This window comes from Oncorhynchus mykiss, chromosome 13 (assembly GCF_013265735.2).
Source record: "Oncorhynchus mykiss isolate Arlee chromosome 13, USDA_OmykA_1.1, whole genome shotgun sequence".
NCBI classification, from domain to species: domain Eukaryota; kingdom Metazoa; phylum Chordata; class Actinopteri; order Salmoniformes; family Salmonidae; genus Oncorhynchus; species Oncorhynchus mykiss.
This window is the reverse complement of record NC_048577.1, coordinates 45,474,721-45,525,576: the sequence shown is the minus strand read 5'-3', so window position 1 is coordinate 45,525,576 and position 50,856 is coordinate 45,474,721. Positions and strand designations below refer to the sequence as shown.

At 43.0% G+C, this 50,856-nt stretch overlaps 2 protein-coding genes across 3 annotated transcripts; one reads left to right on the top strand and one right to left on the bottom strand.

Annotated features, from left to right (window-relative positions):
* Nucleotides 1-1,254: 1,254 nt before the first annotated feature.
* Nucleotides 1,255-40,779, bottom strand: LOC110486545 (growth factor receptor-bound protein 2). Of its 2 annotated transcripts, XM_021558235.2 has the most exons (6): nt 40,550-40,779; nt 39,074-39,374; nt 13,339-13,436; nt 4,296-4,418; nt 3,390-3,558; nt 1,255-3,070 (listed from the first exon to the last, which is right to left on the bottom strand). In XM_021558235.2, the coding sequence occupies exons 2-6, from the start codon at nt 39,149-39,151 to the stop codon at nt 2,885-2,887; spliced, it is 654 nt and encodes a 217-aa protein (XP_021413910.1). In that variant the 5' UTR covers nt 39,152-39,374; nt 40,550-40,779; the 3' UTR covers nt 1,255-2,884. The 2 variants fall into 2 exon arrangements, with proteins under 2 accessions (XP_021413910.1, XP_021413911.1); XM_021558236.2 differs by lacking the exons at nt 39,074-39,374; nt 40,550-40,779 and adding an exon at nt 20,509-20,659.
* A 119-nt stretch (nt 40,780-40,898) lies between these two features.
* mchr1b (melanin-concentrating hormone receptor 1b) lies at nt 40,899-44,577 on the top strand. Its single transcript, XM_021558233.2, has 2 exons — nt 40,899-42,145; nt 42,676-44,577. Exons 1-2 carry the CDS (start codon nt 42,067-42,069, stop codon nt 43,704-43,706), a joined length of 1,110 nt encoding a protein of 369 aa, XP_021413908.1. The 5' UTR covers nt 40,899-42,066; the 3' UTR covers nt 43,707-44,577.
* Nucleotides 44,578-50,856: the final 6,279 nt, after the last annotated feature.

The window sequence follows — 50,856 nt, the reverse complement described above, 5'->3', positions numbered from 1 at the left end:
ATTTAATCTCCATACTACAATTGAGGCTTGTGTAGTGTATTACTGCTGTAGTTTAACCTGAGCATCCAATCAGTCCCTCCGCCTGCCAAACCCCTACATTGAACACAGTAAAAAAAATGCTCCAGTGGTGTCAAAAACACAGGCCCAACACGTATTTCCACAAATGAAATATGCCCCAGGAAGTATGACATGGGAAGTTCAGTGTTATTTCACTGTGTGTGTCAATGTCTCTAGATGTCTGAAGGAGAATAGAAATATGTATTTCTCTGCACACACACCCACACCTCCGAATGGATAAACTGACGCGCACACACACCAAGCTAAGCGGAGAGATAAACTGTACGTTGCATCTTAGCAAACAAACAATAATTTATGCAAACACCATCAAGCAATAACACACAGTGAATTGCATCAAGATCTATAAAAAGTCATGTGTTTCCATGTTATCAAAGCCAGCAAGTCCCTTAGTGGAAAATATGACAGACAATTGATAATTGAATTGATCCTCAAATGATGGGAGATAGAGACCTTGGGAAATTGTCTGACACATTTTTGGAGAAGACAGGTTTTGGTAAATGCTTGTGAAGTTCCCTGGCTATCTGGGACAACGTCATCAAATATGGCTGTTATATATTCATGCTGCTCACTTAAATGTCTCTAGACTCCACACCTGAGGACGTCTTACAGTACATGACATCCTCAGACTACAATGGATTCCATGGACTAAGGATGGAGAGAACTTAATGTTCCCAGTCCGCTGTTTTGTTAAGTGTCCATCAGTGGAAAGGCTGCCTGCATGTGACGCAATGTAGTCAGAAAGTGGCCATATTGGTTGGAAGTGTTTAAGGGCTATAAATAACAGAACACAAAAGCAGACAGTCCAACAGAACAAGGGTAATGCAATGTGTACATTTTCAGCGGGCAGCAAACCCCTGTATGTACCAAGGACCCAAGGCTGTGCTTAAAGACGCTAAGCCATCAGCTTCCTCTTCAACTGAAGCTTGTTCACGGCACCCAGAGGGACAGGAACTTGGCATTGGACACTCAGGGGAGTCTGATGTGTCAATATAGGTATTTATTTGTGATTCCTGTCTGATTCATGGCCGAACACTGCATGTCCCAGTCCCTACAGGTTGTCAGATGCAAAGCCAGGTAATGGGCAACTCATTTCTATACATTTTTAGACAGATGAATTTAGCCATCAAAAGGTTTGTTGAATCACAAGATGAAAAAATAACTATGCGACTATCTATGGACCACACCACATGGTTGTTCTTTTTTTATTTGTAGAATTGCATTTTTATTTAAAAATTAAATTAAAAAAAAGAGGCAAAAAAAAACAGTATCAATAGGGAAGAGAAGGCAAGATACACTTAAATAAGAAAAGTTCCATGTTGGAAAGGGCACAGGGAGGGAGGGAGATGTGGCGTTGATGGGACAGGTTGGATTATGTACATGGTTTCTCACTGCAGGATTGACGGGCCCCACAAAGGGGCTCAAAGCAGCAGGTCGGAGACACTGAAACACCAGAGAGAAAGGCACTATCCAGAGAGAACAAACTAAACACACACTGAAAAAAACACACACCGGACCAGAAATCAAATGCTTAACATAAAAAGTGCTTGACACGCCACAGACGAGAGAAAAACAACATTGGTCAAGCTGATCTCTCAACTTTTAGCATAAAAGACACAATTTTCTCAAACTGTTTATCACGCCATCATGTGATTATCCAACTCACCTACTTGTTATGTGTGAGTCTAACAAGGAGGGGACTGTTAATGTATGCGCGTGTGTGATTGATGCATATTTTTCATACATCTCTCTATATAATTTTATATTGACACCATTACTAATTCAGCACTTCTCGGAAATCCCTTGCAGTTGTGTAGTTCAGTTCTCCGACCTTGCTTCCCTCATGTCAATGTCTCTGGACTCAGTCAGCTACATTCACGGCCTAAGAGTAAAATGGCTGCAATAAATACATTGGCTTCAAAAGGTGGCTGGCCTTTTACAGGGTTTCATAATACAACAGCTCATGCAGCATACATGGCTCTACTCGCTGCTCGGCGTTAGCTTCCTGACACGATTGGTTTTGTTAGAAATAACAGAAAATTAGGAAATTATTTCATGTTTTAAATATCATGCCATTTTATCTGGGAGCCCTCAAATAATTCAGGAAAAATTATACTGACAATTCAGCTTATCCCAGAGCTACTAGGTCTATTCCAGACTAACATTTTTTAACATAATTTACAAATGGAAAAAAAACAATACAATTTGTGATGACTGGTAAAACACATACAAATATATATAATATATATTCTTAAAAAATGGATTCTCTCTATACTGTAGGTGATTTATTTATACAGCCCTGGGCTGAAGTACAATGCCAATGATATTGGACTTGTTAACTTGCTGCAGATAACATCAGTATTTTTTTTATTTTTTTTTCAATCACTTTTTAAAATATTTGTACATGTATTTTTATTTAAAACAGCGTTAGGATTTATTGGTATTTCATTTAGGTGATTAAAACATGCAGCAAAAAAGGAAAAGAAAACGCATGTAAAGATGTAGAGAGGACAGAAGCAGATGTGGGAGTCTAGGTATAGAATCATTCTCATTATCTTCACTTTTGGTGCACTATGCTTAGTTTCTCTGTGTTTTTCCTCAATGACAGTTCAGTTCTGACTGAAGCGTTCACTATGGAGGCGAACATTCTCAGTGTTAAAAGTTGGCTTTGCTCAGCTGCCACCGACAAGGTGATGCCGTCAACAGAACTCCTCCTCCATTTTTCATTCCTTGTTGCATTCTCCCTCTCTGTTCCTGATGTCTTCTTGATGGGTTGATATGGGGTGGTTGTTGATATGTGTGTGTTTGTTTACATGTTCCGGTTGACTGGTGTCACGTAGTTACGGGGGAACATCCCTGTCAGCCCGTGGCATCCTCCCTTCCACCAGTTAGGGTCAGAGTTGTCCAGGACCTGGATGAAGTCTCCGCGTCGGAAGCCCAGCTCACCATCCTCCTGGGGGTCAAAGTCAAAGAGAGCCTGTACATATGTGGGATGCTGTGGGCAGGGAGAGAGAAAGAGAGCAAAACAAATCCATGAGTCCCAGACATGTTAACACAGTCTTTCAAAAGGACAAAGCCTCGGTTCTTCCGTGATTGTGTTTTCTGAACCAACCGTGATTTGTTGGTGAACTGAGCCAATGCCATGACATCCAAAGGTTAGGCCGGCAGGATGAGGGATTGAGTCAGCAACTCTGGGGCCAATTTGTCTCCCTCAAAGCTATCAAAGCTTTGTTTTTTGTTGTGACCATTAAGTCTCCTACAAAGCCACACTGGTAAAGAGCCAGATATGAAGGTTAAGGGGGATGTGTTCTCACCTGGGGGACCTGCTCAATGTCACGCAGGAAGATCTGCTGGTTGCGGGATACAGAGGTGGAGCGGTGGTAGTCCACCAGCTCGTTGAGCGAGTTGAACTTCACCACCCACAGGAAGTACTTTCCTGCCCCATCACGCAGGACTTTGAAGTGCTGAACGTCATTTCCAAACCTGAGGAGACGGGGGACAGAGGAAGAGAACCATGGGTAGCTGGCCAGCAGCAGACAGTCAACAGACACAGAACTGCTGAAACAGGACAGAGAAAAGAGATCCCAACGGCCAAAGGAAATACATGTGGAAATGTTCTCTTAGCAACACATTAGGAAGACAGACTGTCTCTATAACAGTGTGAACACAGGTCATGACCCCATGGATGGCAACGCTGCAGACAGAGATAAACCAGCCTCTTCCACAGCCATCAGGGGGATTAGTCTCTACTAAGACAAACTCCTTGTTCTGTACTCAGAGGGCAATAGACAGCTGAAGTCACATAGACAATTCAAGATAATTAAAGTGATCACTATCTAATTTACATAGACAGACACTACAGCAACAAAAGAGTGAGGGCTGCTGAATTGAGCCTTTTTAAGTAAAGCAGAGTGGAAACAGACATGGGGAAATCAAAGAGTTTGCGTCAGTATTGTGCAAGCTGGAAAGGGAGAGCTGAAATCCTGCTGTAAAATGACTGAGTGAGCTGGAGTTAATGTTCATAGACACCAGGGGGCAGCACAGAACACCGGGTAAAAAAATCAAGTGCTAGTGCTGTATTTAAACACAGGAAGAGAAAGAAGAGAAACATAGCAGATGTTTGTGTCTGTTATCCAATACATTGTACGGTGTAGAGAAGTCCCTCGCCCCAACATATGTAGAGCAGGGCTTCTAAACCTTTCGTGTGTGTGTTCACTTACTTGACAGAGAGGGAGAAGTCCCCTGGCGCACTCTCACTCTCTCGGATGAGGAAGGCCCCGTCGTGCCTCTGTTTGTTCAACATCTCCTCTGCCTTGGCACGGGGGATCTTGCCAAAGAACCACCTGGAGGGAGGGACAGCACCACACACACACACAGCAGGGTCAGGAGAGAGAACACAGCCGGGACAGCATGAAGCAAACAGACATCTGCTCCCTCACGATCAGGTACGACACATGGTCATCTCCCACTGTTTACAGTCCTAACAGATTATACAGAATTTCAGATAAAGCCTCTGCCCCAGTCAACCGATTAATACTGCAGGTAGGAGAACCAGAACCATGGGCGTTGTGTACAGTGGGGGCACAGGGGTTGAGGAGTGGGGATTGCGTGCTGTGCTGTTGAAGCAGAGCCTGTCTCACTCCCAGCAAGGTCTGTGATAGCAGCCCTGACTGGGCCAATGGCAGCTGTAGCAGCAGGAGGCAAAGAGAGAGTGAGAGAAATCGTCTCTCCGGTTAATTATTAACCAGAGCAGCCAGAGAGATGACATCTTGGCTCCTTTGCATGAAAGTGAAAATCAATAATAAAATGACCAAGACCTAATCTTCTTTGTATTTGTGCCCTCTATTGGCCGGCCCCCGCCGACAGTTCCCTGTCTGATAAAGGTGCCGGCAGAGCAATTTAAAGCAGGCACGGAAAGAGCAGCCAGGCCATTTAGAGTCAGACTGGTTGCGTCTCTTTCTCTCTCACACTCACACACACACACACACACACACACACACACACACACACACACACACACACACACACACACACACACACACACACTACTGCGCAGATATAAATGCCACTATGGAAAAGCAAACTAAAGCTATTTTGACTCAATTGAGCAGGCTCCCAAATTTGTTATTACTTACACCACTTCTTCTATAAGGATGGTCCAAAAGTTCCATATTTCATGGTCTGGTCTGTGAATACATACCAGGAGACGAAACGCAGAGGCACATTAACATCTAGCGTTGGCTGAAGCTACTGTACTGCATGTGGGTAGTTGCCATGTAGCCAAAACGAAAATGAACAAATGATTGATTCAAAAATGAAAGTAAAAAAAGATAGTTGGAAAAAAGTATATCTAAACATTTCAAAATGTTCTGTGGCCAATAAATAATATGTATATAATATGTATCCAATTTAATGACACATTTCATGCATTAGTGCCTTGAATTTGTCCCCTGTGACATAAGTAATACTAATATAACGGTTTAATGATTCTCAAATAGACAAGAAAGGGATTGACTAATTATCAGTTATTTTGTTTTTAAAATCAGTAATCATAGTGTTGAAAAACACATTTACTTGTATAATGATGATAACCAAGTGTCTCCCCGTTACATTTGGAGTAAGATTGTAATTTGACAAAACCCTAGATAAAAAGCAATTACTTTACTTGTGTATTATGATAATGTTACCTGCTTCAACAATTATTTGACATTTTGTTCAAGAAAAGCCCTTTTTTATTGGTGTAACCCCATAGAACATGTCGTCCCACTGATGGACAATACACAACAGGCAGTCCAATGTTACGGTTAAAACGTAATTAATGAAACCATGAAGTTTCTGACCGCTCTAAAAATGCAACTTCTAAACATCAGTAACGGATCCTCATTAAAAGATTTAAAATGTACTACAATTACAGGGCCTCGAAAAAGTCCTGCACTGCTATTTTTCATCACTACCTCCCCGAGTTGGGAGTGGGTAATTTGCGAGCCTGTTGCCTTCCTTGGATGTGGAAGCCGTTTCTTAGGCTCCGCGCCGGTATCTAACTCTGATTCCCCGTTACCCATGATCACCATGGTATGCACAGAAAGTACCATCGGAAATTGACAGGGCACACAATCAAATTAGATGTCAGCGCCACGAATGGCACGCCACCGGTCGAGATTAGAGAGTCACTAAAAGAATTAGAGTACCCACATGGATTTTAGGTCTGTTAAATACACACATCCCCAACGGTCAGCACTTGTTGGCATGTTATCCAAGTAACGTTGGCGCGAGCAAAGGAACATATTTAAATGAGCCATTGGCAGTTTCACTGTACCGGCCGTGTGTACTAAGCCTTGCATGTCTTAATCTTTGAGAGGAATATGCTACTGGCAGGATCACTCAGGGAGACGCTGCACGTGCAGCGAGGTGCAGGGGCACAGTTATCCAGTGATGGAGGACACCCAAACGAACCAGTGGGAGGCCCCTCTCCTACCAACAACCGAAGCCGTGGGAGCCCAAAGCACCACTTGAGAGGTGTTCTGTTGGAGGGTTTTTGGAGTATATCGCAAAATGGGGTTTGAGAAATACAACGTGTCTCTGACACTGGTGGGTAAATATATTGGAGGCAGGGTGAACAATCTCCAAAGGAGGTGCCAACCCAAGGTGGATCACGTATGAGAATTGGACAGGAGTAATTGGTGGGATAGACAAAGACGGATCCAAGGGAATGGATGGTCTAATGCAGAGAGTGATAACCAATAGTGGGAGCACCACAGCCAGTCCCCAATATCACTAGGGCCATGCTAAAGAACCAGGCTTTCCCAAGTGGCAGAGACACAAATGCCACCGGAGCAATGGTCACCTGCAGGGATTGAAAACCTGGCGTGGTTGCAAAAGGATACTGCACAAATAGGGTAATTTTACCATCAAAAAATAACTGAACAAAATCAAACACAACATGTAAAGTGTTGGTCCTACTGAGCTGAAATAAAATATCCCAGAAATATTCCAAATGCACAAAAAGTGTATTTCTCTCAAATGTTGGGCGCAAATTTGTTTACATCCCTGTTAGTGAGCATTTCTACTTTGCCAAGATAATCCATCCACCTGACAGGTGTGACATATCAAGAAGCTGATTAAACATTCATTACACAGGTGCACCTTGTGCTGGGGACAATAATTGGTCACTCTAAAATGTGCAGTTTAGTCACACAACACAATGCCACAGATGTCTCAAATTAAGGGATCGTGCAATTGGCAAGCGGACTGCAGGAATGTCCAACAGAGCTGTTGCCAGAGAATTTAATGTTATTTTCTCTACCATAATCCCCCACAAAAGTCATTTTAGAGAATTTGTCAGTACGGTGGGGTGTTCAGTATGAGTTTAGACATTTCTAACATACTGCTCTAATTATTCAATTTATTTTAATTTAAAATGAAAGACCTCTCAAATGAAGTTTGATAACTTTACTTACATGTTTTAAGAAGACAAAAATATTTGATAGAATGTGTGAAAAATCCAGACTAAGCTTTATGGGTACAGAGGGTACAGAGTGTACCCTTCAAACCCATGGATGTTCCAAATAAGCCCACCTCTTAAATAATACATTTGTATTAGATTAATATAATCTCCCCCAAATTTATAAAAATAAACTGATAATTATTATTCATCATGAAAGTAGCAGGGGGATGTCGTATCCACAGATATCAATGGACTTAGTTTTTGGTTCTTGCCGACCAGTACACACCCGATTCAACTAATCATAGACATCAAGACATGATTAGTTGAATCATGTATGTTATTGCTTGGTTAGAACACAAACCTGAACCCACACTGGGCCTCTGTGGATAAGAAGCCATGCAACAAAGACCATAACACACACAACTTTCAATGAATTATCTGAAAGATGATTCACATTTGATGTACTGAAAAACGAATTTCAGTACAAGATACGAATCCTATATATTCCACCTCGCGCAGCAACACTGACTGGCAGCGCTGAAGCCACTGCGCACAGATATAAATCGGTCTAATTTACTTGAAAGTCTACAAAGTGAGACTTTGTCCTCGTCTTGCTTGGCTATTTACATTTTTTTCGACGTTAGTTTAAGTCTGCTGCTTCAACTGATAGCAAACCCTAATCAAATCACAAATCTCTCACAGACACACATGACAAGACTTGAGTAGCCCCGTTACCACGGTAACCTACCTCCCTTAACCGATTTAATCCCATTAGTCACAACAGTGACCGTAAAAAACGTTCAGTTATAAGGCTCTGACAATTTTAATGAATGATGTATCAATACATTTCCATCAAATATTTAAATAATAAAGGGTCTCAATGAAATATGTGCAGTGTTATATGTTTTGTGTAAATTGTCACATGACCAGAGCCGTTTACTTCCTGGTTGCACCATGAGAAGTTGACTGTTGCATCAAAGCTCCCAAACAAAAGGATAGTAAAGTATGTTAACATTAAGATAGGACAAAGATTTTTAGTACACATCTTTAAAGGTGTCTAGTATTGATATATGCATTTGCAATTACTTAACTTTGTTCAGTGTGGTCATAGAATGAGTAAACATGTTGATGGCAACAATAGTGACTGGTGAGATAACACAGTGCATCTAGGTATACACATACATAGTTCTTGTTCTACCTAACTTTCTACTCTGTTCTTTCTTTTAGTTTTACTTTGAGTCCAGTTCTGGATATGTTGGATCTAGGTGACCGCCCAGACAAGGCGTGCAACGCTGCAGTTATCCCTCAGTGATTGTGATAGCGATGGGTCAGATATGGACTATGAGGGGGAGACAGGTCATTTGCCAGCCAGGCTGTTGAATGTATATGCTGAACCTACGCAAACAGATCATGACAGGAACAACATTATCAGTGATGGTGACCTACCCTTCACCACGCCACACTCTCCTCCCTGAGACTGGGTTGGGTCATAGACCCAGTGTCGTTCTTGGTGTTGCAGAGCAATCTCAGCTGCCTCAATGTTGCAAGTTCCTTAATGACAACTTCTTCACTTCACTTGCACCCCTCGATGAAATGACAAAAAGAGGATACGGGAGTTCTGGAACGATGAGGCAAAATTGTCTGATGTCCCATTCATGCCATAGAAGGACTTCATGAAGTTACCCCGTGGAACCTCTGAGGTTCTGACCCAAGGAGACAAGTTGCTGGTCCGTTAGAAAGACAATAACATTGTCACAGTGGAAACAAACATGGAGGAGAAATACAATGAGACCTCTGTCAAGAGATGGAACAAGAAGTGATGTGCCATTTGACAAAGTCCCACAACCAAAATGCATCAACCAATACAATGAGCACATTTGTGGTGATGAACTTCACAACCTACAGGTTTCAAGATACCTTATCTCCATCAGGACTAAGAAGTGGTGGTGGCCCATCTTTGCATAGTCTCTCAACAGTGCACTCGTAAATAGCCATTTATTTTATAGAGATGTTATGGGAGGGACCATCAACCTGGTCACCTTCTCATTGATAGTGGCACAGTCTCATATGCAAACGTTTGGCACGAAACCACTGAGCCACGGAAGGATATCTCTACTGGCTGCTACTGTTGAAGATCAGGTAAGATATGACAAAGCTTCTCACTGGCCAATCAACACGATGCACTGGTTCCATAGATGTCGTCATTGTGACGAAAGCACTACCTATGCATGTGAGAAATGCAAAGCGCCACTGCACATTGGGTGCTTCAAGATATACCACAGACAGTAGAAAAGGAGATAAGAGCGAATGAAAAAGGGCTGAAAAAAAAAACATAAAAGAAAAATAGAAAAGTCGATAAAGGGTGAGGAGAAGCAGTACAACGGACTCTAGGAAGAAAATAAAAGTCCAAGGGTGAGGAGAAGCAGTACAACAGACTCTAGGAAGAAAAGAAAAGTCAAAGGGTGAGGAGAAGCAGTACAACGGACTCTAGGAAGAAAATAAAAGTCAAAGGGTGAGGAGAAGCAGTACAACAGACTCTAGGAAGAAAATAAAAGTCCAAGGGTGAGGAGAAGCAGTACAACGGACTCTAGGAAGAAAAGAAAAGTCAAAGGGTGAGGAGAAGCAGTACAACGGACTCTAGGAAGAAAAGAAAAGTCAAAGGGTGAGGAGAAGCAGTACAACGGACTCTAGGAAGAAAAGAAAAGTCAAAGGGTGAGGAGAAGCAGTACAACGGACTCTAGGAAGAAAAGAAAAGTCAAAGGGTGAGGAGAAGCAGTACAACGGACTCTAGGAAGAAAAGAAAAGTCCAAGGGTGAGGAGAAGCAGTACAACGGACTCTAGGAAGAAAAGAAAAGTCCAAGGGTGAGGAGAAGCAGTACAACAGACTCTAGGAAGAAAAGAAAAGTCAAAGGGTGAGGAGAAGCAGTACAACAGACTCTAGGAAGAAAAGAAAAGTCAAAGGGTGAGGAGAAGCAGTACAACGGACTCTAGGAAGAAAATAAAAGTCAAAGGGTGAGGAGAAGCAGTACAACAGACTCTAGGAAGAAAATAAAAGTCCAAGGGTGAGGAGAAGCAGTACAACGGACTCTAGGAAGAAAAGAAAAGTCAAAGGGTGAGGAGAAGCAGTACAACGGACTCTAGGAAGAAAATAAAAGTCCAAGGGTGAGGAGAAGCAGTACAACGGACTCTAGGAAGAAAATAAAAGTCCAAGGGTGAGGAGAAGCAGTACAACGGACTCTAGGAAGAAAAGAAAAGTCCAAGGGTGAGGAGAAGCAGTACAACGGACTCTAGGAAGAAAATAAAAGTCCAAGGGTGAGGAGAAGCAGTACAACGGACTCTAGGAAGAAAAGAAAAGTCCAAGGGTGAGGAGAAGCAGTACAACGGACTCTAGGAAGAAAAGAAAAGTCAAAGGGTGAGGAGAAGCAGTACAACGGACTCTAGGAAGAAAAGAAAAGTCGACAAAAAAGGGAAAAAGACAATCAAAATGACTGAAATGTTTTTGGAAAAGAGGATCAATTGATTCAAGACATACTGTATGCCAGTAGGTCTGACTGATCATAGTTCAAAATAGTGATGCACAAACTAGTCGTGCACTTGGTTCTGAAGCCTACCTCTGATATATATGTATGTGTATAATATTTTTTTATTTTATTTTGTCCAGTGTAGGCCTCTACTTGAATACATGTTCTACAGGCTACCTCTATCCTAAATGTTACCTTTATGTTCAATGTGAATGAATGACACGACTGCTATACAGTTGTTAGTGAATGTTGCACTAAAATGTCACAATGCACTAAAGAACAAGTTAAAATGTTACAATATTAATGTTTCAATACATGTTGCACTAAAGCAACAATGTTACAATGTTGAAATACATTGATGTAAAATAGTCACACTAGAACATGTGGCAATGCTGGGGACTGCCAGTGACAGAGTTTTAAATGTGTTAATAACTGGGCTGGGATATAGAAGAATTTATGACTGCATTGGAGAAATATGTTAATTCAGTATACATTATCCCACCGGTCACAATTGTGAACAACCATAAAAACACAGTTTCACCTACTTTACCATGAAAAAATAAAATAAAATAATGATTGATTATTTGAAAGGGTTACTAATGACACAAGATTTTGATATTTTCATGTCTGGGAAAAATGTGGGATTAAATGGGTTAAAGGGGCAGGTGAACATTTTGGTTAAAAGACTCGGGTCCAAAAAATGTAATGAAATTGAGCAATATACACCACATTACTTCTTACTAATAAATTTCTTGTTATAGAAACATTACAAAGCATGGTCATCCGTTGTTTTGTGTTTTTTATATAATTATGGTGAAAAAATATTTTGCCGGGTGGCTGGTACATTTTTTCCATCTACCTGCACCAGTGGCTGGTGGGCCAAAAAGTAGGCCCTGATGCCAATGGCAGAAAAGTTCAAAAAATATTTATTTTGTACTTCATCATTGCAAAAGAACCCTCCCCAGCGCAATGTTGCCCGAATGCTGGCTCGTTGTTTTATCATAGAATTGGGTCACACCATGTGGACATTGATTACATGTTGTCCCCAAAAGCAAGCAGAACTATTCGGGAATATAATGGACGGACTTGGGGACTGCTATTTCTTGAAACACACTTCTGTGTCATAAGAACAAGAGTAGGTGAAGGGAATTGTATTCATGTGTTCATAAATTAACAAACACCAGTCCCACCATTGGACAATTACCACATTTGGTTCAAAATTGTAAGAAAACAAATGACACACTGCATGAAATTACTCATGATTCAAGCTAAGAAAGAAAGCTTTTAGTCATAGGATGTCACAATTTTAACCAGTTAAATTAATGTGTTTGCTACTATGGATAAAAAAGCTCTGTCACGTCAACCACCCATGTACTGTACCCAAAATAAGGCAGGCTAGTTGGTGTGTGTACGCACTTGCTGCCACTCCATCACAGCTAGTCTATAGAGGGACAAAGGGCAAACTCCTGCCCCACTACTACTGGCATGGGATCAATTCTGAACTGTTCCCTACACTAAGGCTACACTCAGGGCTTCCATTACACAGACAGACTGAGGGTAGGGACCAGACCCGAGATAACTTGTTTCTGCTGGCCATCTCTTCCTCATGATCACAGCCACACCCTTTACTCACAACTCACACTCTGCCCACACCAGCTGACCTGAGCTCTGCTTTCTCTCTGCTCATTAACACAAACTATGGATCAGCCATTTCTCACTATCCAAGTCCAGGCATTAATCATCAATAAATTGGCCCTGGAGCAGTTGCTAACAGCTTATACCTGCACTATATATATCTGCATTCACTGTACAGAGACAGACAAAGCCAAGGCATGGCATAGCTCCTTGGGACAGAGACAGCCAGACCCAGCAACTCAATACTCAAAAATCCCACCCGATAGAATCCCGGGGACGATGACATAATGGGTCAATATTAAATGAAGTCTAAGAGGCCCAGAGCGCACTAATACAGAGAGCGCTAATCTGGCACGGTGTGCACCAGAGGTAATATCCTCTAAGAATCCTCACAGTGCTTCAATGAACACACAGGGAGAAGATTCCACTGCTGTGGTACTGGCTATTTCAGCACAGTACTAGGAGTTGACGGGACTGTTCTGTTCAATTCAGACAGTTGTTTCATAGTGCCAAATCAATGTGATACATTGAAGCTGTGGCCCAGCGTGACCTGGCAGTCATGATGAGTCCTGTTTGCCCATACCCCGAGTCAGCAACAATAAGCTGGAGAGGTGAGTCCTCCTGAGTCATATTAGGAGTCTGGGCCAGGTGGTTCATACTTACGGATGTGCTTTCATCTCTATGTAGTTCTTGGGGATGAAGCCGTCTTTCCCGTTCAACTCTGCTTTGTACCAGTTCTGGTCACACTCTTCATTTAATACCTAGAGAAGGGAAGAGAGTTAACAATATATCACATCTAGTAAACAGAGTACTTCTCAGGTCACTGGGAAGGGGGGCTGAAACAGTTTTGTATCCACTAAATGGGGCACAGCCATAAACGACAGACTGAGACACGTTTGTCTGTTGTGAGTACACTCATTTACCAAGCAAGCAAGCCTCCATGACACCAGGCCAGCTGTGGGAGCACTCTTGTCTGAGAGACATACAGTGGTTTGCAGGTCTGTGTGCACTGGTGCAAAGTTTGGGTGTGTGTGTGGCTGTTGTTGTTGAAAGACATGCACCTGTACACTGGTGCAGTTAGTCATGTAAAGAGCCTCTGGCTTGAACACTCAGTCAGATGTAAGATACTGTGGTCATCAATTCTCACCAGGGTTCTGACTCACAGTAATATATTGACACGTCCCACTCAAAACAAAGATATTCCAACCTCCATCTGTCTGAACACACAAATATCAGACCTTCTGGCTTCAGTACAGCCTTTCCATTTCAGAAGAAATAGGAGTCATACTAGATATAGTCTAGAATACACAGGTATTTCAATGTGATATGCTGACCACAGGCTTCCATGTTGGGACACACTTCATGGCCTCTGCTAGGTGTTGAAACACCTTTAAACCATACTTGACAATGTGTGATCAAGGGAGGATCTAGGCCTACATCTTTTTGTCTGCAAAAAAAGTGTTGAGGAACTAGAGTGTGCAACATCCTTCCTGTGCACAGAGCACTGGGAGAGAGAGAGTGAGAGATAGAAAGGAAAGTGAGGCAGAGTGGGTGTGCCACCACTGTCACACTAGAGGGTTCTTAAAGCATGCAAGGCTTTTTGGGCGACCTGACCAAATTCACATTGAAATGTGTGTTATAGATCGGTCCTTCACATTGAAAGCAAGTCTAAGAAGCAGTAGATCTGTTCTATATGTGCTATTTCTAAGCATCCCGTGCTTAAGTTTCGTTTTTTGGCTCTTTTACGTTCGGTTTTGTACACCAAATTCAAACAGCTGACAAAACAATATTTTTGGTTATGGAAAATATATTTCACAGCAGTTTAGATGGTACGATGACTATCTACACTATACCTGCTTGTTTTGTCACAAAACCTGAAATTAGGCAAACTATCAGAATTTTAGCATCCAGGAAAAGCTGGAGCGATTTCTGCATATTGCATCTATCTTTAAACCTAACCTGAAAAACCCAAGGGGAGGTTGCATTGCTTCTCAAACTCTTTTTGATTTACATAGAACTGAGTAACTCAACTAAAGCACCCGAATCCTTCGCAGATAGTGGTTTAGTGTTTAGTGTCTGCGGGTTCACATAACTTGGTCACACAGACCACAGAGTGTGTGAATTGGCCTGGATGACCTGTGAGTAGAGGGGCTACAGATAGACTACAACCTTCAGGCACTCAGCACCTCAACCACATCCAGCAACAAGATGGCTTCTTAAGCCCCCCTCAAACACAATACAGGCTCTGATCCAGAGCTATACAATGATCTTCCAACTATCAGATAAGAGGGTTGCTCCGGGTGAGATTGATTTCTCCCTTTTCTCACACAGACATACAGTAATTTACACAGTAGGCGTGTAGTTCCACTAGAGGGAAAGGCAGACTGGTACAGCACAGTTCAGGCTGTGCTGTACAATGAGTAGTGCAGCAGTACAGAGGGCTTCTGACCACAGAGTATTGATCTATGCATTACACAGCATTTGGGAAACATCTCCATAATGCATACACAACAGTGTAAATGCAGCTAGACATGTTGTATTTCTATCAGGTATCCTTTGACATTGTTCACAAAAGAAAAGCTGCAGCTAGGGTAGAGAGGAAGGACCTACTCATGTCACAACATCTAACCGTCATAACTCTATCTAACCAGAAACTACAGATATGCTTCACCTTTCAGTGTCTTTTAATCCCGCCCCATCCTGAAAGTTTTTCAGAAGAGCTCAGTCTCCTTCTACTTCGGTGTGTAGTGTTGATCTGAAGCCCACGCAAGCAACCAGCCCCCCTGGTGGTAAAAAACACCATGGCTTAGTGGAAAGAGCCAAGCAGGAGACAACTGAAACAGGAGTCATGTAAGAGACTATGTGAAGGCATCCCAGGCCATCAGTGTCAGTAGTACAGTGTCAGTGGTGAGATTGACATTAGGCCTATTCACTCTTTCCACCACACCCTCGTACTTCTCAAAGCCCCGATGATGGGGTCTGGCAATTCCCACCCCAGCTGGTCACTGGCCTCAGTGCTCTCTGACCTCTCTGCTCCAGCTAGCCTGCAGCACACCAGCTGTCACTGTGGAACCACAGCCACTACGGCACAAGAGACAACATTACAGAGGGGGGAAGGAGAGAGGAGTTCATGCCTGTGGCATTATGATAATGTGAGTGAATGTGAATAGGTTGTGAGGAGCACAGGGGGGAGACAGGCACAGTGATGGAAGAGTATGCCTGTGGCAGTGTGTGTGTGTGTGTGTGTGTGTGGTCTTACAATTGGTGGGGCAATGCAGGCAGGCAGCCTCTGGGAGTGACTGATTGCACATGTGTAGACGTGGCAGACATGCGGTCTGGAACTCTGAACTCCAGGTGATCTCACTTTCTCTACATCTTATTACAGACACAAACACTACACTCCACCTTAGTCTCATCACCTACACAGTTCACGACTTATCTACCTCAAACATAACAGCTCACAGACACTCCCTCATGTTCTCGTGCAGATACAGTGGGGCAAAAAAAGCAGAACTTAATATTTGGTACAGAAACCTTTGTTTGCAATTACAGAGATCATACGTTTCCTGTAGTTCTTGACCAGGTTTGCACACACTGCAGCAGGGATTTTGGCCCACTCCTCCATACAGACCTTCTCCAGATCCTTCAGGTTTCGGGGCTGTCGCTGGGCAATACGGACTTTCAGCTCCCTCCAAAGATGTTCTATTGGGTTCAGGTCTGGAGACTGGCTAGGCCACTCCAGGGCCTTGAGATGCTTCTTAAAAGGAGCCACTCCTTAGTTGCCCTGGCTGTGTGTACATCTTTGTACGATGGACATAGGCTAGGGATGTTGCTGTTTGTTACTCATCTTGTCGGCAGACGAAAAGTAAATGTGGACAGTTCTAACATCTCAATAAGCGCCTCAGAATTCCATAAGGACGCGCGTTGTTGCAACCACGATGTGTCGGTCTTCACTTGTATATGCATGTATATTTTTTTTTACAGCTCTCGGGATAAAATTATTGTTTGGATAACCTTATTTACTATTATGTATTGTTTATCGTAATTTGTTTCAGTGCGATGTGCACTGCAAAGAACACCGGAAGAAGAAGTATCACTGAATTATCACAGTGAATATTGTAATATTTGTTTATATGTGTCCATTAATCCCATAAGGGATGGGTTGGCAAATTGCGATTTGACACGAAAATAAAATGTAATTCACTGCAGCCTACTTCGGAGCTATGACACCTGTGAGAAGGACCAGATCGTGGGTCGGGCATTTAATAAGAAGAATTGAGATATCTGAGAGCGCTATGTGAGTGAGAGGTGCTTCGGAGCACAGTGATTGGCAGCCAGGAGAAGGGAATTAGAATTATATTCAGCACTTTGGCCGCAAGGCATGGATTATTTTAGGGGAATTATGGCCATACATGGTGGTCGATGCTGCCGGGAAATGCAAGGCCTGTTAACACATATCTAAACACTCACTGCTGATTCACGCACAGCATCATTTTAAATCTGTGGACTACCAGTGCCTTAGGGGTCCTGGTAAAAGTGTGATCTAATGGTGTGAGTGACTGAAGCTCATGATGTGTGTGTGTGATGGTGTGAAAGAGCTACAAGGGCCACTTTACCCTGCATGGTGATCTAGAAGTGGTTACAAGAGTCAAGTAAAAGTGAGAGTAGGGCTGTGGCGGTCACGAAATTGTGCCAGTCGGTGATTGTCAAGCAAATAACTGTCCATCTCACGGTAATTGACCGTTAATTAACAAACACATTTACCAACTCCTGGCTTCCACACATAGCCTACAAGCCACTGATGCAGACCTTTGGAACATCTACATTTTAAAAAAAGTCTAATAAATCCATGTAATATAGCCTACACATTCACAATAAATCCATCATTTTTTAGACAGGTCTAAAGAAACATGATATGAAGAAAATAGACTATTTCAGAAGAACAGAATAGCATACTCTGAGTTGTCCTTATGTTAGGTCCTAATCTGGCTATGCCAAATGGCTGTGGGCTACAATAGTTCATTTAGCAAACAAGATTTGCTTAGAATTGTGTGTCATTATTTTATAGTATGAAGAATACATTTGAAAAATATCTGAATAAAATAGTAAGGATATTTTCTCCAAACGATTTGAGGGAGTGCGCACATGCAGCTATTCTGTGTTGATAGGTTAACAAAGAAATAGGTCCTCCTAAATGCTTAATTTAGAGTTATGTAACTTTAGTTTGTAAAATTTTGGGCTATATATTTAGATGTTTTGTATATTGTAAAGCTGCATGATGCGACTAATGATGATTTGAAAAAAGTAGCTAAAAAGACATGAGCTCTGCTTAGTTTTTTGTGTGCAGCCTGTACACACTTAATCAGTCTCTCATTCACAATTTGACAAGCACTTGATAATGCCTCAAATTTCACAACAGCATCCCCTTTGTGTGGCCGTAATGCACCCTAAAAAAATCCATGCCTTTTGCTGCTGTTGTGCCCTTCTCCCTGAGTGCTGCATGCTCCGAAGCATCTCTCACTCACATGGCTCTCCATCACATGATTGGGTCTTTCTCACAGGCTACAAGTGAAGACAGACAACACTGGGGACGCAATTGCGCACGTCCTTATCCAATTCCGAGGAGCATATTTATTCGATTTTTTTTACCCCTTTTCTCCCCAATTTCGTGGTATCCAATTGGTAGTTACAGTTTTGTCTCATTGCTGCAACTCCCATACAAACTCGGGAGAGGCGAAGGTCGAGAGCCATGCGTCCCCCGAAACACAACCCAACAAAGCCGCACTGCTTCTTGACACAATGCCTACTTAACCCGGAAGCCACACCAATGTGTCGGAGGAAACACCGTACACCTGGTGACCGTGTCAGCGTGCACTATGCTCAGCCCGCCACAGGAGTTGCAGGTGCGCGATGGGACATCCCTGCTGGTCAAACCCTCCCCTAACCCGGATGACGCTGGGCCAAATTGTGCGCCGCCCCATGGGTCTCCCGGTCGCGGCCGGCTGCGTCAGAGCCTGGACTCAAACCCAGAATCTCTAGTGGCCCAGCAACACTGTGATGCAGTGCCTTAGACCACTGCGCCACTCGGGAGGCCCCGAGGAACAAATTTAAGATATTGGAAGAACTGTCCACATTTACTTTTTGTCAGCCAATAAGATGAGTAGGCCTAACGAACAGCAAAAGCACTTGCCTATGTCAATCTACTGTCCCCCATAGTACAAAACTTGACCTACTCTATTCTGTGCAAGAAATAAATATTCCAAACACAATCTGGGAGAGTTGTGGAATGCGATAGATCCAGAATTAACACAACCACTAGCATGAATTCTTTTTTTTTAAATTACGCAATGTGGCGGACGCAACAGATCAGAACATTTCCCTTAAAATGTTGATAAACTATTTCTTCATTATAAGCGCAGCAATGCGCACACGGCAGTAGTAGGCTATAAGCGTGAATGTTCCATAAGCAGGAAAACACCATTATCAAAAGTGACAGTAAATGTGATTATGCATGTAATGCTTTTATTATAAAAAGGTGCAGTTATGGTGAAAATGATCTTCCCCAAACTTGAAACTCACGCACTGCGTACAGTGTGTATGCCAGTTAGGCTCTACACCCCTTGTAAAGCACATTAATGTGCTTCATTTTATTAAGAAGTTATTTTGCCACTTTAGTGATACAAACCTTATCAAAACATATAGGCCTATGGGCTAGGCTACATGAGGTGTGAGACTATGATTTGAAAAAGTCGCAAAAAAGGCATTGTTTCTTGCCTTTCACTTGTGAATGATGCCCAGTGTTAGTATATAATTCACAAGTGATAGGCTAATATTGTCATCCATCAGACTATTCTTGATTTATTCTTTACATATACTAAATAATATATGTGTGAGATTTTTATTTATTTAGAATGGACCATTATCATGCACTTGTCTCAAAACAGGGGCATGGGAAAAATATACATGTAATCTATGCACTTTCCTGTGGTTCATTTTCATGCCAGCCTAGTAAGCTATACTCCTGTTGTAAAGACAAGCAATGTGCTTAATATAATGAAAGTTGAGAAATAAATATAGTAGGCCTAGCCTTTAGAAAGCTCTTTTTAATAGAGGCCATCACTATGTTTTCTCACGCAAATGCATAGCCTATAGAAATGCTGCGCACCATAAGCTAATGGGCTCTCATTAAGTGTTTGATTAGATATTCGATTACATTTGCATTGATGTCAGAGTGCTGAGTACTAGGCAGAGGCAGTCAGCGAGTTTGGTAGGCTACTAATGACCACCAGCAGCATCAGCGCTTGGAGAAGTCTAATTACCGTGTCTAAACGGTCACGTGGAATTTGACTGCCTTCATGACTCGTGACCGCCGGTGTGGTCACTGCAACTGCTCTAAGTGAGAGGTGGTTTGTAGAGGCAAACAAAACACAACCCCATCTCTGTACAACCCTGACACTTCATCAGCACCTAACAGCCGCATCTGAGTGAGTATGAGGTCTCAAGTAGAGATATTAGAGGACAGTCAGAACAGATTGCAGTAGTTTCCTAAACATTTAAAAAATTGTGATAAATTCAGGCGCCACAGATTGAGAAGCAGGTATCTTCTCTGTTCTCAGGTGAAGCTTGCATTCTAAACTTCACCTGAGAACAGAGAAAGCACAGAGAAAATACCTGCTTCTCAACCTTGCATTCTAAACAGACCTCAAACTACTTCAACCCAACCAAAACCAAGTACATGACCTTGTCAAGCAAAAAACAACAATGCAGTCTCCAGCCGAACACACCCTCATTGTCAATAACACCTCCATTGAACAAGTACCGCATTACAAATACCTGGGCACCTGGCTTGATGAATAACTCAACTTCAGCACCCATTTCAATAACCACAAAATCTAATCCAGACTGGGCTTTCTCCACCGCAACAAGTCCTGCTTTTCCCGCTCCGAAAATGTCCTGTGTCCTCCCTCTGTTGGACTATGGTGACACTACCGCAACGCCCCCAAAACCCCGCTCTCAAAATCGAATACTCTGTTCCGCTCAGTCATTAGATTTTCCACTGGAGCCCACTACCGCACCCACCACTATTCCCTCTATGAGCAGTTTGGCCAACCATCCCTCACAAGCAGACAACAAATGCATAGGTTCACCATAATTTACAAAACCCTTACTGGCAAAGCCCCCTTCTAAACTCCTCTCCATGTCCTCCTACATCTCCCTGTCTGTTCCAACATCCTGCTCCAACTCCGAAACATTAACACTCTGCTGCTACTGACTGGAATAAAGTCCAGCAGGATTTAAAACTCAACCAATGAATCTCCATTCCCAGTTTCATTAACAGGTTAAATGAGCTAGTTATCCACCCTTGGGACTGCTTTTCAAGTAAGTGGCTAGTAGTTGTGTTTTACTGATGTGTTGTAAAGATGTATTTTTCTTTTTCTGTTTCTGCGTGGAACTTTTAAGAAATGTCTGCTTTGTCATGTGTCTGCTTTGCTGCACGGTTACTGCCCTATCTTGGTCAGGTCATTATTTTAAACGAGAATGTGTTCAATGATTTACCTGGTTAAATAAAGGTTAAAGAAAATAAATAAACTAAACAGGGCTGCTTCCTTGCTGGAATATTCCTGGGGAAAGGTCCAGAATAAATGTCAGCTCAAGGTACAGTCATAAAATGTAATTGAATTCAGGTTCCCATGAATAATTAACCAAATAAAGACAATATGCAAACTTTGTACATTCACCAGAACAAAGCAAAACCAAAATAACTTATTGTACCAATATTTTCCCATTCACAATGAAAATCCTGTGATATCGGTATTCTACCAACATACCCATCTGTGTTTCAAGGTTGACTTGAGACCAAGAAGAAAAGTTTTGTAGCGGCAACCAATTTGCAAACTCTCTCTTTATCACATTATGTTGTTAGCTACCAGTTGCAGAGGTTTGCTCAGCCTGCGTAAAGAGATTACACTTCTCCCTGGGGCTTGAAGAGGACTGTTTACTCAGAGTTAAAGGCTGAAAACAGTCAATCTTCCATAAGTAGTTCCATGATAACATGAAACCACAAGGCAGTTCCTTTAAACGGTAAAGCCGTAAACCTAGTTGGCTTGTTTACCTCGCTTGGCTTAGTCTGCTTAACCAGTTTTGTTACTGTATCTCTTAACTGACAATGCCTATGAAGGACAATTCTCTCACATCAAATTAAACTCGAGGTCTCGTGCAAACGGTCTGATGACACAAAAAAAAGATATGCTGAAAGAGCTGCAGCTGATGTGAAAAAGATTAAAACATTTGCTTTGTAGGCAGTTTCTTTCAGAGAAGGCAACAGCAGAACTGTGACTGTGCGTTGTTCTGTCTTCATGAGCTCCATGGCAGGCCTGCATTATGTTAATGAGATTCTGTGGGCACTCTGCATTCCCTCCCTGTAAAGAGATTTTTTTTTATCTGACTGAGGCACAATAGATTCATGAGTTTCTATTAGCGAGGCTAAGGTCCGGGGGATAATCTCCTCCACAGCTGCCACGGAGCAGACTGGCTCCCCCACACACACGGCGCTTCTCAGACCCCCGCTAAAATCCTGGTGGCCAAGCCTGAGACGCATAATGATGAACTCTATGCACCCCTTGGTCTGACTGACTGCCATCCCCAAAGCAGACTTCAATGACAACCCAATGCAGATGAGAGTAGCTGACAAACATGTGGAGCGGGTTTCTTCTGACGTTAGCATAGCTTACAGACCCGGCTGGTTATTTGGTGTAGCCTAGCATGAGAGGAGGAGGAGGAGAGGTGACTGATAGTCACACGTCTGTACTGTGGATGCAATCCAGAGACCATTTCTATGAATCAAGACTGCAGATTATGCTGGAGTGTGAAATTAACTGAGGCCAGTAGATAAAGCGTGTTCCAACTATGTGCCTCCCAGGCCTGTTGTTTCTGATAATGGACTTCTGTCGTGCATTTACAATTAAAACAACGGAGATAAAAACCCACATGTTCATCCATCCAGCAATTAAGCAAGGGCTGGTTCATTAACTTGTCTACTCACATTCAACCATTGTTCAGCTTTTTGAGAGACGGGAACAGAAAAACTAGGGTTATCTTTATCAGTTTACCCTGTACTCAACGCACACGGACAAATTAATCGTATCAATTAGGATCATGACGGATAAAACCGCGAACAAGGCCTCTGTTCATCATCTGACAATGCTGCCTGTGTGTAGTGTATGAGCGCACGAGAGACAGTAACTGTATTCAAAATCTGTGAAAGTAACGTGACAAAGCAAATAGTTTGGCGTACATGGACTGCACCCATTGGAAGGCCTGGTATGTTGACACGTTGGCGGCTGTGCTGAGTCAAACAGACTGGGGAAGGTCAAGAGCACATTGACCCTCCTTCCCCACAGCAAGGGAGCAGACACTCGCTCTGAGGAGGAGTGCTGATATGCACCAGAAAGAGAAGCTTACCCTGCCGCTAATGAAGCACTCCAACACTCCTGTAATTAACACAATGCTAAGGGCCATTACCACATGGGGAGCCGGCCCGCCACCCCACAGCTGCATTCCCCTAGTCAGCTCAAACTCAACTGAGGTGAATGGACCAATACATTACATCATGAAATCACTAGGGCTTTTTAAGTACCACTTCATAAACCAAGGCACCGGGGAAAGTAAAATATGAAAGGGTCTCAAACAGGACTTCTAGTGACGCATATGTAGAGAGCAGAGATGAGGTTAATCCAAATTTCAATTATTGTCTGTTGGATTAGAATTTTTTCATGTCTAGAATTAAAAAGGCACTAAATCTGGTACTGTGTACAGCCATCTGTATTGAAGGCCAGCTGTTGTATGGAGTATGGAATTAGGGCTCAGCTCTGGTCAATGCCAGCTTTACCAACTGCTCAGTGGTGGAATGGACTACCCATTATTACAATGGCGGTCGGGTCTGTCTACACGATAATCTAAAGATTGTGCAACACGCTCTCTGAAACAGATAAGCAAGAGGCATTTTGGCTTCCATCATCAGCAGTGGAGGGTTAGCGAACAATTCAGACAACCCCATTACTGGTCACGCTTGACATGTTCTGAAACACTGCTTAGTAGCTTAGTACTGGAGATTCAGCCATAACTCCACACTACTTCTGTGTAAGGAGAAAGGGCTCCAGTAGAATGTGCCACAGTGAAGCCAGTCAGTGAGGAGAGCAGCAGTCTACTCACACCCCCCCTGCCCAATCCCCATCCCCTGGGGAGGTTTTCTGGAGAATGGGGACAGCCAGGGATGGGAAGGACCAAAAATAAGCAGCAAGCCAAAAGAGATTGATACTGCAGGTTGATACTCACCCCTCTCTTCACATTAGAACAGGAAGGGTGATTTGCATTAACAGGAAGGAGGAGACAGGGGCGGCAGTAGTCCTAATTACGGCTTTGACTCACTGCTACGCTACGAAGCCCTGCTCCTCTCAGGAGGAGAGGCCTGATGGACCAGTTCAGAGGAATCACACTCCTTGTGATCAGCTCAAGAAAAGTCCTCCGGGTAAATAGAAAATGGGGGCATCTCTATTTTATGGCAGCAGCCAGTCCCACACGGCGTGTATGAAGTCCAATTTAGCAGTAGCCTATATTCCATGTACAGTTTGTTCCCATGTAAACCATATAAGCAGAGGGAACAGAGAGGAGAACTCCATGTGTGTGACAAAAGTAAAACAAAACAGACAACAGAATAAGAAGATTCTACAAGTCTTTATGTTGGCTAGAATCATCCTTTATCGTACATGCATAAAGAACCATTAGATGTGGTATATCTGCAGCATGGAGGAGGCAGTGTCAGATGGTGTGTGTGTGTGTGAGAGAGAGAGAGATGTCTAACAGGGTGTTTATGTCCAGTAGCTGTGATCAAGGAGCATTGGGCCACCCTAATCCCTGCTTTAGAAGGGCGCTTTAACGAGCTTCACATGCTGCCCACAATGGATTACCGTATTAGAGTGCACGCTGCAGCCGCCTCCCTCCCCACTCTCACTAGCAAACTCACTCTCTCCATGTCTCTCTCCTCCTGAGCCCAGCTGAGACGTCGGCTAGCAGCAGCAGCCTGGGTCTGGTGGTCTCCAGGCGCTCATGGTGATGAGCTCTGGGCCAGCCGCTACTGGGGTAGGGGACAGACTAATCTCATCTCTCAACTACAGCACAGTGGAGAGGAGGGGTACGGGTGAAAGGATGACATGAGATAATATATGAGAGTGAGAGAGAGTGGGAGGTTGAGGAAGAGTGACTCAGTTTGTGTCCAACTTGCAATGCAGAGGACCCTGGGGCTCCATCCAACCCACAGGTGTCTGCCTGCCTCAATGGCCTCGCCCATAAACCGAGGTGCACACAGGGAGCCTGTGACATTATCTGGTTAGATATTTATCAGTGACTCACACTCATCCAGCCATCAGGCCCAGTGATGCCTGACTAAAGCAATGGCCTACTCTGATCCCAATTTCCCCATGAGTGCCACAAGCTGACTCTGGGCAGATAGCATTTACTGCTCTGGCGAGCACAGAGCCAGCAGACACTGTGGATGATGGAGAGACTAGGAGACAGGTAGCAGAGAGCCACTATGTTGACATGAAGAGCCCAATCTTGTCCTTTGGTTCCTGGGAAAGCGTGGGTGGGCGCCAGGGTGAATCAGTGTTAAGCAAGCGGGCCCGCTGCCGCTTGCTTTCCCCAGACAACATAGATAAGGATGCCAAACAGTCAAGGCTCCATTTCAGTCCATTAACACAGTAAGGCAATATTTGCCATTTCCATCCTTCTGAGGGCAGTGACAACAGGGTGCCGGTGGTGACATGGACAGAAAGCCTTCCACTGTGTTGCTATGGGACACCATGTTCACTGTTCAATCACTTCCTCCTCTTAACTTCTGTCTCCAAAACATAACTCACAACCGTGACACACTTCTGCAAGTCAGCCAGGTGCAGCATTAAAACTCCACATTACTAACCGAACGCGACCGGGAGGTCCGTGGTGCGACGCACAATTGGCTTAGCGTCGTCCGGGTTAGGGAGGGCTTGGCCGGTAGGGATGTCCTTGTCTCATCGCGCACCAGCGACTTCTGTGGTGGGCCGGGCGCAGTGCGCGCTAACCAAGGTTGCCAGGTGCACGGTGTTTCCTCCGACACATTGGTGCGGCTGGCTTCCGGGTTGGATGCGCGCTGTGTTAAGAAGCAGTGCGGCTTGGTTGGGTTGTGTATCGGAGGACGCATGACATTCAACCTTCGTCTCCCCCGAGCCCGTACAGGAGTTGTAGCGATGAGACAAGATAGTAGCTACTAAAACAATTGGATACCACAAAATTGGGGAGAAAAAGGGGTAAAAAAAATTTAATTTAAAAAAAAATAACTCCACATTACTAAGGGGATGTGTTCCAAGACAACTTCTAGAAAAGTTCCCCTGCTACCTAATAGGGTCACATTAGCTCTGTTCTGACAACAGAGGGGAGGGGGGGAGACATAGGCTTATTTAAGTCCCACTCTCATGGGACGCCACACTTAATTAGAGAAACCCCATGACTCTCACTACACTTACAGCTACTGAAACACACAACGTGGCTGGTCCCTTAACACGGCAGGGGAACTTGGAAGGTTCCTGGCTGGGAGAATGGCGTAGTAGAGGCCCTCAGCTGAACCAAAAACTTCACACTGAGCACCACGGCAGGGATTTAAACATTTTCCACTCATGCGGACTTAAAAACAGACCAATAATTTAACTGTAGGGTTCTGGGAATAAAAAATAGAAAATACAATTACTGGATCTGATCTGGTTTGAGTCAACTTGTCTGCTCAGAGGATTCCTGATGTATTAATCAGGCTCTGCTCAGAACTGGACTGGAGTGAGGGGAATGATCAGCATAAGAGGGCACAGCAGGCACTCTTCTCTCCTCTGTGGTAAATCAAATGGGAGATGGGACCGATAGCTGCGCAGAGAGCTACTAAGTGATAGGGGAGATTAAATCGGAGGCTTAGTAGAAGTAACTGGCTAAAAGCTTCAGAGCTCCCCCTTTGAGAGTAAAAGCTAGTGGATAGTGATATGGAGAGCCCCCCCAAAAAAGGATCATAACTGAGAAAAAAGAACAAACTGCAATTAAAAAGATAAAGGGGTTGAAAAGAGGGGTTGTGTAAACAACATGTAATAAGGGATCATGAAGTATGATTACATATACTGAACAAAAATCTAAAACGCAACAAGTAAAAATGTCAATGATTTTACAGTTAATATAAGGAAATCAGTCAATTGAAATCAATTCATTAGGCACTAATCTATGGATTTCACATAACTGGGAATATAGATATGCATCTGTTGGTCAGAAGGGGAAAAAAGTTGAGGGTATGGATCAGAAAACCATTCAGTATCTGGTCTGACATACATTTACCTCGTGTAGTGCGACATCTCCTTTGCATAGAGTTGATCAGGCTGTTGATTGTGGCCTGTGGAATGTTGTCCCACTCTTCAATGGCTGTGCGAAGTCGCTTGATATCGGCGGGAACTGGAACACGAAATGGCACGACAATGGGCCTTAGGATCTCATCACAATAGCTCTGTGCATTCAAATTGCCATTGATAAAATGCAATTGTTAGTTGTCCGTAGCTAACGCCTTCCCATACCATAACCCCACCGGCACCATGGAGCACTGTTAACATTGACATCAGTAAACCGCTCGCCCACACGACACCATACACGCGGTGTGCCAGGAACAGTAGAAACTGGAATTAATCCGCGAAGAGCTCACTTCTCCAGCGTGCCAGTGACCATCAAAAGTGAGAATTTGCCCACTGAAGTCGGTTACGATGCCGAACTGCAGTCAGATCAAGACCCCGGTGAGGAGGAATAGGATGCAGTTGAGCTTCCCTAAGACGGTTTTCTGACAGTTTGTGCAATAATTCTTCAGTTGTGCAAACCCACAGTTTCAGCTGTCCCACAGGTGAAGAAGCCGGATGTGGAGGTCCTGGGCTGGCGTGGTTACAGGTGGTTGTGAGGCTGGTTGGAAGTACTGCCAAATTCTCTAAAACAACATTGGAGGCAACTTATGGTAGATAAATTAACCTTAAATTCTCTGGCAACAGCTCTGGTGGACATTCCTGCAGTCAGCACCCCAATTGCACACTCCCTCAGAACTCAGAAGCATTGTGTTGTATGACAAAACTGCACATTGTTTAAGTAGCCTCCTCAGCACAAAGTGCACCTGTGTAATGATCCTGCTGTTTAATCAGTTTCTTGATATGCCACACCTGTCCAGTGGATGGATGATCTTGGGCAAAAGAGAAATGCTCACTAACAGGGATGTAAACAAATGTGTGAACAAAATGTGAGAGAAATAAATGTGTGCTTATGGAACATTTCAGGGATATTGTATTTGAGCTCATGAAACATGTGACCAACACTTTAAATGTTGTGTTTGTATTTCTGTTGTTCAGTAAAGCTAATCCAGCTACTCTTTGGTGATGAGTAAGAGACCCACAGGCTGGTGTATTCTTACATGCCGTTTTGCACTTTGTAATCCAATGCAGCACTGTAGGTGTGGGGTGTCGTGATCGACTGTGCCGAGGAGACAGGAAGCTGCTGGGGGTGAAAGAGGCTCCAAACAGGAAGTGAGCTAAGCTGTGGTGAGAGCTGCACTGCACACACACGCATGTGCCAGTGCACAAGCTCAATCTGCATTCCAAAGGTTCCCAGCACTCTGAAGTAGGAGGGACTGTCCCACTTTACTGTGGCACATACTCCTAAAACAGCACAGTTTTGATCAGTTTGCACAGTGAAAGATTAAAAGGTAGATATAGACTGGAGCTGGGACGATAAACCTGAAAATTATCGACACCGACCATACCCATCACAGGCATTTTGCTGACATTGTTCATTACGATAAGTAGCCTACACTAGAGTAATGTAAAGTTTAAAATTAAATGTTTGTCAATATGGGGGGTTGTTGATGGGACAATTGATAGGTAAAACCATCAAACTAGTAGTAGTAGTTTAAAGGATAATTCAAAAAAAGGTGCACATTAAATGTTATTAACTTCAATTTATCGTTATCGCATGAATTCAGGCAATTTATCATGATATAGATTTTTGTCCATATCGCTCAGCTCTAATATAGACCAATTAAGGCCATCCTTTACCATTCACAGTGCCAAATGGGAGTGTGTTAGCTTAACACCAGCCTCTAGTTCAGCAGCAAAAGAAGAGTAGAGGGGGGAAGAGAGAGGCAGAGAAGGGCAAGTTTCAAAGATCTGTTATAGAAGCTAAATTTGCCAGCCAGTCAAACTTTTCATCTTTATTTATTTAAGAAGGAAATGAGTGTGAGTGAATGCTGCTGAAGACTACTGGGCAAACTCTCCTCTGTGGCCTTCTCCTGGTCGTCAGTTATAGCTGCTTTATGGGAGCACCGCCTGACTGGAGCTCATATCAGGGCTGCATGACAAGACATCAGGTTGTCTTGATAACCTGAGACGTGATTGGATACAAAGCAATAAGAAAAGGTAACATCCAGCCACTTTCCCAGTACTTAGGTCTAAAGATAGGATGCAATATCTCTCAGAAATTGTTGTGTAAAATGGGACTGAGAAATATGTATTTTATAAACTTCTTTTATATACCCCAAAAGCTTGCGTGCACCAGTTTATAAAAACTGAACTTGACGTGAGAATGTCCTTTCCTCCATGCAAACTTCGGACCATGCATAGTGGTTGAGGTATTGTATTGCAAGCAGACAAGTAAGTATTTTGTGCAAATGGGATATAGGATGACAAACTTACTTCAAAAAAACATTTGCCGTTAGTGAGAAGAGAGAAAATCTAGGCTGTGTTCAAATACACATACTGTATACATAATGAGTATATACACACTAACTACTATTAGTTCATTTTAGTATACTGTAAACAAACGGTATCCTTTCAGTTGAGCCTACTAGCGCATTGCCTTTCTACCGGAAGTTGCTGCTGTTGCTATGCAACCTCTTGCTAGCTTGTTAGCATAACAAATTACTAGCTAAACATTTTCTGATTTCGGGTGTGTTCGTAAATTCAATCTCAAGTGTCAGAGTGCACTCTGGGCGTTCATAAATCCAGAGCGTTGTCAGATTGTCCATTTGTAAATTCAGAGCGTATTGTTCTCAGAGCATTCAGAGCGCACACTGGATGCTCTGGCTGAGGAGTAGGGTTGAGCCTGGCGTTCTGACCTCACAACGGCAGTCAAGCACCAAAGCTAACTGGCTAGCACGCCCATTTTCTGAAGAATCGCATTATGGGCCCTAAAAGCACGGAAATAGTGTCCACTGCTCGTATACTTCGTATTTTGGTGAATTTAGTCCGGGAACTTTTGGCATACTAACTATATACATACTATGACCTATAAGAAAACTACATACTCAATTTAAAGTCACAAATAGTATGGTTAGTGCAGTTAGTATGAGTATTCGAACACAGCTCTAGCGTTTTATTTTTGTAATCTAAAATAATTCAACATAGGACTCATAACAGAATACATTTCTCACCTTGTCTGGCCGTGATAAGTTCATATTCCTGAATACAACAAACTACCATGCACATCACTCGTTCAATTGAGCATAAGTGAATAGATAAGCCATGCATTTCAAGTTCTGCTGTACGTGATCCCATAGGCAGCGCAGTTTATAGCCTACAGACTAATTGAACTTGAACAATTTGCCATTATAGTCTCTTTCAGAAACTGTCGTCGCAGTCCTTTTCTAAATACAGCATACATTAACATTCTGCCAACACAGTAAATAGACCGGTAGCTTAGGTAAAATATTTGATTATTGCTGTACGATAGGAGCGTGACATCATAAACCTATTTAATCTCAAAGCCTATACCGAGGCAGGACATGGAAACAATTTATTGATTAACAAAATATTTAACAATTCTTTGTTTATATAGAAGTGTGGGCTGTAGCCTACATTTAAATTGATTCCAACATGCAACCAATGTTGCAAAATATGCTGACAAGCAGGATGCATGTTGTTTGAAGAACAAAAAGTCACTGCAAAATATCAGAACATTCTGCCCACACATCTACAGAAATGTGATCAAATACGCAATTGCTGCTTCTTTTACAAAACTGCCGTGGCCTAATTCAAAATAGTGCCAAATTATACAGCAAATAAAGTGCGTTATTGTCACCATAAAAGGTCAATAGAGGGTGTTATTGTCACCATAAAAGGTGAAGAGGGCATTTTCCGGGCAGAGTTTTATTGCTCGTTCACGGTCCAGGTCTGGTTTGTAAGTGAAACATGAGTATGTATGGCATGCGCAGGGCCTCCCGAGTGGCTCAGTGGTCTAAGGCGCTGCATCACAGTGTTGCTGTGCCACTAGAGATTCTGGGTTTGAGTCCAGGCTCTGTCGCAACCGGGAGACCATTGGCCCGCAGGGATATCCTTGTCCCATCACGCACTTCGACTCCTGTGGCGGGCCAGTCGCAGCACACACTGACGTGGTCGCCAGGTGTACGGTGTTTCTACCGACACATTGGTGTGACGGGCTTCCGGGTTAAGTGGGCATTGTGTCAAGAAGCAGTGCGGCTTGGTTGGGTTGTGTTGTGTTTCGGAGGACGCGCGGCTCTCGACCTTCGCCTCTCCCGAGTCTGTGTGGGAGTTACAGCGATGAGACAATGGGATACCACGAAATTGGGGAGAAAAGGGCTAAAAAAAATAAAAAATGTATGGCATGCGCCAAGTTGATCAATCTCAATTTTTTGTACACACGCAGACTTGTCAGAAAATTACGCAACTTTTATAAATGAGGCTCCTATGTAATACACGATACAACAAGTTACTCAAGTCACAAACCTAAACACTACTAGGCTATTCCCCTCAGGTTTTTTTTGTAATGGTGGATGATTTGAGATGGGTGAATAAATGTACAGTAAGCATAGCCTAAAACAATAAAAGGACTTTAAAAATCAGTAACATTTTTATTTCACATGGCATACACTGACTGGACGCATCTGGCAACATGGCTCATGTAGCCTTAGCTTCCGTTGTGATAGAAGAGCATAGCGATGAGGTATTGGCTGCCCTGCCATATGGCATGACTGACTTGAGGTGCCCATAGGAAAAACATCTAGGGCAGATAAAAAAGGAGATTTACAGCTCACTGCTTCTACAATATGGCATTGGCAGCATTATAATGGCACTCTGGTTCTCAAATAGAGGGCTGTCTTTTGCTGTACAAATAGATCTGAAAAAGCACTGGCTGCATTCATGCTTCTCAAAGGAGAACTAGCCAAGAGCATAAAGAATAGGGTTCTATTGTCAGAGGCAGTGAGCCTAACCCAAAAGATAATTTTTTGAAACCCCCCAAAACTAAAATGAGTTCCTTCCCCTTTTTAACGCTGATGCAAACTCACATGACACACTGTGAAACTAAGTCAATCAGCACAATGTGAGGAAAAAATTAACCAGATATTTTTCATATTAGCTACGTACATTTTAGTGTGTGCTAAGATTATTCTATTAACACTTCACTATTTAGGTTGAGATGTAAAGAAACTACAGAAACTCAGAAATATCTAACAGCTTAAAAATGTATGTTTAATAAAAACAGGAAGGTAGGAGTACAGCTCTGTTGTGTACGGCATTTATTGATAAGCTGAAAAAAAACAATGTGCAACACCACACACACACACAAAGATGTCTATATGAGGCACATGTTCTTCAATTACAGTTAGCCTAATATGGACAGTATAATTCAGCGCCAACACTACCATCATGCACCTGAGAAAACTCTAGGTAAGCTAAACAGAGCGGGAAAGAAAAGGGTAGAAAAAAAGTCCTTTTTTGTAGGAACATTTCAGCCATTGTTGCTGTCAGAATGTGATTGCCCGCTTAGTCTGTGTGTGTAACAAATAAGAGGGATACATTTGTGTGTGACTCAGGGCTGCAAATTAGAGGAGCCCTGGCAGGTCAATCAGCTGTGTGAGTCAGTGGTAGAGGCCGAGGAACAATGCAACCTGAATGCTCAACACAATGTGAAAACAACAGGACCATACACTGCACATGTCCCCACTGTGGTCAGAATCAAAGGCAGGCCACATGAGTGGCTATGACCACTCACTCTCACAGAAAATACTGAAAAGACTATGCGGACACTTCTGACCTGCAAACCGATATTTCATTTCAGAATTTGTTTAAATTATGTTAAGAGTTAGGGTTTGGATAATTAAGGAAAAAAATGTAAGTTATTTCAGGTCAGCAGTGTTCTTACAATCTCTCTCAGAAAACACATGAAACACATTGAAAGGGTAATGTAAAAGAGAACACAAACAGGCTACATATACATTCACACACAAAATGCATGCACAGACCAATTTCACCAAACTTTCCCACAGCTCAATCATGGTAAAAACACAGATGTTTTGTCAGCTCTTGTGGAAATAGAACCAGTTTAAGTCTTACTTCCCTCTTTGAGCAATGGAAAAAAACTCCCAAGAGCACCACGTAATTAGACAATAACGGCCTTCAGAAAACATGTAAAAATCATGAGCAGCTCTACTCCAAGAAATACAAATAGCATGGGCTTTAGTGAACCTTAAATATTCAACCAGACATTGCATTCTAGCGAGAGAAATCAGTAACGCAAACTTTTAATCCAAAGTGACTGCTGTCATATTCACACACAAAACCTACTGACTGAATACTGAGGGAAAGAGGTTTAAAGATATCTTGATTTCACATAGTCGATCTTCTGAATCTGGATTATAGAATGACTTATATTTCTGTAAATTTTCTGTATATTTCTGTACATCATGTTTATGAAACACAACAAAAGGCTTACACAGCAGCATGAGGCGATTAATGCATGTTACGTTCCAATTCCACCCCTTTCATCCCATCAATGGTGGAGCTTTAGATAACTAGTTATGTAAAGGGTCTTTTCTAAAAGCAGGCGGAAATGAGGGTGAAATAAATTGCTGTGTAGCACCAGCTAGTCGCTAAACATCTTCGCAACTGTTTGGATTAAAGAATCCTATTTTGACTTTAAGAAGCCTTCAGTTGATATCCTGTGATTGACATACAGTTTTTCAATCACTGACATGTACAGGCATTTCTTTCATCAGCTACACCACCAGACTGTAGGCACTGACATCACAGCACAGTTTATGGTTTGAGAGGGCCAACTCACAATCTTGTTCAGAGGACAGAGACTCTTACAGTCTAGGCTTCAGCCACCCAGAGACTAACAGTGACACACCGAAAGAGAGGTGACACAGAGACGATACGTTGTGTGAAACACAAGGGCTCAACAGATGCTCCTGTGTGGTGGAGGGGGGATAGAAAATAGAATACAAACACCAGATCTCTCCATGCTGGTGCACTTAAGGCGACTTTGGGGGCTTTGAATAACAAAGCCTCAACACAGGCCATCCACTCGTGAGAGAGACCCCTTGTCTCAAAAGCAGATATGCTTAGGCTAGGCACTAGCAGGCAGTACTGGAGATGGATGTTGAGGAAAGCATGCCGCAGACACTGATACTCAATCTTGGATAGATTTTTGAATGCAATACCCTGCATGCAAACTAAACTGGGTTTAATAATTCAGTAGACAGAAGAAACAGATACTAAGCTTTAAAGAGGTGAAAGTTACACATTATCATGATAAATACCTTCGAATAGATTCATTAATCATCAATCACAAGACTACTCAGTCTACTCTACAGTATGTGAACCTGACAATTTGCATAAAACTGCACAGACTTGGAAACAGAATGGCTGAGCTACCTAGTTTCCTTTCCCATTTTTAAAATATCACACTGACAGCTTTGTCTGATATGATAAACTGACTGATGCTTTACCACATATCAAAATGTCCAGACTGAATGGAAGCAACAGGCTATTTGGGGGTGTTGAGATTAAGATTCACGCGAGGCCTATTTATGTGTTAATTTCCTTTCTGTGCCGTAGAACCAGTCATACAATAAGTAGACTTTATCTGAAGTGATTGTTCTGTACACAGAAATTATCACACTGCTGTTTGAAACATAAGGCAGACAAAAAAGGCCCATCTTGAGCACTAGCCATGTAGCAGGCCATTTAAAATGTGACCAAATCTACCTTGCAACTAGTGACTCTCAGGCCTGCTAGTTTGGGAGCAGGCCAGACCTAAAAAGGACAAATCCCACACTCCTCAAATAGAAAGCGGCCAACCTCTAACGGTCACAACGAACGGCAGCTTGCCAAAAGGCAGAACACAACCCCTGGATTTCAAACTGTTGGTTTAAAGTCTATGATTAATATTTTTAAGTGTAATAATCCGGCTATGCTCACTACTCTTTGATGATTACCTTACCTCAGGGGAACAATTGGTCTGAAGAAAAACCCGTCTTAGCAAATAATGGTTGCTCCAAGCTGCCTTCAAGGTTTAGGCGGATGGCAAAAACTGAAAACACAATTTTAGGCATTATCGTATGTGCATTGCACATGTAGTAACTCTGCAATGGCATTTGCATTGCAGTCAATGAAAGGTATACCTCACCAATACACGCCCCCCCAAAAAAACTTGCTAAAACCAAAATGTCAATGATCTAAAAACACATTTTTGGTAGAACGGCCATCTTTTTGGTAGAAGTTAAAATATTAATTGCAATGGTGTACCAGGGAAATGGTGGTCTGATCCACACCATTTTTTTTTATTTGACCCTTTTCTCCCCAATTTCATGGTATCCAATTGTTAGTAATTACTATCTTGTCTCATCGCTACAACTCCCGTACGGGCTCGGGAGAGACGAAGGTCGAAAGTCATGCGTCCCCCGAAACACAACCCAACCAAGCCACACTGCTTCTTAACACAGCGTGCAAACACCGTGCACCTGGCGACCTTGGTTAGCGCCCGGCCCGCCACAGGAGTCGCTGGTGCGCGACGAGACAAGGATATCCCTACCGGCCAAACCCTCCCTAACCCGGACGACGCTAGGCCAATTGTGTGTCGCCCCACGGACCTCCCGGTCGCGGCTGGCTGCAACAGAGCCTGGGCGCGAACCCAGAGTCTCTGGTGGTACTGCGATGCAGACCACTGCGCCACCCGGGAGGCCCTACACCTATCTTTTTTTAAGGTGTCCAACTGATGCATATCTGTATTCCCAGTCATGTGAAATCCGTAGATTAGGGCCTAATTTATTTATTTCAATTGAGTGGTTTCCTTAGGAACTGTGACTCAGTAAAATCCTAAAAATTGTTGCATTTATATTTAGTATTATTTTATTTATTTATTGTAAAATAGTTTGTTTATAGGGTTGGACAGGTGTAGTGAAATGTGTTGTTTTACAGGGTCAGTCAGTAGTACGGCACCCCTGGAGATTTTAAATGATATCAAACTCAACTGCTTATCTTTTCCAGTAATGAAGATATGGTGTCATGGTGGGGTGTGTAAAATGGGCAAACATGTATGGAAAATGTTGTTTAAATAAAAAGGGATGCTGTCAAAGTGACTGAATTCAAAAAGGGATTCACCCGTAAGTGAGAAGCACCAATCATTCTACTGAGGACCCCCTGGTGATTCCTAGAAATTGAAGACAAACCATGTCAGCCAAAGAACAAAAGCAGCACAGAGAAAGGATTATGACATGCAAGGTTCCAGGGACAGAGCAGGAGGAGGGGCTAGCCAAATGCACTTAAAGAGATTCTCTAGGACAATGGACCCTAGACCTTCCCATGCTCTGGTAGTGCATACTCCTTTCACATTCAAACTCATGCCTCTGCAAGGTAGACAGGCTGACAATGTCCTTCTCCGTGTTGAGGATCTGATGTGATCAAGTGCTAAAAATGGATTTGGAAGGGTAAAAAGCAGACTGTCTGAATCTCCCAATCAACAAACATTTCACTCTGGGTAGCGTGCTGTCTACTAACGATAGAATAGAATCTAACGATTCTGGTTGTGAAAAATTAGATCACTTGTTTCTTCTTCTGATATGCAAATGTAATAAGAACCCTCTAATAAGTAGCTCTACTTTCTATGCCCTCTCTCCCCAAGAGCCCCCTGGTGAGATAAGGCCTCTTCAAAACCCCATAGCGAACCACGTACGAAGACAACAAAAAAAAACAGGCCAAAATGAATTCATATATTCCCAGACTAAAAAGAAAAATTGACTGCACCTAGTCTGCATACAATCCTTTTCATATTTATAAGTAGCAATATTCAAGAGACATGAGAGAACTCCTCAAGATCTTACTGACACATACGAAGGGCTGGATGAAGGGAGGCAGAATGGACAAGGCCATTTAAACATTTCTACAACAGATATAATGAGACTTGTTCTCATATGGCAGGACCTACTTATTACAAAGTTAGTACTTAGATGAGTGCTGAAATTAAACCGTACGGGGGAGAACCTTTCAAGTACATGGTTTTTAGATACCCATGCAATCAAAATTAATTATGTTACTTCGCTCACACCAGTATTCCACGGATCTTTCTCTGATTTGTTGATGATGGTGCCGAGGCCATGTGGGCGCATGGCGGTCTAGCCTGTGGCTTACGCAACTCCTACAGGAATTTTAGAGTATCGCTGTGCTGCAGGCTTTGCGTTCTGCCATCAAGCTGCTCGTCGCCTCACCCTCGCTGTCTGATTAATATTTATGCAGAGCTCGGTGCTGCTGGGCGCTTGGGCGAGGGGGGTGTCCGATCACAGGGGCCCAGCACCACGCTGGCATTGGAGGCTAGGAGGGACGGGAGTATATCTCTGGCTAGCCTACTCCTTGTAACCCCAGGACCTGTCCTAAAACTACAGAGGGTACTGCATATGGCTCAGTACATCACTGGGGCCAAGCCCCCTGCCATTCAGGCCCTAAATACTAGGCATGTCAGAGGAAGGCATAAAAAATAGTCAAAGACTCCAGTCACCCAAGTCATAGACTGTTCTCTCTGCTACCGCACGGCAAGAGGTACAGGAACATCAAGTTTAGGTCCAAAAGGCTCCTTAACAGCTTCTACCCTCAAGCCATAAGACTGCTGAACAATTAATCAAAATGGCCACCCAGACAATTTACATTGACACCACCCTTGTATATAGCCTCATAGTTATCTTATTGGGATACTTTTCATTTAATTTTTCCTTTTAGTTTATTTAGTAAATATTTTCTCAACTATTTATTGAACTGCATTGTAGGTTAATTTAAGTGCTTGTAGGTAAGCATTTCACAGTACGGTATAACTCTTTGTTGTTTCTGAATGTGACTCATGTTGAAGAGACTGGGTGGGTTTTTAAAATAAGTGGGAGATGACTACTGATACTGTTTCAACAGCAGTGTCCTCTCCAACTGCATGAGAGGCGGGTGGGTACCTGTTGCCTGTCAACACACACCGCTATTATGGTGTAAGAACAGGGACGGTTTGCACTGGTGTGTTATGTTCATCAAGTGTCCCACAGAAAACATCTGTTGACATTCATCCATGACATTAATACAAAAATAGTGCATGAGGCATACGGAGTAGTAGTGCATGGGGTGTACGGAGTAGTTCAAAGGATTTAAAGTGTACAGAATCTTACAAACATGTAGTTGCTAGCAAGAGAGAGGTTTAGCTCCATTTGCCACACACACACAATCGTTTGAAACGTAAATCAGATAAAACATATGATGGCTGGTGTGCTTAGGCGGTAAATTTACCCCCTCTTTACCTAAAACCCATTGACATTCAGAGGGATTATGATGATTACATTTAAATCCCAGAGCACTTGTATATAATTTTTTTCTCCTAATATCTTGAAGTCCCATGATGATCAAGCTCTGAAAATGGACTGAGCTCTTTTCAGGGAGCATGAAAGTGAGGCTTTGAGTAGGATGGCTGTCTGAAGTGATACATTGGCCCCAGGTTGTGTCAGATTAGAGAAGTTGAAGGATTGGCATTTCAATACCGTGAAATAAACCCATCCGCAAAGGCCTTGTGTTCCCAGTGTGGAGCCCTATCACTCTACTAGGCCTAAAGCTTGTATTGAGCGTACTGTGATGTTGTCTTATTCATTGAATAAGGTGTAGCTTAAGATACCGATGCTATACTGTGTGTGAAGAAAGGGCTGAGGAAAGAAAGTGCAAAGAGGAACATTGCAGAAGGCAACAAATAAACTGTTGTGTTGCTGTTATTTACTAGACGTGGGGTGAGAAGGTCTTTGATATTTTCCATGATAAACATTTTATTGTAGCTGGTTTGCAATAGAAAAACATGTTTGTGTAATTCAAATGTATTTTTTCTTGACAGTGGAGGGGCATATGATCACAGAAAACCAATTTGATGTGCCGCTAAAAATATAAGTAGATTAACAACCTTCGATCAGGTGAATTATACAATCCTTTAAAGCAGATAACTAGCAGTTACCAAGCCTTGCAATTAAATAATTTGAAGACAAAAAATGCACTCATCCTACCTTTAGAACTTCCCCACGTTTAAAACTTAACTCGTCGTCAGCAGTGGCTTTGAAATCGTATTTGGCAACGGCCTCCATGGTACGGATTGTTGGATAACTGTGTATAACCGTGGGTTTATGGTACTTGTGAGGGTGAATGCTGTTTTATTCCCTGTCGTTGATGTGTGGAGACCAGTAACTTCAGTATAAAAAAAATAACTGTTCAAGAATTCCGTGATCGGTTGCTTGCTCCGAGTCGCTCCTCCCGTCTATGACCCGTTCCTTTAGGGATGGATCCTCACATAAAGCTCACAGAAGGTATCTGCAAAAAAGGGAGAAACATGCCACAAATTAATATCTAGCATCTCTGTTTACGTCTGGGTGTTGTGTTGGTCGACCACTGTATGATGATGGGACTGAAATTGAGATGGTTTTGTGGAGCTCGTTTTGCATGGCAGGTGCCCCGGGTGGACGGAGGATATTAATTTTAGACCATTCCATTGGTCCTAAATGAAATCTCAACCCACCTGGAGCACCTGGCAATGCAAAACGAACTGTACCAATGTCAGAATTAAATCCACACTAGTGGTTGGCCAAGATTTGACAATTGACAGGCCATTGTTGGGTTAAGGAATGGGGGAGCGCTAAAGTCTGTAGCTGTACCTGTTGTAGTGCAACATTCCTCATTGCGAAGTGGTTTACTAGCCCTCTAATTAGATTCGCTGTTTACTAAACCTTTATTAGCCTGTTTGTTACACACACAACAATCAAAACCCGCACTGGAATATACAATTTCTGCATCAATTCGATACTTTCCGCTACGTAGTAGCCCAGGCTTACTTACCAACTATGCGAAGTACGTTATATTAAGTGACTAACTAGCTAGTTGGTGAACAACATCTTTCTAGGTTATTATTTGACCATTAACGTTATTGGGAGGCTTTCTGGTAACTCTCGTTATCAGTTTGTTTCTATCTGTGACACAGCTTCCACTTGTAGGAAAGTCAGTTAACTAACGTTAGGTACCCACATTAGGGCCAGTGATATAGCCAATTCTACTACATGTGCGCTAAATTCTCTTATGTTGGTTGTACTGTGAAACACCGTTTACAGCTGTTTTGAATTAGAGCTATGAGACAGTTCAAACGCTAGACATGTGAAAGCGGAAGCTAACGTTAGCTAGCAACTAACCAAAACGAAAAAGCTAGCCGGCTATTTACCTAGCTACTAGTAACAACAAACAAGTAAAAGACACCAACCTATTTAGCTAACAGTTATTTGTTTAATATCCAGGTTAAAATGTTTGTGTGCAGTTATGCATGTGAATTCGTCGTTCCTAGGAAAGACTGCATAGAAAGCAGGTAGGCCTATTAGCTAGCTACTGTACTATAGCTAACCAAAGCAAAAAACGAAGAAAATACTTTCGTATGCTAACGGGTACTGTAGCTGGCTGGCTAGCCTTGGCTTAGTATTCAGTAAAACGAGACAAAAACTCACCCGCCAGTTAACCTGTGAAATGTAAACTTCTTGCTTGATCAAATGTCCTTATTGTTTAGAATCCACACTTTATAGTTTTGTTAGTGGAGGTAAATGTACAAAATCCGTCTGTTTTTGCTTAAACTCGAACTAGCCAGCGACGTTTATTTCCGCTTCCTTCCAGATGCTTTGGGTGCTGCTGCTGCTTCGGCTCCTGCCTCGCGCTGTGAGCAGAGTGTCTGACCGGCCCATAGGTCTCGTCTGCGAGCCACTGGACCGTCTATCGCGATACTTTCACCTAATAGCTAGCTGCATAAAGCTCTGTGGTTGCATTGCTCTTTTAAAAACAAATTCAAGTATAGCGAAAATATATGCATCTCTGTCTGTCACATAACTTTGTTATGCCTGATGCAGCAATAGGCAATATAGATTAAAGTGTTGTTGTACTATTTAAAACACATTTATTTTACATAGCTAGTTAGATGGTGAAAACATAGGAAAGTGCGTCACCTAGTGGCAAATGGTTTCCACTACGGTCTACACACAAAATAATAATGCTTACACCCTGGTGTCAAGGGACGAAAGGCAATGAAATTAATGATTGGAATACAAATAGCTACATTTCGAAGGATTGTCAATGTCCCCCTATCCTTGTGGCACTTTTTTTGTTCTTAGTTGTTGTCAATCCAACAAACAGTGCCATCACAAACGGGCATCAATATTGACAGTGGCACTGTGTTACTTGTGCACCTAGGCACTTACAAACTGGTATCACACATAGCCTATTATTGCTACGATGCAAAATCAGTTGTCACTACGTGTCTCTATGTACCCCTCCTCTTTTTCTCTGCCATATAAGGCAGGATGCGAAGCCACCATATGAAATGTTGGCAAGGCACATCACTGTAAACCTCACAGGCTCTCTTTCAAGAAGTATTCTTGTGTGAGGGAGTGCTTTGATTAGCAACACTACTGGTGTAAAGATAGAAGAAGACCAATTGGATTTTGAGGAGAGGCTACAGAAATAGAAGCAGTAAAAGGTCAGTGTGTACAAATTCACCCCGTCTCCACTGAATTACTTTGATTGATTGATTAATTGATGTACTAGAATAATTGGAGCCTGGTTCATCACCAATAATTACAATGCACAGCATAGACAAGGGCGCCCGTGCCTTTCTTTGGGTCTAAGATGTTTACAATTCGGGTTGTAAAGAATGTTGAGTAGTTACAAATGTTTCACCTTTATATTTTTGAGACTGTGATGAGGAGAAGGAATTTCCCGAATATATTTTGATGTCATTACAACAATTCTTGCTACTATGGAATAATACATTTCACTATTCGACAGCATCTATTTGAGCACGAAGTGGGTTTTATTGACAGTAGCCAAGCAGCACAACAATAGTATAGCCTACTGATGGCAGAATATTTATTTCTATAGTCTACTCTGATGGTAATTAGGCCTACGTTATTTGCCTGTTTTCACATCATTTTTCATTTAGAGCCCATCCATTTGTTGAGCTTAGTCTAACTTCGAAATGGACTTCGAAAATGTATCGAATGAGAACTGGTCTCAGACGTCTCTCCCATCATATAACTCACCCGAAAGTCCAGCAGGTAGGTAGCCTGTGATTTTCCTGATTTCATGCATGAATGTTATAATGTAAAATCAATGTTAATTAATTAAATGTTATCCTGGGAATTTAGTCCTATGACTTTTACTTTACATTTGAATGAAATTATTAAATGTAAAAGCGTGGTTTAAATAAACAACAAGGCCCGAGATGTGGTATATGGCCAAATACTACAAACCCCCAAGGTGCCTTATTGCTATTTTAAACTGGTTACCAACTTAATTAAAACAGCAAAAATACATGTACTGTCATTCCCCTAGGATACCATCTGATATACAACTGCATTCAGGGCTTGAACCACCCAGTTTATAATTAGCAATGAATATTAGCACCACATGAGTTGGCAGCTCCCATCTCTGAGGATTAGTTTGGAGTCTCTGATCTTTGTGATGTAGCAGCCAGGAGTGACAATATACTGTTAGTAAAAATCAAGACTTACTGTATGCAAGCGAACACCTGTCTGAATGACACTGCAACATGAGACTGAATGTAATTTTCCTGTCATACTTACAGAAAATGATGTGCCCTACCACAACGTCCTAATGCCCAGCATTTTCGGTGTCATCTGTTTCTTTGGGATTATTGGCAACTGCATTGTCATCTACACCATTGTGAAGAAGACCAAGTTCCGAGCCCAGCAGACAGTGCCGGACATCTTCATCTTCAGCTTGTCTTTAGTGGACCTCCTCTTCCTCCTGGGCATGCCCTTCCTCATCCACCAGCTCCTGGGCAACGGTTCCTGGTGCTTTGGTGACATCATGTGCACGGTCATAACCGCCTTGGACTCCAACAGCCAGATAGTGAGCACCTACATCCTCACCGTCATGACTCTGGACCGCTACCTGGCCACGGTCCATCCCATCCGCTTCAACCATGTGCGCACACCCTGCATGGCGGGGGCTGCGGTGGGTCTGGTGTGGGTGCTCTCACTGGTCTCCATCACTCCCGTGTGGATGTATGCTGGCCTTATGCCCCGAGGGGACGGCTCAGTGGGCTGTGCCCTCCTGCTGCCCAATCCAGCCACTGACACCTACTGGTTTACCCTCTACCAGTTTGTGATGGCCTTCGCCCTGCCTCTGGTCATCATCTGCGTGGTGTTCTTCAAGATCCTTCAGAACATGTCTGCCACAGTGGCCCCCCTGCCCCAGCGCAGCTTGAGAGTACGTACACGTAAGGTGACCCGTATGGCTGTGGCTATATGCCTGGCCTTCTTCATCTGCTGGGCTCCGTACTACATCCTGCAGCTGGCCCACCTGGGGGTTCAGAGGCCCAGCTTTGCCTTCCTCTATGTCTACAACATTGCCATCAGCATGGGTTACGCTAACAGCTGCGTCAACCCATACCTCTACATTTTGCTGAGTGAGACCTTTAAGAGGCAGTTCATTGTGGCCATCCGGCCGAACAATCGGGTCTTCAGGTTGAACTCTGTCATGGCTGACGGTAGTGTGAGTCTGAGACTGGCCCCAGAGTGTAATCATCAGTCTCAGTCCTCCAGAGACCTACTAGTACACAACATGCTGCCTGTCACTGTGGCTGTGCACTGAGTCAGAAGCCCTAGCCGAGCCCCATCCCTCAGCCCTAGTTCCATGAATCTGGGCTCTCTCTCAGCTCAGTGGGAAGTGGTGCCCCCATCAGACAGTCATGCTCCCAATGTGTATGACAGGGTTAACGTGCAATGTATGTAGAAATGCTGAGTGTGTACAGTATCTATTTTGTACACAGCAGTACTGTGTTTATAAGACACTTTTCCCTACAGGGACATTCAACTTCATCCTATTAATCCTATCCTATCATGCTCTAATGAAGGAACTGTGAATACAGGGACTTTGTACTAGTATTCAGTAGGCAATTGAACTGTAGGCTATTAGTAACAATGTGAACTTTTATAAAAGGAAGTCAGCCCACAGTTATCAATAACACTATTTTGCAGTTCTGTTTCAAGTGGTAACAATTTGTATTTCGTTTTCTTTGATGATTTGACAGAATTCCACTTCAGTTCAATGTGTTAAAACAGGTTTATTTGTAGATATGTGATATTCTGTGATTCTGTCATCGGTCCGTCCAGTCAGTGATCTGAGATGCAGGGAAATCACACCTTGTCGTAATGTAATCTATGTCTATACTGGGACCTGTGTGATGACTGTGATCATTGAGAAAGTTGTGACATATTGATGTATTATTGTGGGCTATCTTCTAATGTGTTGTCCTTAGTCATTTTGTAATATTGAATATGTGCAGCCTGTCTATTACCATGTAATGTCCGTGATCACCAAGGAAACCTCTAGGTTGTTATCTTTGGGAAAATAATAATGTTCTGATGCACGATACAGTGTTGAATGACTGCAATTGATCCAAAGGGATTTCTAGATGTTACAATAAAGAATTAAAGCATGAGACGTAAGAAAAACCCAATGCAATACAGTAGCAGCAGAACTGTCTGTGCTAGAGTGCATTTTGTGTATTTGTGAAGAGATCTTATTCTCAGAGAAGGGGGAGCACACATAAAAGAGGAAAAGGCATTCTGTCCAAACAAAGCAATATTTTACCTGATGGCTGCTGTAGAAGAGAGGCAGGTTATCTGCTGGGAATCTTGGAAAAGGGCAAAGTTATCACTGGGCTGGAAATGAACCATTTGTAAGGTAGTAATGGCTTGCTTTAGAAGGAGGAAAAATGCTATATTGAACTCTGCCGCTCTCAAACCCAGACACCCATACATTACTATTGTTATTACATTCCCAGGAAAATTGGATTCCCTTCCAACATTGTCCAGAAATAAAGTACCTGAATTGGTGTTCAATCAAATAAATGTGGTACTAATTTGACAATACTGTGCACTTGTACGTATGTGTGAGGAGTAAAATGGAGGTAAAGCAAATCAAAATACGAAGGGAATCCAATTTTTGACCCCGCTTTACCAACTCATTAGTGGTATTAAAATGGATCCTGGTTCACTTCTCATTTATGGAACCACAACACTGCACCAGGGTACAAATACATTAATAATGCACATCAAGTATTTCATTTCACTCAGTAACTCAAAATGACCATTACCAAAGGAAAACCCCAGATGAAAGCAATATCCTACTGCAATGCACACAAGTGGTTTTGGAATTAAGAGCTGTCCTAGTATAGGCTGCAGAAATAGTGATAACAACTGGGGGTTTCTCATACAAGTTCAGCACTCTATAGAAAGGGAAAGGGGGATACCTAGTCAGTTGTTCAACTGAATGCCTTAAACTGACATGTGTCTTACCGCATTTAACCCAACCCCTCTGAATCAGAGAGGTGCGGGGGGCTGCCTTAATCGACATCCACGTCTTCGGGGCCCGGGGAACAGTGGGTTAACTGCCTTGCTCAGGGGCAGAACGACAGATTTGTACCTTGTCAGCTCGGGGATTCAAACATAGTAGAACTTCCAGTGTATGTAAATATTATATATTTACAATATTAGTATCATGGGCCTTTCCTTTTGGCATTCTCATTATGTAATATGTAAATGATAAAGGCAGTAGTGTTCGTGGGCGTGCGTGCGTGCGAAGGTAATCAGAACATGCATATCCACTATTAGGCAGGCACAGATACTAACCTAGGCGTCTGTTGACTTTTCCTGTGGTAATGGATTTGTGATGGTGTTGTTGTTGTTTTTTTACCCCTTTTTTCTCTGCAATTTCGTGGTATCCAATTGGTAGTTACAGTCTTGTCTCATCGCTGCAACTCCCATACGGACTCGGGAGAGGCGAAGGTCGAGAGCCATGTGTCCTCCGAAACACAACCCAACCAAGCCGCACTGCTTCTTGACACAATGCACATCCAACCCGGAAGCCAGCCGCACCAATGTGTCGGGGGAAACACCGTACACCTGGCTCCCTGGTCAGCGTGCACTGCGCCTGGCCCGCCACAGGAGTCGCTAGTGCGCGATGAGTCAAGGACATCCGTCCCCGCCAAACCCCCCCTACAATTGTGCGCCGCCACATGGGCCTCCCGGTCGCGGCCGGCTTCGACAGAACCTGGGCTCGAACCCAGAATCTCTGGTGGCACAGCTAGCGCTGACCGGTATGATTTTATTAGTAAAGAAAGGACATAAGCCCAAAACTACACATGAAAACTTTACCATATTACAAAATGAATGTCTGAACACATTAAAGAACAGTAATAATAACAGTAGTACAAACAATAGCAAAAACATTAAAATGTTCACAATCTGTCAGTCAATGGTGGTTACATTCTGTGTGTTCTCATGCACATGTTGGACCTGGTGGTTGTTGCATGTGCCTGGACTTGGGTTATAGATGAGTCGCAGGCACTCCACCCACTTGCCAAAATCAAGAGACCCACGTATGCTTGGACGTCTGTCTGGTCTACCTCCTTCCAGTTGTCTTTGTAAACGCGTCTCCCCTCCAAGTTGGTCATGTTTATCACTATAGTTTTGATTGACTCTGTGAGGAACAGTTCGAAGCAGGATTTTATGTCATCAACCCTGGATATGGCGTATCTCGTTGGCCCTGGGGTCATCCTGATAACATTTTCAGTCGACCTCTCCTCTCAGGTGGGGATGAAAACTAGGACAAATTCCCATTCTTTGACCGGAATGTAAAAACAACCTCAGCAGGGCCCTCTTCCTCATCACTGGAATGTAAAAACAACCTCAGCAGGGCCCTCTTCCTCATCACTGGAATGTAAAAACAACCTCAGCAGGGCCCTCTTCCTCATCACTGGAATGTAATAACAACCTCAGCAGGGCCCTCTTCCTCATCACTGGAATGTAATAACAACCTCAGCAGGGCCCTCTTCCTCATCACTGGATTGTTCCTCATTGGTTGTCTCTTTGGCCTGGATCATATTCTGTGTTGTCTTCAACTTCTGACACTTCCTCCTCTAATGTATTTTCACTGTCAGTTTCCTGGCCTCTCTCCCCTCGCCACCAGTGTCATGATCAATGATATGATCAAGAGCCTCACATACAGTATATCGTTTGGTCCTTGTGCTGCCACAGAATGAATTGTGAGCAAGGCCTCAAAAAAGTTTAATATACCAACTCTTTTAATATATAATATAACTATTTTTCATCATAATATAAATAATTCCAGACTAAATTGTGATACATTGATTTAAGCTGTAAATCATTGCGGATCAGTCTTTTGAACAGGATTTGACGCTCTCCAATGTGTACATTTTACAACGAATGCACTGTATAATTCAGCATAGTGAAAGGAATACATGCGTTTCCTTACATGATGTTGCACCAGTGATTCCCTATCTATGATTATATACACCAAACGCAGAGTTTACAAAACATTAGGAACACCTGCCCTTTCCATGACATAGACTGACCAGGTGAAACCAGGTGAACACTATGATCCCTTATTCATGTCACTTGTTAAATACACTTCAATCAGTGTAGATGAAGGAGAGGAGACAGGTTAAATAATTATTTTTAAGCAATGAGACAAGATATGGATTGTGTATGTGTACCATTCAGAGGGTGAATGGGCAAGATAAAATATTTAAGTGCCTTTGAACGGGATATTGTAGTAGGTGCCAGGCGCACCTGACATACACCTTGAGTATGTCAACAAATGCAACCCTGCTGTGTTTTTCACACCAATTTTTCCTGTGTGTATCAAGAATGGTTCACCACCCAAGGCCATCCAGCCAACTTGACACAACTGTGGGAAGCATTGGAGTCAACATGGGCCAGCATCCCTGCGGAACGCTTTCAACACGTTGTAGAGTCATTAATTAATTACTGCCTCAATCAAAACACAATAAAAATGACACATCTGTGCTGACTGAGCAGTTACATCCCTTCACAAAACAGAAGGAATGTGCATAGTCCTCCAGGCATAACTTCTGTTTGGAGTGCTTATTAACTGATAGGCCGGACTAGTCACCTGCTTTATGGACATTGCATGCTGTAGGTGGGTATTATTACCTGCTTCGTGGACGTTGCATGCTGTAGGTGGGTAATTATTACCTGCTTTATGGGCGTTGAATGCTGTAGGTGGGTATTATTATCTGCTTTATGGACGTTGCATGCTGTAGGTGGGTAATTATTACCTGCTTCGTGGACATTGCATGCTGTAGGTGGGTAATTATTATCTGCTTTATGGACGTTGAATGCTGTAGGTGGGTAATTATTACCTGCTTTATGGACGTTGCATGCTGTAGGTGGGTAATTATTACCTGCTTCGTGGACATTGCATGCTGTAGGTGGGTATTATTACCTGCTTCGTGGGCGTTGAATGCTGTAGGTGGGTAATTATTACCTGCTTTATGGACGTTACATGCTGTAGGTGGGTATTATTATCTGCTTTATGGACGTTGCATGCTGTAGGTGGGTAATTATTACCTGCTTTATGGGCGTTGAATGCTGTAGGTGGGTATTATTATCTGCTTTATGGACGTTGCATGCTGTAGGTGGGTAATTATTACCTGCTTCGTGGACATTGCATGCTGTAGGTGGGTATTATTACCTGCTTCGTGGACGTTGCATGTTGTAGGTGGGTATTATTATCTGCTTTATGGGCGTTGAATGCTGTAGGTGGGTATTATTATCTGCTTTATGGGCGTTGAATGCTGTAGGTGGGTAATTATTACCTGCTTTATGGACATTGCATGCTGTAGGTGGGTATTATTACCTGCTTCGTGGACATTGCATGCTGTAGGTGGGTAATTATTACCTGCTTTATGGACGTTACATGCTGTAGGTGGGTAATTATTACCTGCTTTATGGACGTTACATGCTGTAGGTGGGTATTATTATCTGCTTTATGGACGTTGCATGCTGTAGGTGGGTAATTATTACCTGCTTTATGGACGTTACATGCTGTAGGTGGGTAATTATTACCTGCTTTATGGACGTTGCATGCTGTAGGTGGGTATTATTACCTGCTTCGTGGACGTTACATGCTGTAGGTGGGTAATTATTACCTGCTTTATGGACGTTACATGCTGTAGGTGGGTATTATTACCTGCTTCGTGGACGTTACATGCTGTAGGTGGGTAATTATTACCTGCTTTATGGACGTTACATGCTGTAGGTGGGTAATTATTACCTGCTTTATGGACGTTGCATGCTGTAGGTGGGTATTATTACCTGCTTCGTGGACGTTACATGCTGTAGGTGGGTAATTATTACCTGCTTTATGGACGTTACATGCTGTAGGTGGGTATTATTACCTGCTTCGTGGACGTTGCATGTTGTAGGTGGGTATTATTACCTGCTTTATGGGCGTTGAATGCTGTAGGTGGGTATTATTAACTGCTTTATTGACGTTGAATGCTGTAGGTGGGTATTATTAACTGCTTTATGAACGTTGAATGCTGTAGGTGGGTATTATTACCTGCTTTATGGGCGTTGAATGCTGTAGGTGGGTATTATTATCTGCTTTATGGGTGTTGAATGCTGTAGGTGGGTATTATTATCTGCTTTATGGGTGTTGAATGCTGTAGGTGGGTATTATTATCTGCTTTATGGGTGTTGAATGCTGTAGGTGGGTATTATTATCTGCTTTATGGGTGTTGAATGCTGTAGGTGGGTATTATTACCTGCTTTATGGGTGTTGAATGCTGTAGGTGGGTATTATTATCTGCTTTATGGGTGTTGAATGCTGTAGGTGGGTATTATTACCTGCTTCGTGGACGTTGCATGCTGTAGGTGGGTATTATTACCTGCTTTATGGGCGTTGAATGCTGTAGGTGGGTATTATTATCTGCTTTATGGGTGTTGAATGCTGTAGGTGGGTATTATTATCTGCTTTATGGGCATTGAATGCTGTAGGTGGGTATTATTATCTGCTTTATGGACGTTGCATGCTGTAGGTGGGTATTATTATCTGCTTTATGGACGTTGCATGCTGTAGGTGGGTATTATTATCTGCTTTATGGACGTTGCATGCTGTAGGTGGGTATTATTATCTGCTTCATGGACGTTACATGCTGTAGGTGGGTATTATTACCTGCTTCGTGGACGTTGCATGCTGTAGGTGGGTAATTATTACCTGCTTTATGGACGTTGCATGCTGTAGGTGGGTATTATTATCTGCTTTATGGACGTTGCATGCTGTAGGTGGGTAATTATTACCTGCTTTATGGACGTTGCATGCTGTAGGTGGGTATTATTATCTGCTTTATGGACGTTGCATGCTGTAGGTGGGTATTATTCAGTTTCATTGGGTAGATCATTTATGGCGAAATGAAACTTTCTTCACAAAAGCACATAGGCTATGTAACATGCATCTATTAAAACATTCCCCAACCAGAAACCGTGGATTGATGGCAGCATTCGCACAAAACTGAAAGCCCGAACCACTGCTTTTGACCGAATACAAACAGTGTAGCTATTCCCTCCGCAAGGCAATCAAACAAGCTAAGCGTCAGTATAGAGACAAAGTAGAGTCGCAGACTCTGTGGCAGGGTCTACAGTCAATCACGGACTACAAAAGAAAAACCAGCCCCGTCGCGGACCACGATGTCTTGCTCCCAGACAAACTTAACAACTTCTTTGCTCGCATTGAGGACAATACAGTGCCACTGACACAGTCCGCTACCAAAACCTGCGGGCTCTCCTTCACTGCAGCCAACGCGAGTAAAACATTTAAACGTGTTAACCCTCGCAAGGCTGCAGGCCCAGACGGCATCCCCAGCCACGCCCTCAGTGCATGCGCAGACCAGCTGGCTGGTGTGTTTACGGAC

Coding starts and splice junctions, on each gene's coding strand:
- mchr1b (XM_021558233.2), top strand. CDS start 42,067: ATGGACTTCGAAAATGTATCGAATGAGAACTGGTCTCAGACGTCTCTC. Junction 42,146..42,675: donor CTCACCCGAAAGTCCAGCAG/GTAGGTAGCCTG, acceptor TCATACTTACAG/AAAATGATGTGCCCTACCAC.
- LOC110486545 (XM_021558235.2), bottom strand. CDS start 39,151: ATGGAGGCCGTTGCCAAATACGATTTCAAAGCCACTGCTGACGACGAG. Junction 4,419..13,338: donor ATAGAGATGAAAGCACATCC/GTAAGTATGAAC, acceptor CCCTCCCTCCAG/GTGGTTCTTTGGCAAGATCC. Junction 3,071..3,389: donor ACATTGAGCAGGTCCCCCAG/GTGAGAACACAT, acceptor CCCTGCCCACAG/CATCCCACATATGTACAGGC.